The following is a 54,020-nucleotide window of genomic DNA, read 5'->3' on the forward strand; positions in this document are numbered from 1 at the left end:
CCAAAGAAGCAAAATATACATTCTTTTCAAATGCACATGGGACATTTTCAAAGATAGACCACATGAAAAGACACAAAGCAAGCCTCAACAAATTCAAGAAAATTGAAATCATAACAAGCATCTTTTCAGACCACAATGCCTTGAAACTAAAAATCAACCTCAGAGAAAAAAAATCAGACACCCAAACTCATGGAGAATGAATAACACGCTATTAAATAATGAATGGGTTAACAATGACATCAAAGAAGAAATCAAGAAATTTGTAGAAACTAATGACAATGAACACACAACAGCCCAAAACCTATGGGACACGGCAAAAGCAGTCCGAAGAGGGAAGTTCATAGCAATACAGGCATATATGAAAAGATTAGAAGAATCTCAAATAAAAAAATCTAACCCTAAAACTACAAGAACTAGAACAACAACAGTAAACAAAGCCCAGGGCAAGAAGAAGGAAGGAAATCATCAAGATCAGAGCAGAATTAAATGACATAGAGACTAAACAAACAATCCAAAAGATCAATGAAACTAGGAGCTGGTTCTTTGAAAAAATAAACAAAATCGACAAGCCTCTAGCCAGGCTCATCAAGAAAAAAAGAGAGAAGACCCAAATAAATAAAATCAGAAACGAAAGAGGAGAAATCACGACTGATACCACAGAAATACAAACAATTGTAATCGTCAGCAGCTGTCCGTCTCGAGAGACGATGTTGTAGCTTCTTAAGAGTCTATCTGCACCGCCGAGAATGGTTGTGCAGTCCGACTCGGGAGTGACACGGTATCTGTCTCCTCCCGTGTTGAATCGACATCTTGCGATGACGCTGGAGTGTCCTCTCCAGTGAAGCTGAAGCTACAGAGCCTGGGCAGGGTGATATGGAGGGTCTGCTGTTGCCCATGCAGCAGACCCCCCCTCTCTTCGCAGCTGAAGGATCCAAGGGAAAGACGGAGTCAATACAGCTTGGCTTCAGGTGCGCCGCAGGAGTTGCCGGTGTTGACTACAACGTCAAACCGCCTTAGGGACTCCGGCTCCGGATTTTCTGTCAGGGTTTACTCCCTTAGCCTTTCCCCTGAAGAGGTATGCCGCAAGGCAGCGGAGGTTTTTTGGAATCAGAGTTTTCCTTCTCTGAAACAATTGTAATAAATTACTACAAACAACTGTATGCAAGCAATTTGACAACCTAGAAGAAATGGACAAATTTCTAGAAACATATAACCTTCCAAAACTGAATCAAGAAGAAGTAGAAAGTCTCAACAGACCAATAACAAAGAAGGAAATTGAAACAGTAATCCAAAATCTCCCTGCACACAAAAGCCCTGGACCAGATGGCTTCACAGGCAAATTTTACAAAACCTTTAGGGAAGAACTAACTCCTACCCTCCTCAAACTATTACAAAAAACCCAAGAAGAGGAAAAAATTTCAAACTCTTTCTATGTAGCCAGTATTACCCTAATCCCAAAACCAGGTCAAAAAACAACAAAGAAAGAAAACTACAGGCCAATATCACTGATGAACATAGATGCTAAAATCCTCAATAAAATATCGGTAAACAGGATCCAGCAATACATCAAAAAGATCATACACCACGATCAAGTGGGATTCATCCCAGGGATGCAAGGATGGTTTAATATTCGCAGATCAATAAATATAATACATCACTTAAACAAAATGAAAGACAAAAACCACATGATCATATCAATAGATGCAGAAAAAGCATTTGATAAAGTACAACACTCATTTATGATGAAAACACTCAGCAAAATGGGAAAAGAGGGAGCATACCTTAACATAATTAAGGCTATATATGAGAAGCCTGAAGCCAACATCATACTCAGTGGACAAAAACTGAAAGCATTCCCCCTGAAATCAGGAACTAGACAAGGCTGTCCTCTCCCTCCACTCCTATTCAACATAGTGTTGGAAGTCCTAGCCACAGCAATCAGACAAGAAAAAGAAATAAAAAGCATCCAAATTGGGAAGGAAGAAATAAAACTATCATTATATGCAGATGACATGATAGTATACCTAGAAAACTCTATAAACTTCACTAAAAGATTACTCGATATAATAAGTGAATTTGGCAAAATAGCAGGGTAAAAAATAAATATACAGAAATCTAAGGCATTTCTGTACACAAACAATAAAATATCGGAGACAGAGACAAAAAAGAAAATACCATTTACTATAGCACTAGAAAAATAAAGTACCTAGGAATAAACTTAACCAAAGTGATAAAAGACCTGTACAGTGAAAATTACACAACATTGACAAGAAATTAAGGAAGATACAAATAAATGGAAGCAAATACCATGTTCTTGGATGGGAAGAATCAACATCATCAAAATAGCCATACTATCCAAAGCAATTTACAGATTCAATGCAATCCCTATTAAAATACCAATGACATATTTCACTGACCTAGAACAAATCCTCCAAAAATTCATATGAAACCAAAAAAGACCCCGAACAGCAAAAGCAATCTTGAAACAGAAGAACACAGCAGGAGGAATCATGATATCAGACATCAAACAATAATACAAAGCCACTGTGATCAAAACAGCCTGGTACTGGCATAAGAACAGACATATAGACCAGTGGAACAGAATAGAGCCCAGAAATAAACCCAGGTCTCTATGGTCAACTAACCTTTGATAAAGGAGGAAGGAACATAAAATGGAGTGAGAAGAGCCTCTTTAACAAATGGTGTTGGAAGAATGGACAGGGACGTGCAAAAAAATGAAACTAGACCACCAACTTACACCACACACGAAAATAAACTCAAGATGGATAAAAGACTTAAATGTAAGCCTTGACACCATAAAACTCCTGGAGGAAAAGAAAGGCAGGAAAATTCAAATATCCCACGTAAGAATATCTTCACGGATACATCTCCTAAGGCTAGAGTAATAAAGGAAAATATAAACAAATAGGATTACATCAAACTGAAGAGTTTCTGCTCAGCAGAAGAAAACATCAGCAAGATGAAAAGGAAACCAACCATATGGGAAAACATATTTGCCAATGATATCTCAGACAGGGGACTGATCTCCAAAATATATAAAGAGCTTATATGACTCAACATCAAGAAAACAGACAACCCAGTTAAAAAATGGGCAAAGGACCTGAACAAACACTTCTCCGAAGAGGACATACAGAAGGTCCATGGACACATGAAAAAATGCTCAACATCATTGGTCATCAGAGATGCAAATAAAACCACAATGAGATACCACTTTACACCTGTCAGAATGGCCATCATCAACAAATCAACAAACAACAAATGCTGGTGAGGATGTGGAGAAATGGGAACCTTACTGCACTGTTGGTGGGAATGCAGACTGGTGCAGCCACTATGGAAAACAGTATGGAATTACCTCAAAAAACTGAAAATGGAACTGCCTTTTGAACCAGCGATTCCACTGCTAGGATTATCCCCGAAAAATCCTAAAACCCTAATTCAAAAAAACTTATGCACCCCTATGTTCATAGCAGCCCTGTTTACAATAGCCAAGCACTGGAAACAGCCTAAGTGCCCTTCTGTAGATGAGTGGATCAAAAAACTGTGGTACATTTACACAGTCGGATACTATGTAATGGAGAGAAAGAAGGAACTCCTGCCATTTGCGACAACATGGATGGAACTAGAGAGAATTATGCTTAGTGAAATAAGCCAGGCAAAGAAAGCAAAATACCATATGATATCACCTAATACAGAAAGCTAAAGAACAACACAAACAAACGAACTAAATAGGACAAAGAGTAGAATAGCAGACAATAGGGGGGAGGGGGGAGGGGGGAGGGAGAGAAGGGGGATAAGTAAGGGAAGGGTCTAGTCAAGGAACGTGTATAAATGACCGATGAAAATGGACAACGGGGAGGGACATGATTGTGGGAGAAGGGGTTGGCTGGGTGGGGAGGAGCAATGGCGGAAAAGTGGGAGAACTGTAATTGAAAAACCAAAAAATAAAAGAAAAAATATATATATAAATGGTCAATTATCACATGAAAAGATGCTCAACATCACTACCTATTATGGAGATGCAAATCAAAACCGTAATGATAATTATGGTTATATGAGTGTTCTGTTCGAGCAAGCTAGTTTGACAAGAGTGTTGTTTCAGGGAATGATTGTGATTGCTCTTCTGTAATGTTTTAAGGATTTGTTTAAAAATACATATAATGAAGATGGACTTAAGTGCTTAAAAAGCCACAATGAGATACCACTACATACCTGTTAGGTTAGCTATTATTATTTTGTAAATGGAAAATAATAAGTGTTGGTGAAGATGTGGAAAAAGTGAAATCTTGTGCATTATTAGTGGGATGTAAAATGATGCAGCCAGTATCGAAAATGGTTTTTATGTTCTAAATATTATTATTTTTTGTCAGATTTCTGGCTTGCAAATATTTTCTCCCTGTCTGTAGCTGGTCTCTTCTTTTTTTAAGTATATTTTATTTTAATTTTTAATTTTTATTTTTTTATTGATTTTCCATTACAGTTGCCTCACTTTTTCCACCATTGCTCCCCCCACCCCACCCACCTCTTCTCCCACAGTCAATCCCCACCCCGTTGCCCATGTCCATGGATCCTTTATACTAGTTCCTTAACTAGACCCTTCCCCTTCTTTCCCCCTTTTCCCCCTCCCCTGTGCCTTCTAGTCACTGAGTCTGTTCCTTGTTTACATGCCCTGGTTCTATTTTACTCATCCCTTCTTTCTGAAGAAAAGCTGGAAATCTGGCAACAAAGTAAAAATTACGTATGTATGCCTGTATCTTAATTTTTACCTCATTTCATGAAACTCTTACCATAGTTTAAGCGTTTAACAAATAATTCAAATCAAGCCTGGCACATTAGATTCTCAATTAAAATTTGTCAGGTGATTGAATTTGTAAGTGAGCTCACTATGCTCCCCTCCTCCACCCTTAGGGATGCTCCCTGTGACACTTCTGTAAGAACACTTTTTAAATTATCTAATATTTATATCTAATTCTCTTTTTTAAAAGTTTCAAAAATATATAGGGTTTCAAAGCAGCTTTCAGTGTTACTTACCACACAAGATAAAATAATTAGGGAATTAAGAAAGACCAGTTATTTAACATAAAAGAAATATCAACATAAGGTTCACAGTTTTTAGAGGTGTATTGCTAAATGAGTCTGAGCATCCTAGCAGGCATCATAAGGAAAGTTACTCAATTCACATTGTACATATGATTCAAAACACACAATTACTCAACCATCTCATTACCAAAAATATAATTTTTCTTTGAGTTATTATTAAAATTTTATTTTTATGAAATAACTGCCTTCGCCAATATCATATAGTAAATGAAAGCCAAATTTCATTGGTCTATTTTGTATTATAACCCTTGACGTAGTAGCCCCATGATGAAACACCAAAGTGGACGGATTCTAAAAGGGATCAAAACGAATTTATCCAGATCTGAAGCTCTGCTAATTTAGTTTCACTGAATGAAAAAAAGAAATCACTTATCCAGAAAAAACGATTATACAATTATTCGTCTTCCCAAAATATTTATTTGTTGCAATTACGTTTAGATAACTGTTTCACAATAGAAACTTTGTGCCTATAATCTCTAACAGGCACACGTAATGTCTCTAATCTTATCGCTATGTCTTTAAGGAGGATATATTTTCCGCAGTTTTATAACAGTAATGGAATCTTTCAGGTCACATGACTGAACGCGAAGCCATTTTAGTACCTCAGGTAGGTAGGCCATGGAGTACCCTGAGGAACAGCTCTCCCATATATCAGAAAGTGATTCAACATTAACCACTTCAAAATCAGAAATTATGAGTTCCCAAGATCCCCAAATTCTTGTCGACTTTGGAGCTGAAACTTCAGGTGATTTTGGCACACAAACTGTGCGTGACTATGGCATCAAGCTGATGCCAGAACTCCTCTGGTTAACTTAATGGAAGGAATAGGTACGTGGCTTTACAGCATTTTCACCCAAAAGTTAAGGATATTCTTTGGAAGAAGTTTTTTTTTATATAACTGTGTGACCCCCTTTAGCAGAAATAAGTGGTATAACTTGTGTCCCTGTTCAAAAGATATAAAATAACGACTCTGGAAGAGAGGGTGTGGCGAACGTTAGAGTAACTCGGGCGCGGATTCCAATTATTTAATGCGTTTGAGGGGCGGCATATTTGGCAGGAGGTGAGGAGCAACCATCCGTTTTACAAATATCCCTGTGCACTGTTAAAAGTCCTGTGGCCACTCCGGAGGTCGCCCCTGTGACAAGAGAATTTGTTCTGAAACCTTGTTCCTTGAGATCCCCTAGCTGCCGCCTCCCGGCCCTGCTCAGCGCCCTTAGAGTCTATCTCACACCCCACCCCCAACTTTACCCTCCCCCTTCTCCCCGGGTACGCGGCGACCTGGCCGGGCCTCGAGGCCACCGGCCTGTCAGCTTTTCCAGGCGGCCGCGGAGGCGTGGAGAGGCGGGGCGGGGCGGGGTGTTAACTCGGCCGCTACCTGCCTCTGCACAGTCCACCACTAGCCGCCCGCGGTCTGTCTTCATGACGTGCCACCCAGTAGCCCACTCACGCCGCCTTCGGAACCGCGAAGGCAGAGAAGAGGGTCGCTCCCGCGCCGCCTTTCAGGTGCCGGCGAGAGTCAGCGGAGGGACAGGTGAGTCGGCCTGCTGGAGGGTCCCAGGGCGGGTCACCGCACCGTGCTTCCCTCCTTTGGCAGCCTGAACGGCGAGGCCTGAAGGCTAAGGCCCCCCCTTGATTTTTCCAGGAAATCCGTTCAAAGTCTAGGAGCTGGACTCTTCTTCCCTTGGACGTTTAGTGTCCCTGGGATAAGCATGGAGCAGTCATTGCTTCCAAACTGCAGCCAGCGGCTATGAACATGAGAAAATGCCCATTTTGGCTGATGCTGACTTCAACTACCTGGAGTATGCTGTCAGTCGCCTCCCATCTTGCTATAATTGTAATTCCAAATTTAATTCTACTGACGCGAGATGGAGCTGGGAGGTAAATGGTGGAGAGAGGTCCCATTTACTTAATTATGTATCAAAGAGTGTTTGCTAGGAAAAAAGTGGATATCTATTCTTAAACACTATACAACCAGCTCATTGGATAAATGAAGGTAACAAATTTTGAAAAATATTAAAAGCTCATTTCAACCAGGGTTGTCAACCTTCTCTGAAAGTTTCCATTTTCACATTCTTTCTTTCATAAAACAGAAGTTGCCAGAAAGGCATTGAAATGAACAAAATGTCCTAGTCTTAATTCTGCTGAGAAATCTAAAAGTTACTACTGATTTGATATAATCTTGCTTAGCAGCTAGTTCTTCAAATATCTGTATTTCTGCTCCCAATCTTGTGTTTGTGACTTTTTTGTGCTGTTACGCCACAATCTTCCCAGCCCTAAGATTTTTAATTTGCTTTATTTTAATTAACTTTCCCCCTTATATTTACATTGTATGTGTATAACTGCATGAAGCAAGAAGAAAAAAAATAATTATCACAAATAATCAATGCCTCTCTTTCTCTGTCTTTTTCTCTCTCTCTCACCCTGGCTGTCTGTCTTTCCACTGCTGGCCTCTCTTGTGCTTTCTATGCCTTTCTGGTAGTTTACGAAGTCATACTAAAGGACTGTAACTGGTGAGTGATTTCACCATCAATAGGGTCTCAGACTAACTTGTACATGTTTTTAAAGAAAAGTTCCAGTGCTTTTAAGTGATGTTCGAGTTCAAAACTCAGAGCCCAGTTAATGGTTTACAGAATATTAAGAGCTGTACATTACTTTAACTTAAGGTATATGCTTAAGATTTTATAACTTGGTGTATAGAATAAGGTCCTAAGAGCCTAAGAGAACTTTGTCAGGTTTTATATATGTACATTGCTTTCTTTCCACCTTTGAGAAAAATTTCATCAGAAGTGTGAGCCCAAAATCCCAAAATGCAAGCCACTTCAGATATAGCCCAAATAGATGGAAAATAAGATGAAAAATAAAGATTAGCCTGGAGAGGATTATTCACTTTACAGAAGATGTATTTTTTAAATATATAAATAGATCCATTTAAGGATTTCTTTAAGTAGCTTTTAAGGGTATTTCAAATAAGTTGTGGTGAGGCTTTGTATGAAATAATAGACCCAACATGCTCAATGTAGTGCCTACACACAGAATGCACGCAGTACATTTGATCTTAGCTAAAAGGCTGAGAAGCAATAGAATACACACAGTAAATGTTAGCAATGAATAAATCAAATTATTGTTTCCATTCTTTCATATCACCTTGCAGGAATGTGTCTATTCCATGAAGTTAGCTGTACTTATATATATAGCCTAATCATAAGAACTAGACTTTTCCTGAAGTAGCTCTGAACTATATGCTGGCTCTAGTCATAAAAAACTGCCCACTTTCCTATGGTATTATTTAATTCCTGCCAATCCATTAAGGTGAATGAAATATTGAAAATTAAGTTCTTGTTTTTTTTAATCGTCATAGAATATTTCTGCCAGTTGTTTGGGGTTTGATTTTGAACTTTTGTTGGCGTTCTCCATGCAGAAGCATGTAGTTTGTTTCTGTTGCCCCCGCACGGTGTTGGTGAAACTGTAGTACTTTACTTGAGAGTCTAAGACCATCATTAAAAAGACTAAATCATGTTTCATAACAGCTCTGAATTTATTTGTTATCATGCTATTTGAATTAATTTTTTAAAATCTTCACATATTGTAGGAGAGATGAAGTCACTTTTAGAAATAATAAAGTTATTTCGAATAAAGTATTTCAGAACTGCACACACACACACCATTCCAGTGAAGATTGTGGACAAAATCTTGTATAATTTAACCAGTAATACCAGAAGTGGTCAGCAGAGGGAGAAAGAGGAGTTTTTGGTGACTTGGTTCTGTTTTTATTTCCATGAACTCAAAAACAAGAGATGAGTAAAAGCCAGCATGAACCTCCTTACGAAATTGAGAACCAGTTTATATTGCGTCTGCCTCCGGTAAGAAACCTTTACATCTCAAAGCAAATACCTTCAGTGCATAAGTATTAGCTCTGCTTGGATTTTGCAGCATTTCTATTTAAGGTAGGCTATAAAACTGAGAACATATGTTTCCTAGGAATCATGTTCTATTAAGCAGTCCTATCCTAGTGTGTACTCTTTTAGCAGCATTTATTTTGTCCTATACATGCCACCTATCATGTGGGTTGATTTTCTGACAAACAGCTGTAATGATGATAGATTCGGTCACTTATCACAAATACTAATAGATTGCCCATTGGACAGCCAAGATAAGAAAGACTCTTCTAAAATCCTTTCTGCTACCTCAGAAGGGCCAGTGAGAGGGACCAGCACTGTGTCCTACAAATTCAATACCATGCAAGGCTGTTGAAGATCTTCTCAACATTGTTTTAGGTTCTTTTTCCCCCATTGAGACCTGTATTCAAGTATTATTTGGTCTACAAAACCGACTTAAGGATGGGTTTCAGAAAGCTATTTCCCCAGATAGGGTTAATTAATGTACTCAGTAAACTGCAGCTAAGCCTTTCCTTAGTAACTACAACTGAAGGGCAGCGGTGACAGACAGGAATATAGAGCTGGGCGAAGGTATTAAGTGTAGCTATTAAAAGACAACAATGAGATTAGTCAGCCTCATCCTAACTTGACTTGTACAATGCACAGAATCTCATGGTACATGACATTGTTTCTAACGTTTGGGAAGTTTTAGGTTTTATTTAAAGAGGACTATCTGTGACATATCTGTTCTATTATCTGCCAAGTAGTCAATTTATCCTTCTGATTTGTCAATTTACCTCCTTTTTAGGAACATGCTGCTACTGTCAGGGAAATGATACAATCCGGAAATGTAGCCATGAAGGATAAACTAAAAATTGACTTATCCTGTAAGTAGTTCATATTCATTCACCATACACTGAGCAGTAATTTATTAAGGGATTGCTCTGTGCCAGGTGTTCTACTCCATATTAAGGATGTGACAAAGAATAGAATGTGGTCTCCACCCTCATGGACTCCAAGAGAGGCTTAAGTCATTCCCATCTCTTTTTTTAAGAGGAAAGGAAGTAGATATTATGCAAGTTAAGGTAATTATCAGTATGTGTAAGGAACAACTTGGGGGTCAACTGTGGGCTTTGAATATTGCAATTGTCTCCTGCATGCAAAGCTTTGTGATTTCTCACTATGACAAAGTACTGTTCTTTGTTTACAAAGGTGACATACCTTTCTCTCTTTTCCATGACATTTATTAGGTTTTTTAAAGGCAGAGAGGTAGAACCTATGCCAACTGCAAATCTGTGCGTATGTGCATTTAAACTGTGGTTATCACTTTAACTTCAATTCTAGCTGGATCAACTGCAGAAGGTTTCTTGTTATAGAATGTTCTTTTGTTCAGCTAATTTTACATGACAATGCATGTATTTATTCAATAAAACTTTTATGCTAAAAATAAAATAAAATAATATATATAAAGAAAGAAATAAAAAATGATCCATAAGTCCACCACTCTAGAAGCCCTATTGACATTTTTAGAAAGAGCAATAATAGTTTATGGCTAGAAAATTCAGATAAGATAGCAAAGTTCAAAAGAAAGAGTGAAACTCTCCTTCACAGTGCCCCCAAATCAATGCCAAAGATAACTAATATTAACCCTTTCTCCTTGTGTTTCATTACAGACAAAACTTCTATGCATAATACCAACATTTAAGTAATCTATGTTTTTAAAGTTAATTTACACAAAAAGGATTATGTCATACATGGTTCTGCATTTTTCTTTTTATCACTTACTGTTAGAAGATTACACTTGAATCCGAAAAAGATATCCATGTTTGAGACATCTGGGCAGGAATCAGAGGTGTCAGTATATATGGTGTGTGTGTGTGTGTGTGTGTTTGTATTTATTTCTCCCAGTATGTGGCAATTGTGTAGAATTTTATTTTTTTGAAGTTAACTAGAGGTTATAACTTGACACTTAATTAGCACCATTCTGGGATCAACCCTTCCCTCACCTGACCCTTTGAAAACACCCATGCATGACATGATTGAATGCTTCTTATGCTTTCAAAATGAATGGGTTTGAATAAATGGAGTTTGAATTTCAGGATGAAAATGGAACATTTACTACTTTATCTACATTTAATTCACAAGCATTACTAAGGACATTTGCTACTTTTGATCAAGTGACATAAACTGGGAGAATAAAGCGCTCCATATATTTTGCTTTCTTTTCTCTGGAGAGTTAACTAATTGCATGCACAATCCTAGCATTATGAGAAATAGTAGATTTCACTGAAAGACTAGTTTGTTCCACACATGTCTTCATTATTTAAACCCTAGGAGGTTTAAGACTACATTGGGAAGATGTCAACTTTAATCTTTCCTGCTTCTCTTCAACTGATGGACATCACACAACAGTTGAGGTGAAAGATGTCTCACTAACTGCTAAGATGGTTGACTTGCCTTGCGTTATCGGAAGCCTGAAAACTCTGGACAACAAAATCTTTTATAAAATGGCAGATGTTTCCCAGGTATGAATAATCTTTTTAACCTGATAATAGTTTTTATTATTATTATTTTAAATATGTTATTCATTATACTGTTACAATTGTCCCAATTTCCCTTCCCTCTGCTCTCCTCCACCCAGCGGCGCCCCTCCCTCCAGTTGTCCCCCTCTTTTAGTCCATGTCCGTTGGTTGTGCATATAGTTCTTCTCAACCTCTTCCTGTCTGTTCCATTCTTTCCTACTATGCTTCTTTATTCCTGTACTATCTCCCTCCCTCTCCCCCTTCCCCCTCCCTGCTGACCTCCCCCCAGTATGTTCCCCATACGTATAGTTCTTTTTCCACTCTCGTTGCCTATTTAGTTTGCCTTTATTTCGATTCCCTAGCTTCTGTTGTTGGTTCTTGTGATGCAGTTTTCATTTTAATGTTCATAGTTTTGATCCTCCTTTTTCTAAACCAGTCCCTTTAACATCTCATATAACAGTGGTTTGGATCTAATGAACTCTTTCAGTTTTATTTTGTCCTGGAACCACGTTCTCTGCCCTTCTATTCTGAATGACAGTTTCACTGGATAGAGTATTCGTGGCTGTAAGTTTTGGATTTTCATTACTTTGAATATTTCTTACCAGTCCCTTCTTGCCTGCAGGGTCTCCCTTGAGAAGTCAGCTGATAGCCTAATTGGGATGACTTTGTACATGATTCTTTTCTTCTCTCTTGTTACTTTTAAGATTCTCTCTTTATCTTTAATTTTTGACAATTTGATTATAGTGTGTTTTGGAGTGTTTCTCCCTGGGTCCAGTTTTTCTGGAACTCTCTGTGCTTCCTGGACATGTAAGTCTATTTCCTTCCCCAAGTTCAAGAAGTTCTGCTTTATTACTTTTTCACATAATTTTTCAATTTCTAGTTCTTCTTCTTCACCCTCTGGCAATCCTATAATCTGTATGTTCGATCTCTTATAGCTGTCCCAGAGGTTTCTGATCCACTCATCACTTTCCTTGCTTTCTGTTTCTTCTTTCCGCACTCGTTTAGTGTTTGTTCCTTCCCTATGTTCCGGTTTGTTGATTTGATCTCTGGATTTTATTTCCTCACCACTTGTCTCATATGTGTTTTCGTTCTTTTCAGTATGAGTGGCTTTCAATCCTTTCTCATCTTGTTCCAAATCTTTTGTTAATTCTGTAAGCCACCTAATGACTATAGCTCTGAATTGAGCCTCTGAAAGGTTTCTTATTTGTTTGTCTGTCAGATTTTTCATCTGCTGCTTTGTGAGCTGCGTCACCGGGATTTCTATAGTTGTCTGCCTCATTTTGACAGATTTGTGTTTTGCTTTGCTTCTTGGGCAGGTTATAGGGGGCGAAGCCCGTGTACTCATCACAAGGCAGTGACTGGCGGCGATTGGCTATCTTTTCCCCCATGCTGTGGTGCTTTGTCATCACTACCCAGCGACCGGTGGTGATCCGCAACCTATTTCTCGGCGCTGTGGCGCTTTGTGTGGGGGCGGGGGTCCAAATGGATTCCTGCCATTTTTCTCCACTGGGAGACTGGGATCTGTCCTCCCGCCCTCTGGGCCTCACCATCCGAGGCAATGCGGGGGCTGTCTTTCCCAGCGTTGGGGTTGGAAGTTGCTGTGGCTCGACTGTAGCCAGGATTGTTCCCCCTGCCCCTGTCCCTGGTGCTACTGCAAACAGTGCCGCCTGGTTTCTCGCCCCTCCTACCTGTCCGACAAGCACCGCTGGTTTATAACTTTGTACATTGGGCTTCTGTGTAGTTTTATTTTCTGGAATTTCTAGTTATCTTTTGTTTTGAGGTAGTTGTATTCCTTTCTAGTTGTAGAGAGAGACCGAGTGTGTCAGTCTAAGCCTCCATCTTGGCCGGAAGTCTGAATAAGCTTTCTTAATCTCCTACTTCTCACATCCTTCCAGGAATCCCTTTCTCCCTCCTTTTCTCTTTATTTCAGTGCTCCTTTCCACTTGATGAATGGCTGCTTGTCATTTCTAATTTCCAGCTCAGCTGTGCAAGAATACAATGGCATGTTCTGGTTTGGTGTTTGATCCATAACTTTTCACTATTTTATTTTATCCATATAGCTTTTAGAGCCCCCTGTTTGCCACTTATAGTGACTTTCATTATTTGAAAAATATGAGCATCTGAGATTTTCTTCCGACCTTTCTGCTGTATGCTTTTAACTGTGGAGATTTACACTGGTTCTTATCCATCATTTCTACTCTTGATTTTTTGTTTCCTTTCTAAAGCAAAATGCTAGGATATATCTGTTTCCAACATATTTCTCTTGCAATGGTAAACACTCAAGCTAAAAAAAACCCACTCAGAGTCCATATACAGTGCTTCCAAGATACAGAGTGAATAAATATGAATGTATGTAATACTTGGTTTTCTGGAAATGCTAAGTAACATTGTTATTGCTTCTATGCTTCAGGGCATCTGGTGGTAAGAATGATTATGATTCATTACTAACTCAAGATTTGTGGCCATACTCAACTTTTTTGTCTTTGTTAAATGTTAATGCTTGTGTGCCCTGCTGATGGTGATCTCCACTCTTCTCCAGAAGAACCAGTTACCTCTACTGATCTTGAAGGAATCAAGAAAAATGAAAAGGCAAGACAGAAAAAATACGCCTGGAAGCATGGCAGTAAATCACCAGCCCTTTTTCTCATTCTGGCTGACTACATTTATCTGGTGAATCCTAATTACTTATGAATCAGAGACCCATTTACCACAGTTAGGTGTTTGGTTCATTAGGCACCCAGATACTCTTAAAGGAATGAGTCATGTCCTGAGCCAGTAGTTTATAACATGACCTTTCTCTTTATCAAATTCAGATAGATATGTGACTACCATCAGTATTATATATGTTTCACTATGTTGAATTTATTTTAGTTATTCCACCACTTAAGAATTTCAGAAAGAAAAGGTTCTGCGAAACAACAAAAAGATTAGTTGCATGCTATTTATATGTCTACTGGGTGGATTGGAAAAGTATTATGAGTGAAGGGAAAAGAGAAGCAATCCATTGGGGATTAATCTATTCATTCACTTATATGTTCAATAAACATTTGAGTGTGAGCTAAATGGTAGGCACTGTGTGCTAGCAATTGGGATATATAGTAAAGAAAAATCAACCTGATCCTTGAGGTTATAAGCTTGTCCTTTAGGGACCTGTTTATTTCTTGAATCTGAAATTTCTGCTAATGCTTTTAGTTTTCAATTCTAATATTTAGTTTTAAAGTGAACCCATCCAACACTTGAGAACTGGGAATTGTGGTTATATTCCTAACCTTACCTCAGATGTTTAGAACCTTGGGCAAGCTACAGTACTGAGGTTTGGTTTTATGTTTTAATTAAGTGTTTTATCTTGAAATAATTGTAGAGTCACATACAGTTGTAAGAAATAAAAGGGAGATACGATGAACTCTTTACCCAGTTTTCTCCATTGTAACTTTTTGAAGAATTATAGGACAATATCACACAGAGGAAATTGACATTATTAGATTTCACCAATCTTATTCAGATTTCTCAAGTTTTACTTATAGTCCTCTGTGTGTGTGTTTAGTTTTATGCAGTTTTATCGTATGTGTATGTTCAGGTATCTACCTACACAGTCAAGATATTAAATTGTTCTGTCACCACAAGGATCCCTCATCTTGGCCTTTTATATACACACTCACCTCCTACCTACCTATATCTTCAGTCAGTCTCTAACTTCTGATAATTACTAACATGTTCTCCATCTCTATAATTTTCTCATTTTGAGAATGTCATATAAATGGGAACCTGCCCTTAATATCTGTACAAGTTGTTGCATGTATGCATAGTTCATTCCCTTTTATTACTGAGTAATTCCATGATATGAATGTACAACAGCTTGTTTAACTGTTCACCCATTAAAAGACATCTGGGTTGTTTCCAGTTGTTGACTATTATAAATAAAACTGTGAGCAGGTTTTTGTGTGAGCATAAGTATTCATTTCTTTCTTCTTCTTTTTTTTAATTTTTAAGTATATTTTATTAATTATGTTGTTACAGTATCACAGTTTTTCCCCTTTGCTCCCCTCTGCCCAGTACCGACCTTCCCTCCAGCAATCCCCCCCCAACTTAGTTCATGTCCATGGGTTGTGCATATAAGTTCTTTGGTTTCACCCTTTCCTATATTATTCATAACTTCCCTATGTCTATTTTGTACTAGCCTACTATGCTTCTTAGTCTCTGCACCATTTCCCCATTTCTCCCCCTCCCCCCTCACAGCTGATAACCCTCCAAATGATCTTCATACCTATGATTCTGTTCCTCTTCTGGTTTGCTTAGTTGGATTTTTAAAAAAATTTTTAGATTCAGTTGTTAATAGTTGTGAGTTTGTTGTCATTTTAATGTTCATAATTTTGATCTTCTTTTTCTTAAGTAAGTCCCTTTGACATTTCATATAATAATAGTTTGGTGATGATGAGTTCATTAAGCCTTACCTTGTCTGGGAAGCACTTTATCTGCCCTTCCATTCTAAGTGATATATTTGCTGGATAGAGTAATCTTGGTTGTAAATCCTTGCTTTTCATTGCCTTGAATACTTCTTGCCAGTCCCTTCTTGCCTGCAAAGTTTCTTTTGAGAAATCAGCTGAAAGTCTTATAGACACCCCTTTGTAGGTAACTCTGCTTTTCTCTTGTTGCTTTTAAGATTCTCTCTTTGTCTTGAACCTTTGGCATTTTAATTATGATGTGTCTTGGTGTGATCCTTTTTGGGTCTAGCTTGTTCGGGACTCTCTGTGCTTCCTGGACTTGTATGTTTATTTCCTTCACAAATTTTGGGAGTTTTCCTTCATTATTTTCTCACATAAGTTTTCAATTTCTTGCTCTTCCCCTTCTTCTTCGGGCACCCCTATGGTTCAGATGTTTGCACTTTTAGAGTTGTCCCAGAGGTTCCTAGGCCTCTCCTCATTTTTTTCAGTTCTTGTTTCCTCATTCTGTACTGGTTGACTGTTTTTTTCTTCCTTATGTTCCAAATCATTGATTTGAACCTGGGTTTCCTTCCCTTCACCACTGATTTTGTGTGGATTTTCCTTCATTTCATTTAGAGCAGCTTTCACTTCTTCCCTTATGCGTTTGCCATACTTAAGGATATCTGTCAAATTAGGCACATTTTCTATCACTATTTTTTTACATAAGTTTTCAATTTCTTGCTTTTTTTCTTCTCTTTCTGGCATTCCTATGATTCAGATGCCGGAACTTTTGGAGATGTCCCAGAGTCTTCTTATTTTCTCCCTTTCTTCTTTTTTTTAATTTATTTTTTATTTTTTTTTTAATGTGTTTTATTGATTATAATATTACATTTGTGCCAATTTCCCTTCCCTCTGCTCCCCTCCACCCGGTGGCCCCCCTCCCTCCAGTTGTCCCCCCCTTTTAGATCATGTCCATTAGTTGTGCATACAGTTCTTCTCAACCTCTCTCTGTCTATTCCATTCCCTCCTACCATGATCCTTAATTCCTATATCATCTCCCTCCCTCTCCCCATTCCCCCTCCCTGTTGACCTCCCCCCAATATGTTCCCCGTACCTATAGTTCTTTTTCCACTTTCGTTGCCTGTTTAGTTTGCCTTTGTTTCAATTCCCTAGCTTCTGTTGTTTCTTGTGATGCAGTTTTCATTTTAGATTTCATTGTCTTGATCCTCCTTTTTCTAAACCAGTCCCTTTAACATCTCATATAACAGTGGTTTGGATCTAATGAACTCTTTCAGTTTTATTTTGTCCTGGAAACACTTTCTCTGTCCTTCTATTCTGAATGACAATTTCGCTGGATAGAGTATTCGTGGTTGTAGGTTTTGGATTTTCATTACTTTGAATATTTCTTGCCAGTCCCTTCTTGCCTGCAGGGTCTCCCTTGAGAAGTCAGCTGATAGTCTAATTGGGACCCCTTTGTATATAATTCTTTTCTTCTCTCTTGTTACTTTTAAGATTCTCTCTTTATCTTTAATTTTTGACATTTTGATTATAATGTGTCTTGGAGTGGTTCTCCCTGGGTCCAGTTTTTTTGGAACTCTCTGTGCTTCCTGGACCTGTAAGTCTATTTCCTTCCCCAAGTCTGGGAAGTTCTCCTTTATTATATTTTCACTCAATTTTTCAAGTTCTAGTTCATCTTCCTTGCTCTCTGGCAAACCAATGATTCTTACGTTGGGCCTTTTATAGCTGTCCCAGTGGTTTTTGATCCTCTCATCGTTGCTTCCCATTTCCTGTCTCTGCATTGGTTGACTGCTTGTTCCTTCTCCATATTCCAGTTTGTTGAAATGAACTCTGGATTTTTTTTCCTCACCATCTGTCTCGTATGTGGTTTTGTTCCTTTCGTTATGAGTGTTTTTCGCTTCTTTCTCATCTTTTTCCAGATCTTTTGTGAATTCTGTAAGCCACCTGATAACAATGGCCCAGAACTGAGCATCTGACAGGTTTCTTATCTGTTCATCTGTCAGGTTCTTTATCTGTTGCCTGGTGAGCTGTGCCACCGGGATTTCTATAGTTGTCTGCCTCATTTTGACAGATGCGTTTTGTTTTCTTGGGCTGGCTGTAGGGGGCAGTGCCTGTGTACTCGTAAAGACCCAGCGACCGGCGCCGTTCGGCAACCTTTCTTGCTGTGCCGTGGTGCTTTGTCGTCACAATCCAGCGACCGGTGCCTGTCCGCGACCTATTTCGCAGCCCTGTGGCGCTTTCTTTGGGGGCGGGGGTCCAAGATGGATTCACACAGTTATTCCGCTAGGAGACCGGGATCCGTCCTCCCGCCCCCCTGGGCCTCACTGTTCAAGGTGATGTGGTGGCTGCTTTCCCCAGCGTTGGGGTCGCGAGCTGCCGGGGGTTCGACTGCAGCCTGGGTTGTTCTCCCCGCTGCTGTCCCAGGTGCGACCGCAAACAGCGCCGCCCCCTTTCGCTCTTACCTGCCCAGAGGGCGCCGCTGGTTTATAACTTCATATGTTGGGCTTCCGTGTAGTTTTATTTTCTAGAATTTCTAGTTATCCTTTGTTTTGAAGTAGTTGTATTCCTCTCTAGTTGTAGAGGGAGACCTAGCGCGTCCGTCTAAGCCTCCATCTTGGCCGGAAGTCCAATCCCCCTTTCTTCTTTTTTGATCCTTGTTTCTTCATTCTGTTCTGGTTGATTCTTTATCTCTTCTTTATGTTCCAAATTGTTGACTTGAATCCTGTGGGTTTTTCTGTATTTCACTTAGTGTAGTCTTTATTTCTTCCCTTATGCTTTTGTTGTACTTAATGAGTTTTCTGATCACCCTTATCACCAGTGTTTTGAAATGTGCATCTGATAAGTTGGCTATCTCCACTTTGTTTAGTTCTTTTTCTGGGATTTTGTCCTGTTCTTTCATTTGGGCCATATTCCTTTGTCTCCTCAATTTAGCAGCCTCCCTGTGTTTGTTTCTATGTACTTAGTAGAGCTGCTTTGACTCCCTGTCTTAGCTTACATGTTAAGTTGTATGGTGTTGAACGTTAGGTAATCACCAGGGCAAGGCAACTCACTTTTCCACTTTGTGGCTCTGTATGTTGCGGAGGGGTCAGAGAGGGGACAATGCCACTGCCTGGATGCTGAAGGCTTGCTTGGCACTCACCCATTTCCAGTCATTTCAACCCTTTCCCATATGTGACTGGCACCCTTCTAACTGTTACCCTGGTGGTGGTTCCCAAACTGGGTTTGCATATGTTTTGGGACTATGTGGGTTCTTTAAACAGACTCTCTTGAGTGACCGGCAGTTTCTTCTGCTGCCTCAACTCCCACTGGTTTTACAGCCAGAAGTTATGAGGCTTTATTTTCCTGGCACTGAAACCCTGGGCTGCACAGTTTGGCCTGGGGTTAGGATTGCTCATTCCCAAGGTATCCCTCTGAATTTTTATCCACCACACGTGAATGTGGTACCACCCATTCTGCTGGCCACAGACCATTGCCTCACCACCACCACACTGTGTCATCTCTTCCCTGGCTCCTTGCCTCTGCCCCTCCTACCCATCTGGATTAATATGGCTTCTTTAAATCCTTCATTGTCAGCCTTCCATACAGTTTGATTTTCTGTCAGTTTTAGGTGTTTTTTTGTTTGTTTGTTTTGAGGTTAGTTATGATCCTTCTTATGGTTGTGCAAAGAGGTGAGGTATGCCTCCATGTTGACCGTGTAGCTGGTCTTTTCATCTTCCTCACAGGGTCTGTCAAAGAGCAACAGTTTTTTGTTTGATGAGATCTAGTTTATTAATTTTTCTTGTTAAGGATTTTGCTTTCTGTGCCAAGTAAAAGAACTCTCTGCCCAATACAAAGCCTGAAGATTTTATATCTTTTTTCTGAAAGTTGTGCATTTTACATTTGAGTGTGCAATTTGTTTTTTAGTTAATATTTGTAAAATGTGTAAAGTTTAGTTCAAGGTTCTTCTTCTTCTTCTTCTTCTTCTTCTTTTTTTTTTTTTTTTTTTTTTTTGCCTTTACATGTCCAATTGCTCCAGCACCATTTTTTTAAAGGCTGTCCTTCTTCCATTGTATTTCTATATCATTTTAAAAGATTTTATTTTTTTATTTTTAGAGAGAAGGGAAGGGAGGAAGAGAGGGAGAGAAACACCAATGTGTGGTTGCCTCTCATGTGCCTCCAATGAGGGACCTGGCCTGCAACTCAGGCATGTGCTCTGACTGGGAATTGGACTGGCAACCCCTTGGTTCTCAGGCCAGTGCTCAATCCCTGAAGCACACCAGCCAGTGCCCTCCATTGTATTTTTTTGTACCTTTGTCAAAAATTATTTGGACATATTTGTGTGAGTCTCTTTCTGGGTTCCCTGTGTTGTTCCATTAATCTATGTGTTGATCCCTCCTGTACCTATGCAATGTCATGAAATCAAGAAGACTGTTATCACTTTATTTGTCTTTGTCAATATTGCTTTAACCTTACTATAGCCTCTACCTTTCCATATCAATTTGATAATAAGTTTTGTCTATGTTTATAGAAAAGCCTTGCTGGAATTTTGATAACAATTGTATCGAACGTATAGAATAATCTGGGGAGAATTGACATCTTTACTAGTCTTTCAATCTATGAACATAGTTGTCTTGGCTTTTACACTTTCAGACAAAAGCATTCGTTGAGTGCCTACTAAATGTAAACCTAAGTTAAAAATAGTTTTAGAACTCTAAGCTTTAGTGAAGTATGACAGTTGTACTCTAACTTCATTGTTTATTGTGTTTTATTTTATAGCAGGCTGAATTCAAACAAGTTGAAGAAGTCAGCCTTACTGAGGTAGAGCAGTCATAATATATAACTTTATTGTTTTCTCTTATTATGTTGTATTTCATAACTCATTCAATTCAAACAAATCTAAGAAATCATAGAGGTTACTTTCAAGCCTTTCTTCTCAGTTCTGATCCCCACTATCATACACATATACTGAATTTTATTCACTGAAAAATTAATTCATTGTTTAATGTCTGATAACTACTAGAGGAAATGATATAATTTTGCCAGTGATCCTGTGTATTCTATTCTGCTTTTTTCCCTCTGATATTTATTTTAAAAGGCCATTTCTTAGAAGCCAGGATTTACTTTTACCAGCAGTTGTTTGCAATTGCTTATTCTCTCTCAAAGTTTTAATTTCTATTTGTGGCATGATGAATCAGTTGCTATGGAGATAATTGTCTAAAACTGGATATAAGAGAGAACATGTAGCTAGGATCCTTTTTTTAAAACTAGGAAAACCTCTAATAATAAAGATGTGAGGAAGTGGAATCTGGGAGTTCGGATCTTTAAATCAAATTAGTTCTAAATAACACATAAGAAATTATAGTTATTTGCCAATGTGTTTCAGGCCAAATAATTAATAACTGAGACCTAAGGGTTGCACCCCTGAGAGAAGTCTTTTACATAGAGTTGCTGGATGAAAAAATTAGATGTCTCAAGTAATTTTACTGGGAAAAAAATAAACTTAACACACAAAAATCTAGATCCTGGTCAAGATTCCTTCATAAATAGCATTACTTAAAGAACAAATTTTTCTGGGTGCATATCCTAAAGAGGGCTAATTATTTGAATTTATTTGTATGTAGAAAAGGGGCATCTGTGGGAAACACAGAGTGTTAAATGACACTACTGGTATTCCTCCTGCCCCTACTCTGATCCAATACACTGACTCTCCTGATGTGGAAAAGGAAGTGAAAAAACTGCTGTGTTCTGATGCTGAAGCTGACAGTGCCTGTATCCTTTTATACTAAATATGTTTTGTGTGGTCTGTTCCATCCCATATGCATTTGTTGACAGGCCCTCACTTCTGTATTTGTGTGCTGATTTTGATGTATACAACTTAAAGCTTTTAGAAATGTTACTTTCTAGCTAGAAAGAGTGAATTCATGTAATAAAAATGTATTTACTTGTTTAATTCAATATAAGGCACTTCTCCATACTAGGAATATAGATAGATAGGCCTTAAGTTGGGTTAATATAAACAGCACTTTCAGCAGACGTCCTCTTCCCTTTCAATGGTGTCTTCTTTCTTTTTGCCTTTTCCCTTGACTGCCCTTTCTTTCAGGATGGGAAGTCATTGCTGAAGGTGAAACCAAGGAAATAGAAAGTGAAGGCTCCATTTCAAGCTTTGAGATATCCCCAGGAACAATAATAGCTCATCAGATACATTAATAAAGGCAAATAACAGAAGCTTCAAAGGGGGTAGGTGTTGGCCCTCTGTGAGATCACTTTCCATATCCTTACAGGCTAATTATAGAATGTCTTTGCCCTTCTTTCCTCTTATTGGTCCCTCAATACTTTGCAGGTTTTAATTTGGGGTTGTAATCTCCCATCCATCCCTGGTATTCTAAATCCCTATGGGCCCTTAGATTATCTAAATATCTTGATTATTGAATGCATGAATGAATGTTACAGTGTTTTGTAGTTCCTGTCATTTTTTTTGAAGGAATGATCTTCCTACAAGAAAAATTACTTATAAATTTTATTGATTGCCCAGTAAATTTGAGGTTAAGGAGTATGTACCTGGAATGGAAGTCATTTAAAAAGCTTCAGGTGGTTTTACCTTCTTCCTGCTTAAAGTCAATAGAATATAATACATTTTGGGAGATGCTTAGTGATTCTAGCAATAGCAGTGATGATGATAAGGACAAGGATGAGGCTGATGATGATGAGGAGAAGGAACTTTACTATGATGAGAATGAAGAGGATGAACAGTATTATGAAGAGAATCTGCAAAGGGAACTACAGGCCAAGTTAATTGAATTTGGTCAATGTGAGGCAAAGGAAGGACCCAGTTTAGTAGGAAAGTTAGAAGATAAAACAATGGGTGGTAGTGCTACGATTGACTCTAAACACACATCAGATGCAAGGCTAAGTTTGAAAAGTTATTGCTCAGCTGTGCAGTGGATTTTTAGTTGATTTGGATTTCAGTCCACTAATTTAGGTTGTGTTTAGATAATAAAGTTTCTGTCTATCTCTGTTAGTCATGGAAATTCAGAAGCATATTCATTGCATGGAGAAAAAGCTCCAAGTGGTTCAGTGCAGAGCACAAAGACAGAAAGATCTCATCAAGAAAGTGGAAAACCTGACACTCAAGGTAAATTCTTGTAGGTTGGTATAAAGATATCTTGGAATCTTACTTTCAAATTCCAATCTTATGTTTCCACTCATGTTCCCTCTGAGCAGCATACTTGTTTACCCATGAAGTAAACAAACTCTTAGAAAACCCCTAATAATAGAGAGCCCCATTTCCTTTTATCTGAGTGATTTTGATAATCTCATATAAGCATATTTGAAGAAGGGACCAGGAGACTTGAGATAATAACTGCTGATAATGAGCATTTCCTATGTGAAAGGCACATAAAGAACATAGCGTTTTACGTGAATCATCTCATTTAATCCTCACATCCCTGAAATACAGGTACCGTCACTATTCCCATTTTATAGATGGAATTGAAATTCAAAGACATTAAGTAACATGCCAAGGACCACAGAAAGTAATAGGACATAGATTGAACCCTGTTGTTTATACCAAAATGTATTCATTGTACTGAAAGAGAATTAACTAAATGTGTTTTTAAATTTTATGTTGCATCCTTGAACAAGAATAAATAACTTGATTTATTTTTACTAATACACATTTTAACAAACGGAAAATGTGTGTTGACACTCTGTTTGCTTTCCTTTTTATGGTGAGGGGAATTCAGAAACACCTGTAGAATTCCTTGCCAGATTTCATTTTCTGTAGAGCTATAGTCATTGAAAGAGAGCAATATGCATGGAGCTGTACCTATTTAAAGTGTTATCCATTAGAATAATCAAGTAAGACAATAGATGTGGACACACTTTGGAAGATACAGATATTTGGTATATTATGATTTTTGTTGCATGCAATACTAGTTAAAATAGTAACATTCTTCCCTAGTGCAGGAAAAAAGAGGTATAAACATAAAATTTCTGAGCCACCTTTTTAAATCACCAGAGTCAAAGGATTTGTGCTAAACAAGAACAATATAATATAAAGGCATTCTAACCATTTATTTTAAGACAAGATAAAGTGCTGTGTAGGGTATATAAAATTAAATTGATGGTCTTGTACTTAGGAGGGTGCAGTTTTTATACTCTAAATATTTTAACAAGAGTTGCTCTTTTGTTATGAATGACAATTTTCTTACTTAGGAAATTATTTGCTAAACTCTTTGTCTCTCTTGGTTCTTTTTTTTTTTCTTGAGACTCAGTGTGCATCATTTATACAAGTAGTTTTTCAGAATCATTTACACTCTGTGCCAGAGCAGCTTAAGTTAAAAGAAAAACAAAAGAATAAGCAGGTAAGAAATGTGTTTTCAAATCAACCAGAAAACATTTGGTACAAAGAATACCCCACCCTTAACCTCATTTCTGGTTGTTCTTTAAAGAAATAGTAGTAGTCAGATCTTCTAAAAGAGGGTAGCGGCTTATAACAAGGTCTTTGTGAAAATTCCAGAGAAGGAAAGCTCTGATTCCAAAAAACCTCCGCTGCCTTGCGGCATACCTCTTCAGGGGAAAGGCTAAGGGAGTAAACCCTGACAGAAAATCCGGAGCCGGAGTCCCTAAGGCGGTTTGACGTTGTAGTCAACACCGGCAACTCCTGCGGCGCACCTGAAGCCAAGCTGTATTGACTCTGTCTTTCCCTTGGATCCTTCAGCTGCGAAGAGAGGGGGGGGTCTGCTGCATGGGCAACAGCAGACCCTCCATATCACCCTGCCCAGGCTCTGTAGCCTCAGCTTCACTGGAGAGGACACTCCAGCGTCATCGCAAGATGTCGATTCAACACGGGAGGAGACAGATACCGTGTCACTCCCGAGTCGGACTGCACAGCCATTCTCGGCGGTGCAGATAGACTCTTAAGAAGCTACACCATCGTCTCTCGAGACGGACGGCTGCCGACTGTGAAAATTCACTCATTCAACAGATATTGAATGTTTATTAAGTGAAAAGCCCTGGATGTACACAAAAGTTTTTTTTTTAATTTTATTTTTCAATTACAGTTTACATTCAGTATTATTTTGTATTAGTTTCAGGTGTACATCATAGTGGTTAGACAATGATATACTTTACAAAGTGTTCCCCCCAATAAATCTATTATCTATCTGGTACCATACAGAGTTATTAGAATATTTTGACTGTATTCACTATGCTATACTTTACAAGATTATTTTGTAAAAAACAATTTGCACTTCTTAATTCCATCACCTTGAATAAGACAGATACAATACTTTTTCTCATGAAGCTAAGAGTCTAGCAAAGAAGATTGACAGTAAACAAATTATACAAATTTAAAGGTAGAAATGCTGTGAAAGAGAAAAGTCATTGGTGCTATTTGAATAAAGAAAATCCTGAGAGAGGAAGACGGCAGAGGAGTGACGGGAGGCTGTGCTCTCAGGCTCCTGAGACCCGTCTGTAGTTTGGACTAATTGCAGACAGGACATCTCAGTGAGCAGCTGGACATTGACAGGAGTCGAGCCTTGGCACTGCTGGATTAGAGAAAAACGATCTGGGAACAACCTGTTTAGTGAAGACAGCGGAGAGAAAAAGGGATGAAACGGGATTCCTGATTGGGGTGGCTGCCCGAGCTGCAGTTAGAAGGACACAAAGGCTTTTTGGTGACCACAGGCTTTCCCAGAGGAGAGTCAGGAGGAAAGCGGATCTCTGCCCACTGGCAGAGATAGGACTTGACCAGGTGGCATTGGTACTGGAAGACAGGAGACAACGAGCTGCGGAGAGGGGGGGGAAAGTTTGGGGGTGATAGGAAATTCTTGAGGAGCACAGGTGCAGAAGTGCGTTCGCCCACTCCCCAACCCTCCCCTTGGGTCGCACGGGTGCGCATAGGGAAGTGCCCTCATTCACGGGTCCAGGTGCGCAGGGCCGCGCGTCCAGGTGCCCCTCGGACACACCCCAACAAACATAAGATCAGTGCCCCAATGGGCACAGGGAGGGCCCACTGAACACACAGAAGACTGTGCGCAGTCTCCCCTGGCCAGCCCCAGAGGGCACAAGGCCGGAGCGCAGAGCACTTGCTCAGGCTCTACTCATGCCCTCCCAGGGAGGTGCGGGAATGGTGGGCGGCTGCAGCTCAGGAACAGCGGGCAGCAGCGACTCACAGACACTCACTTCTAATGAGCACAAGTGTCCGGGGCCCTGCCCTAAGAGGTGAGAGATCAACTCCCGGAGCGTGGCTTGGCAGGACTGAGGCTAGCTCTCAAGCTGCCTTGTGCGTGCACAGGCACGCGAATGCAAGAGCACCTCAGCCTGGCTTCAATAGGCACCAATCGCTCAATTCCACCATGCACGAATATCGGGACACCAGCACTGGGAGGTGAGAGACCAACTCCCAGAGTGCTGTACGGCAGGCCTGAGGCAAGCTCTCAGTCAGCCTTGTGCACACATGGGCGCGCGAGTGCAAAAGCACCTTGCCGGCTTCAATAGGTGCCAATCACTCACTTCCACTGTGCCCTAGTGTCTGGGGCCCCACCCTATGAGGCAAGAGACCAACTCCTGGAACGGGGAGCAGCAGGCCTAAGGCAAGCTCTCAGGCTGCCTTGCGTGCACACAGGCGCGCGTGCAAGGGCACCTCAGCTACCTTCAACAGGCGCCAAAGGAACGCGCTGTGTGGGTGCATACCACTGATACAAGGAACAGGAACCTCTGACTATCCTCATTAGACCAGCTGGGGACACAGGAAAATAAGACGACACACAAAGGCTGAACTGAGTAAAAAAAGTGTAGGAAGAGGAGAAAGAAGAGACGGGAGGGAAAAAAAAACAACAAAAAACTATATCTCTAATTTGTCTCATACAATATCTCCTTTTCATCCTTCCCCTTTAATTGTTGTTTATTTGTTCATGTGTCTAGTTTAGCCTCCATTTAACTCTAAATAAATAAAATACAACGACTATATAAATCCAATATTATACAATCCCACTTTCCTACTATATTCTGCTTTCTTTCCTCCTTTTCTTTTACACTTATTAACATACAATGTAAATATTACCTACTGTCTTGCATAGTCTCCACTATTATTAATCTATCATTCCCTCTCTCAAAAATCATATTTTTCCTCTCTAAAAACAACTCTTATCTATTCTGCCTATAGTACAAAAGCTCTAATCTCTCTACATTTATATTAATACTGGCTCGTTGGCTGACAATAGCGGGAAGGAGGGCGGGGGATATTTTTAAGGGTGTGGGTATCCTGCCTGGGCTTTGTGTTTATGTTTTTAACAGCATCTCCACAAAAGAACTCAAGACAAAGTGGATAGAGTGACTTTCAATCAACTAGCCAGAAGGAAGATCCTAACAAAGAGCATCTGAAATACAACCAGAAAGCATAAACAAATTACATAAAGGGTAACCCAAGAACATCAGGCTCAGGAGATCAAAGAGAATGCACCACTGAAACCACCAGATCTCCTATAAAGAATCTCATGCCACAAAGGTGGGAAGTCAAAGGAGACAAATGCAAAAAAACAAACATAAACAAGAAGAATCCAACATGGTAAGACGCAGAATCAACCTCTCAATGGAAAGAAAAGAGGAATCCCCAGAGAGAGAGGTAGATGGAATAGACATAGCCGAAATGTCAGACACGGAATTCATTCAAAACAATGGTGGCGAAGAAGCTCAATATACTCGACTACCTTAAAAACAACTATGACAACCCCCAGGGAAGTTACCAACAGCTCAAAGAAAATTACAGGGAACTTGCAGAGAACTACAGCAGCATAAAAAAAGACATAGAGGGGAGATCCAAGATGGTGGAGGAGTAAGTGGAAGCTACACTAACCTCCTACCAGGACCAGTCTGGATTTACAACTTAATTTTGGAGAAATCATCTGGAATAACCAACCGAACACTAGCTGGAAAGAAGTCTTATAACCACGGAGAGACAGAAAAGGCCGCTACATCACAACTTGACTGGTAGGGAGAGCGGAGACGCGGAAGGGCTGGCTGTGCTCACACGGGTGGCTGCTGAAGGGACTGAGAAACAGCTCAGCAGCCGGGGATTCCCCCTGAGAAAGGCAGGGTCCAAACCCACAGCTTGGCTTCCCAGCCTACAGCAACAGAGTGGAAAGTAAAATAGTATCAGCTGTGAAAAGCGAAAAGCCACAGGGTTTCTTCCTAGCCGGAGAGAAACAGCAGGAGAAAAATAACTGTTAAGTAGATCACATACGAAAATATTTTGGCCACCACTTACCCTGGGCCCAAGCAGAGGGAAGGCAGAGAGGACTGGAGACACTTGGGGAGAGTTTAGCACGGTGGCTTTGAGGGGAGAACTGGAGGAGCAGCCGACTGGGTCCCAGTGCTGACTCATCCCCAGTACCGTGGGTAGACCATTCCCCTCCAAGTGGCATCAGCCTGAAGGGAAGCAAAAGCCCTGCCCACAGGAATTAAGCTGCCACACCCACAGCCCTTAAGCCTGACAGCTAATCACAGATTGAATAGATTAACAATTAAGACAGACAACAGCAGTAGATCCCTGGAAGTCTCCAACAGGCTGTCTAGGGCCAGACTGGTACATGATCTGATGCCACCAGAGGCAGATCCAGGAAGTGCAGGTCATTCTAAGAAGCACCAACAAACAATAGGTATCACAAAAATGGGGAGACAGAGAAACAACCTCCCATCAAAAGGAAAGGTAGAATCCCAAGAAAGAGTGCTAAATGAAATAGAGGGTAGCGAACTATCAGATATGGAATTCAAAACATGGATTATGGAGAAGCTGAATGAGCTCAGCGGAAACTACAAAGAACTCCAGGGAAACTACAAGGAACTCCAGAAAAACTACAAGGAACTCACAGAGAATTACACGAGCATGAAAAAGAACATAGAAGCTATCACTAAGAGCCAGGAGGAAATGAAGAATACGATCTCTGAATTGAAGAGCACAGTAGAAGGAATTAAAAGCAGGCTAGAGGAAGCAGAAGATCGGATCAGCGAGCTGGAGGACAACGTACACAAAAACTCCCAGACAATGCAACAAAATGAAAAAAGACTGAACAAGACTGAAGAGGTTCTAAGACAGCTGCAGGACAACATGAAACGTAATAATATCCGTATCATAGGAATTCCAGAAGGAGAAGAAGAAGAGCAAGGGATAGAAAACCTCTTTGAAAAACTAATGACAGAAAACTTCCCTCACATGAGGAGAGAAAGAGTCACGCAAGTCCAGGAAGCACAGAGGGTCCCAATGAAGATGAACCCCAACAGGCCCACCTCAAGACACATCATAATTAAAATGGCAACATTCAAAGACAAAGAGAGGATCCTAAAAGCAGCAAGAGAGAAACAACTAATAACATACAAGGGAGCTCCAATAAGACTATCATCAGATTTCTCAGCAGAAACACTACAAGCCAGAAGGGAATGGCAAAAAATATTCCAAGCAATGAAAAACAAAGGCCTACAACCTAGAACACTATACCCAGCAAAGCTCTCATTCAAAATGGAGGGTGAAATAAGGAGCTTCCAAGACAAAAGAAGGCTAAAAGAATACGTCTACACCAAACCAGCAATGCAAGAGATGCTAAAGGGTCTGCTCTAAGAACATAAAGAAACAGAGAGAGACAGAGAAGAACACGAGTACAAAGGGGAAAAATGACAATGCATAAGTACTCATTGGTAATAACCTAAATGTAAATGGATTAAATGCCCCAATTAAAGGACATGGGGTAGCTGAATGGATTAGAAAGAATGACCCACATATATGCTGTCTACAAGAGACCCAACTTAGAACAAAAGATCTACACAGACTGAAAGTAAAGGGATGGAAAAAAGTATTTCAAACAAATGGACATGAAAAAAAAGCCGGAGTAGCATTACTTATGTCAGAAAAAACAGATTTCACAGCAAAGTCCATGAAAAGAGACAAAGAAGGGCATTTCATAATACTTAAGGGAAAAATCCATCAAGAAGATATAACCCTTATAAATATATATGCACCCAAATTAGGAGCACCCGAATATATAAGGAAAATTTTGAAAGACTCCAAGAAATATATAGACAGCAACACACTCATAGTAGGGGACTTTAACACCCTATTGTCAACAATGCACAGGTCTTCAAAGCAAAGGAACACCAAAGATATTGAGGCACTCAACAACACTCTAGATCAAATGGACTTAGTCAACATATATAGAAGTTTTCATCCCAAAGAAGCAAAATATACATACTTCTCAAGTGCACATGGAACATTTTCAAAGATAGACCACATGGTAGGACACAAAACAAGCCTTAACAAATTCAAGAAAATTGAAATTATATCAAGCATCTTCTCAGATCACAATGACTTAAAATTGGAAATCAACCTCAAGGAAAAACTCAAAAACATTCAAACTCATGGAGAATGAATAACATGCTATTAAATAATGAATGGGTTAACAATGACATCAAGGAAGAAATCAAAAAGTTTCTGGAAACTAATGATAATGAACACACAACAACCCAAAACCTATGGGATACAGCGAAAGCAGTCCTGAGAGGAAAGTTCATAGCAACACAGGCCTACCTAAAAAAGATAGAAGAATATCTAATAAAAAATTTAACCCTACGGCTACAAGAACTAGAGGAAGAACAACAAGCAAAGCCCAGATCAAGTAGAAGAAATGAAATCATCAAGATCAGAGCAGAATTAAATGACATAGAGACTAAACTAACAATTCAAAAGATCAACAAAAGTAGGAGCTGGTTCTTTGAAAAGATAAACAAAATTGACAAGCCTTTAACCAGGATCATCAAGAAAAAAAGAGAGAGGACCCAAATAAATAAAATTAGACATGAAAGGGGAGAAATCACAACTGATACCACAGAAATACAAATGATTATAAGAAATTATTACGAACAACTGTATGGCAAGAAATTTGACAACCTAGAGGAAATGGACAAATTCCTGGAAACCTATAGTCTTCCCAAACTGAATCAAGAAGAAGCAGAAAGTCTGAACAGACCAATAACAGCTAGTGAAATTGAAGCAGTAATCAAAAAACTCCCAGCACACAAAAGCCCTGGACCGGATGGCTTCACAGGTGAATTCTACAAAACATTTAGGAAAGAACTAACTCCTATCCTCCTCAGACTATTCCAAAAGATACAAGAAGAAAGAAGACTCCCAAACTCATTCTATGAAGCCAGTATAACCCTAATTCCAAAACCAGGTCAAGACACAACAAAGAAAGAAAACTACAGGCCAATATCGCTTATGAACTTAGATGCTAAAATCCTCAACAAAATATTGGCAAACCGGATCCAGCCACACATTAGAAAGATCATACACCACGATCAAGTAGGATTCATCCCAGGGATGGTTTAATATTCACAAATCAATAAATGTAATACACCACATAAACAAAATGAAAGACAAAAACCACATAATATCAATAGATGCAGAAAAAGCATTTGATAAAGTACAACACCCATTTATGATGAAAACTCTCAGCAAAATGGCAATAGAGGGAGCATGCCTCAACATAATAAAGGCCATATATGAGAAACCTGAAGGCAACATCATACTCAATGTGCAAAAACTGAGAGCATTCCCCCTGATATCAGGAACAAGACAAGGATGTCCGCTCTCTCCACTCCTATTCAACATAGTCTTGGAAGTTCTAGCCACAGCAATCAGACAAGAAAGAGAAATAAAAGGCATCCAAATTGTAAAAGAGGAAGTAAGACTGTCATTATTTGCAGATGACATGATAGTGTACATAGAAAACCCTGTAGACTCCACAAAAAAACCACTCAACCTAATAAGTGAATTCGGCAAAATAGCAGGATAAAAAGTCAATATTAAGAAATCGAAGGCATTTTTATACACCAACAATAAAATCTCAGAGATAGAAACTGAAAGAAAAATCCCATTTACCATAGCAACAAGGAAAATAAAATACCTAGGAATAAACTTAACCAAGGAGGTAAAAGACCTGTACTCAGAAAACTACATAACACTGAAGAAAGAAATTAAAAAAGATACAAATAAATGGAAGCCTATACCATGCTCATGGATGGGAAGAATCAACATCATTAAAATGTCCATACTACCCAAAGCAATTTATAGATTCAATGCAATCCCTATTAAAATACCAGCAACATATTTCACAGACCTAGAACAAATACTTCAAAAATTTATATGGAACCAAAAAAGAGCCCGAATAGCCACAGCAATTTTGAGGAAGAACACAGTAGGAGGAATCACAATACCTGATATCAAACTATACTACAAGGCCATGGTAATCAAAACAGTCTGGTAATGGCCTAAAAACAGACAATGGAACAGAATTGAGAGCCCAGAAATAAACCCAGGTTCATATGGTCAACTAATATTTGACAAAGGGGGAAAGAACATCAAATGGAGTGAAAAGAGTCTCTTCAACAAATGGTGTTGAGAGAACTGGACAGGGACATGCAAAAAAATGAAACTAGACCACCAACTTACACCATACACCAGAATAAATTCAAAATGGATCAAAGACTTAAATGTAAGCCGTAATACCATAAAAGTCCTAGAGGAAAACATAGGCAGGAAAATTTCAGATATCCCACGTGGCAACTTTTTCACTGATATATCTCCTAAGGCAAGGGAAATAAAGGAAAGAATAAACAAATGGGACTACATCAAACTAAAAAGTTTCTGCTCAGCTAAAGAAAACATCAGCAAGATGAAAAGAAAACCAACCATATGGGAAAATATATTTGCAATGACATCTCAGACAAGGGATTGATCTCCAAAATATATAAAGAACTCATACGACTCAAAACCAAGAAGACAGACAACCCAATTAAAAAATGGGCAAAAGACCTGAACAAACACTTCTCCAAAGAGAACATACAGAGGGCCCATATAGATATGAAAGTATGCTCAAAATCACTAGCCATCAGAGAGGTGCAAATAAAAACCACAATGAGATACCACCTCACACCAGTCAGAATGGCCATAATCAACAAATCAACAAACAACTTGTGCTGGAGAGGATGTGGAGAAACGGGAACCCTGGTGCATTGCTGGTGGGAATGCAGACTGGTGCAGCCACTATGGAAAACATTTTGGAATTTCCTCAAAAAACTGAAAATGGAACTGCCTTTTGAACCAGCAATTCCATTGCTAGGATTATATCGGAAATATCCTGAAACACCAATTCAAAAGAACCTATGCACTCCAATGTTCATAGCAGTACTATTTACAATAGCCAAGTGCTGGAAACAACCTAAATGCCCATCTGTAGATGAGTGGATCAAAAAACTGTGCTACATTTACACAATGGAGTTCTATGTAGCAGAAAGAAAGAAGGAACTTCTACCATTTGCAACAACATGGATTGAACTAGAGAGAATAATGCTTAGTTTAATAAGCCAGGCAATGAAAGAAAAATACCTTTTGCGGTCACCTATTACAGGAAACTAATGAACAACACAAACAAATGAGCAAAATTGAACCAGAGGTATGTAAACAAGAAGTAGACTAACAGTAACAAGGGGGGAGAGGGGAGGGAGAGAAGGGGGTAAGAAGGGGAAGTGTCAAGTCAAAGAACATGTATAAATGACCCACGGAAATGGGCAACTAAGTAGGGACTGAATGTGGGGGAAGGGAGGAGCAAGGTACAGGGAAGCAAGGGGGGAGAAAAGTGAGACAAGTGTAATGGAAAAACAAACAAAAAATTTTTTTTAGTCAGGAAAAATGAAAATATGAAGAATGGAAATGCCAGTTCAGTGAATATTAGATCAAAGATTTTCCTTCACGTTGTATATTTTTCTCCCTATTTGATCTCTCCAGAGTTTGGCATTCTAAACAAGTAAGTAATGACTTAAGTTTCTTTGCATAGACCTAATAAGACCAGTTGTTAATAGAGGTTCCTTTTTTTGACCAAGTCTTTGACTGGAATGTCAAACCTAAAGGAGACATACTTGGGCTCAAGTTGTTACCAAAAAGCCCTGAGGAACTGGGAATGATTTTCAAAGGTAATAAAAGCCCGCGAGATAAAAGGCCTGCTACCATGGTTGGTTGTGCGGCCCACAGCAATCTCTTCAGGGAAGGAATGAAGGTTGTTTTCCTGAAAGATGGCTAGAAGGGACCTTAAGGCACAATGGAAAACCAGAAAGACTTGGAAAGGACAGGTGTGTACAGGCAAGGATGAATGCCAGGTATGTGGCCCAGCTTCTGTGCCCTGAAGAGCAGACTGAGGGTCACCCTAAATGTTCCTTGGGTAAGTTCCTAGCAAAGCAGAACTAAAATTCATAAGTGATCATTTGCTGCTCTTGTTATGTTTATGCAAATGAACAGGATAAATTAAAAATGGACTTAATGTAGTCCCTTTAAAGACAAGGAGGGTAATCTTAGGGAGAAAAATCATTATTCAAGGAAAATCACAATGATCAGTAGTAGACTGTAAAGTAGGTCAGCTAACTGTCTTAAAAGTTTCTTCTCATTTAAAATATGGTTTCACTTGAAAATTAAACCATGTCTGTGATATCACCAAAGAGATTCAAGTTGCAGGCAAGCAGAATGTCAAGTGCCTTGCAACTGGATATCTTCCCAATAAGACAGTCTTACAAATTTAGAGACTTGTTTGTTGGTTATGTTACATAAATTAACATGTGTTTTCTGTTTTCAAGGGGCATAAGCCTATGACTGCATTACCTGAGTGATTGTCTGTACCCATAAGCCTCACTTAATCCTGTCTGCATTGCTGCCTCCTGAGACTCAACGGTTTGGCTGAACTAAATGGCTGGGTTGGTGAAGAATGGGGTGGTCTGTGGGATTCACTTTAAAATTGGTTTCTCTTTTCTATCCTAATGGCTTGGACAGAAAGAACCCAGAGGTCTGAGAGGGGGGAAACATAAACTATTTCCCTCAGCCCAAACTAAATATAATGGGCAAAAGGGTTTTGGACAGGCGAGATGTGCCTAGCACAGCTTCCTCCAAAGAAGCCCTTTTTTTTTTCTTTTTTTTCCCCTAATGTGGAACATTGAAAAATTAATCCCTGCCTTTTGTCATCTAGTAGTTATGGATTGAATGATGTCTTTTAACCCTTTTCGCCAAATCTGTTGCCCCCAGAACACAACAAGGATGCCAGCCTGTTAAACCAAGCACGCCGTTGTCCGGAGACAGTCAACTGACCTGGAGTCTGCACAATCCTTCCCCATGTGGGAAGGCCACCCTCCCCTCCACACCCCCACTCTTATTAGGGATTTCTGGACCCAAGGGTAGGTAGGACGACGACCATGTCCAGCTTGAAGCAGCTAGAGGAGCTTGAGACCTTCACCCATTGTCCTTTACAAGATTACAAAGGATCTTAATATCTGAGAGCAAGGGATAGTTATATTTTACGAAACAGGGGTATGGACTTGGGGGGGATTGCTGGGGGAGGGAGATGATGTGTGGAGGGGAGTAAGGGGAGAAAATTGGAACTATTGTAACAATATAATCAATAAAGAAAAGCTGGGGGAAAAAAAGACATAGAAACTATCAACGAGAACCAGGAAGAAATGAAGAATGCAATCTCTGAACTGAAAAACACAGTAGAATCAGTCAAAAGCAGACTAAATGAAGCAGAGCATCGGATTAGTGAGTTAGAAGATAATATAGAAAAAAACTCTCAGACGATACAGCAAAATGAAAAAAGATTGAAAAAGTATGAAGAAGAAGTAAGGGAATTACAAGATAGCATAAGGAAGAACAATATCACAGCCACTGGAATTAAAAAGGGATCAGAAGAGCAAGGAATAGATAAACTGATAAAAGAAATAGTGACAGAAAATTTCCCAAGCTGATGAGAGAAAAAGTTATGCAAGTCCAGGAAGAACAGAGAGTTCCAATGAAGAGGAACCCAAAAAAACCCACTCCAAGGCACATCATAGTTACAATGGCAACATTCCAAGACAAAGAGAGAATCCTAAAAGCAGCAAGAGAAAACAGCAAATAACATACAAGGGAGCTCCGATAAGGCTACCGACCAATTTCTCAACAGAAACACTACAAGCCCGAAGGGAATGGTCAAAAATATTTCAAGCAATGAAAAACAAAGGCCTACAACCAAGAATACTCGACCCAGCAAGGCTCTCATTCAAATTAGAAGGTGAAATAAGGAGTTTCTCAGACAAAGGAAGACTAAAAGAATACATCTCCACCAAACCAGCACTGCAAGAGATGCTAAAGGGAATGTTCTAAGAAAAAAGAAGAAGAAAAAAAAAGAGCAGAGGAACAGAGGTACAAAGGGAAATGAATAAATACATGTCAGTAATAACCTTAAATGTAAATGGATTAAATGCTCCAATTAAAAGACATAGGGTAACGGAATAGATAAGAAAATAGGACCCACATATTTGCTGTCTAGAGGAAACACACCTCAAAACAAAAGATTTATATAGACTAAAAGTAAAGGGATATAAAAAAAATACTCTAAGCAAATGGACCTGAAATAAAAGGTGGGGTAGCAGTCCTCATTTCAGAGAAAATGAATTTCAAAGCAAGGGCAATAAAAAGAGACAAAGAAGGACTTTTCATAATACTTAAAGGAACAATCCATCAAGAAGATATCACACTGATAAATATATGCACCCAACATAGGAGCACCCAAATACATAAAGAAAATACTACAAGACCAGAAGAAGGATATTAACAACAACACAGACATAGTAGGGAATTTCAACACACCATTATCAACAATAGACAGATCATCAAAGCAAAGAAACACAAAAGATATACAGGCATTGAACAACACACTAAACCACATGGACTTAACTGATATATATAGAACTTTTCACCCCAAAGAAGCAGAATATACATTCTTTTCAGAGACACATGGGAAATTTTCAAAGATAGACCACATGATAGGACACAAAGCAAGCCTCAACAAATTCAAGAAAATTGAAATAATATCAAACATCTTTTCAGACCACAATGCTTTGAAACTAAAAATCAACCTCAGAGAAGAAAATCAGACAGCCAAACTCATGAAGAGTGAATAACACGCTATTAAATAATGAATGGGTTAACAATGACATCAAAGAAGAAATCAAGAAATTTGTAGAAACTAATGACAATGAACACACAACAGCCCAAAACCTATGGGACACAGCAAAAACAGTCCTAAGAGGGAAATTCATAGAAATACAGGCATATCAGAAGGATAGAAGAATCTCAAATAAAAAATCTAACTCTAAAGCTACAAGAACTAGAACAACAACAAACAAAGCCTAGGGCAAGAAGAAGGAAGGAAATCATCAAGATCAGAGCAGAATCAAATGATATAGAGACTAAACAAACAGTCCAAAAGATCAATGAAACTAGGAGCTCGTTCTTCAAAAAAATAAAATTGACAAGCCTGTAGCCAGGCTCATCAAGAAAAAGAGAGAAGTCCCAAATAAACAAAATCAGAAATGAAAGAGGAGAAATCACGACTGATACCACAGAAATACAAACAATTGTAAGAAATTACTACAAACAAGTGTATGGCAAGAAATTTGACAACCAAGAAGAAATGGACAAATTTCTAGAAACATATAACCTTCCAAAACTGCATCAAGAAGAAGTAGGAAGTCTCAAGAGACCAATAACAAAGAAGGAAATTGAAACAGTAATAAAAAATCTCCCTGCACACAAAAGCCCTGGACCGGATGGCTTCACAGGCGAATTTTACAAAACCTTTAGGGAAGAACTAATTCCTACCCTCCTCAAACTATTCCAAAAAACCCAAGAAGAGGGAAAAATCCCAAAATTTCTATGAAGCCAGTATTACCCTAATCCCCAAACCAGGTCAAGACACTACAAAGAAAGAAAACTACAGGCCAATATTACTGATGAACATAGATGCTAAAATCCTCAATAAAATATTGGTTAACAGGATCCAGCAATACATCAAAAAGACCATACACCACGATCAAGTGGGATTCATCCCAGGGATGCAAGAATGGTTTAATATTCGCAAATCAATAAATATAATACATCACCCAAACAAAATGAAAGACAAAAATCACATGATCATATCAATAGATGCAGAAAAAGCATTTGATAAAGTACAACACCCATTTATGATGAAAACACTCAGCAAAATGGGAATAAAGGGAGCATACCTTAATATAATTAAGGCTATATATGAGAAGCCTGAAGCCAACATCATACTCAATGGACAAAAACTGAAAGCATTCCCCCTGAAATCAGGAACTAGACAAGGCTGTCCTCTCCCTCCACTCCTATTCAACATAGTGTTAGAAGTCCTAGCCACAGCTATCAGACAAGAAAAAGAAACAAAAAGCCTCCAAATTGGGAAGGAAGAAATAAATCTATCATTATATGCAGATGACATGATAGTATATCTAGAAAACCCTATAAACTTCACTAATAGATTACTCAATATAATAAGTGAATTTGGCAAAATAGCAGGGTACAAAATAAATATACAGAAATCTAAGGCATTTCTGTACACTAACAATAAAATATCGGAGACAGAGACAAAAAAGAAAGTACCACTTACTATAGCAACAGTAAAAATAAAGTACATAGGAATAAACTTAACCAAAGTGATAAAAGACCTGTACACTGAAAATTACACAACATTGAAGAAAGAAATTAAGGAAGGTACAAATAAATGGAAGCAAATACCATGTTCTTGGATGGGAAGAATCAACATCATCAAAATGGCCATACTACCCAAAGCAATTTACAGATTCAATGCAATTTCTATTAAAATACCAATGACATATTTCACTGACCTAGAACAAATACTTCAAAAATGCATATGAAAGCAAAAAAGATCCTGAATAGCAAAAGCAATCTTGAAACAGAAGAACACAGCAGGAGGAATCATGATATCAGACATCAAACAATAATACAAAGCCACTGTGATCAAAACAGTCCGGTACTGGCATAGGAACAGACATACAGATCAGTGGAACAGAATAGAGTGCCCAGAAATAAACCCAGGCCTCTATGGTCAACTAACCTTTGATAAAGGAGGAAGGAACATAAAATGGAGTGAGAAGAGCCTCTTTAACAAATGGTGCTGGGAGAACTGGACAGGGATGTGCAAAAAAATGAAACTAGACCACCAACTTACACCACACACAAGAATAAACTCAAGATGGATCAAAGACTTAAATGTAAGCCGTGATACCATAAAAGTCCTAGAGGAAAACATAGGCAGGAAAATTTCAGATATCACACGTGACAATATCTTCATGGATACATCTCCTAAGGCAAGAGAAATAAAGGAAAAAATAAACAAATGGGACTACATCAAACTAAAGAGTTTCTGCTCAGCAAAAGAAAACATCAGCAAGATGAAAAGGAAACCAACCATGTGGGAAAACATATTTGTCAATGATATCACAGACAGGGGACTGATCTCCGAAATATATAAAGAGCTTATACGACTCAACATCAAGAAAACAAACAACATAATTAAAAAATGGATGAAGGTCTTGAAAAAACACTTCTCCGAGGAGTACATACAGAAGGTCCATAGACACATAAAAAATGCTAAACAGCATTGGCCATCAGAGAGATGCAAATGAAAACCACAATGAGATACCACTTTACACCTCTCAGAATGGCCATCATCAAGAAATCAACAAACAACAAATGCTGTTGAGGACGTGGAGAAACGGGAATTCTACTGAACTATTGGTGGGAATGCAGACTGGTGCAGCCACTATGGAAAATAGTATGGAATTACCTCAAAAAACTTAAAACAGAACTGCCTTTTGAACCAGCAATTCCACTGGTAGGATTACACCAGAAAAATCCTAAAACCCTAATTCAAAAAAACTTATGCACCCCTATGTTCATAGCAGCCTTGTTTACAATAGCCAAGCACTGGAAACAGCCTAAGTGCCCATCTGTAGATGAGTGGATCAAAAAACTGTGGTACATTTACACAGTTGGATACTATGTAACGGAGAGAAAGAAGGAACTCCTGCCATTTGCAACAACATGGATGGAACTAGAGAGAATTATGCTTAGTGAAATAAGCCAGGCAAAGAAAGCAAAATACCATATGATATCACCTAATACAGAAAGCTAAAGAACAACACAAACAAACAAACTAAATAGGACAAAGAGTAGAATAGCAGTCAATAGGGGGGAGGGGGGAGGGAGAGAAGGGGGATAAGTAAGGGAAGGGTCTAGTCAAGGAATGTGTATAAATGACTCATGAACATCGACAACGGGGAGGGATATGATAGTGGGAGAAGGGGTGGGCTGTGTGGTGGGGAGCAATGGGGGGAAATGGGACAACTGTAATTGAAAAACCAAAAAATAAAAAAGGAAATCCTGATTTAAAATGTGTGTGTGGCAGGTGAGTGTGGCCAAGTGAATTGAGCACCTGCCTGGGATGCATAAAATGTATGTGTGTGGGGGGAGGTTCATGATCAACCTTTCTGAGGAAGTTATACTTAGGCTGAGATTTAATGGATATGTCCAGGCTAAGAAGGGATGGTGAGTTTCTTGGGTGGAGCATATGTTAGATCCCACATTGGGAAAGAAGTTGGCCTCCTTGAACACCTTTGGAGGTTTTAAAGTACGGAAGAGATTGACAACAAAAATTTTGGAGAAGTAGGCAGAGGCCATATTGTATGGTCACTTGCAGGCCATGATAAGGAGGATGGGTTTTAGTCTTAAGTGCAGTTGGAAGCCCTTGAAAAGTTTTAAGCAGGAGATTCACATTTAATTTAAGCTTTTAAAAGATTACACTGATTCTTATATGGAGAATGTATTGTAGGAAGGCAGGACTAGAAGAAGGCCAGTTAGGAGGCTATATGGCAGTCTAATAAGAGACGATGGTAACTTGGACTAAGATGGTGGCAGTGGAGATGGAAAGAATATATATAATTTTAACTGAAATATAAATGTTTCATAACAGCTTTGTTGAGATATAATTTTTATACTATACAATTCACCCGTTTAAATTGTACAATCCAATGGCTTTTAGTACATTCACAGAATTGTGCAACCATCACCACAATGAATTTTAGAACATTTTCATTATCTCCCAAAACCACCTGTATCCATTATCATTCTGTTCCCATTTCTTCTGAATCACTCTTACCTCCCACCCCTCGGCAACCACTAATCTACTTTCTACTAGTCTACTTGGCCTATATTAGCTACTTCATATAAGAAGAAGCATATAGCCTTTTGTGTCTGACTTCTTTCACTTAACGTAATGTTTTCAAGGTTAATTCATGCCGTGGCATGCATCAGTACTTTATTTCATTTTATGACTGAATAATATCCTATTGTATGGATGTACCACATTTTATTTATCCATTTATCCATCCATAGACATTTGGGTTGTTTCCACATTCATTATCATGAATAATGCAGCTACAAACATTTATATATGAGTGAATGCATTTTAAAGGTAGAATTGATGGGACCTGGGTCAATTACTGGGTGTTGAAGGAGAAGGAAGTGTTAAGGATGTGTGCCAGATAGCTAACTCAAATGACTGTATTATTTAATGTCATAAGAGAGTGAGCAGAGTGAAAGAGGAGGGCAGTCAGTGTGTGATAAGTGAGGGTCAAATAGCTGTATAGAAAATGTTTGCTGTCTGCAGCCCTATAATATTGAGGGTAACAATTTAAGAGACTGGAGGTCATATTATAAGGATGGGGTTAGCATGAGGCTCTTAAGGTAGAGGCAGTGGTGTCCCCCCCCCTCCCCATTCAACAAGGCCAGGAGAATTATTACGTTCTGTATCTTCCCCTCCCCTCAGTAAATCACTTATCCAAGTACTGCTTATAAACAACCATATGAATCATTGATGCCATGATTGCTTTAGCACCCACCAGACCCCTTTGTTTTCATTGATCTAAGTAGTTACTATTGGGGAGTGCTATTGATATTTTCAACATAGAAAGATAGCTGTAAACTTTAGTCACTCACAGCCCTTTATGTTAGCTCATTTATTCAATGCAGATTTATTGGTTGTCTGCTTTGAGCTAGGTTCTGCAGGGAGCTACAAAATGCTTACAACACACTCTCTGCCTCTAGTTGGGGAGAAATCCATGAGAGGGATAGGAATTTAAAGGAATGAGAGTTCATTTTTGCCCACGGAACTTAAGGAAGACTTCATGGAGAGATGATGTTTGGCTGGGGCCTTGAAAAGTGGGTAGGGTTTTAATAAGGAAATAAGGAAAAAAGATGTTGATGCAAGGCTAAAGAGTTTAGGTTTTTGATGAAGTTCATAATGAGCCACCATCAGAACATTTTTACCTGAGGAGTAATTCAGGAAGGAAGATTTCTTTGCTAGCAACACATAGGGGAAATTAGAGTGAAGAAGACTAGAGGAAGATGTTAAATGATAGAAAGAATCATAGGTCAACAATTGATTAGACTTATAGAACAAAAAGGGGAACAAAGAAGAGTGCAAATCTGGGTAACTAGAATATGGTGTGCCAGTAGCATAAATGAAGACAATAGGAGGAGAATTATTGGGGGTGGGGGGTGGAGAATATGATTAGTTGAGTTGGAAGCACTCTAAAATGGGAGATTGGAGGCTCTGGCTGCTGTGGCTCAGTGGACTGAGCGTTGGCCTGCGAGCCATGTGTCGCTGGTTTGATTCCCAGTCAGGGCACATGACTAGGTTGCACGTCAGGTCCCTAGTTGGGGGCGCAAGTGAGAGGCAACCACACAGTGATGTTTCTCTACCTCTCTTTCTCCTTTCCCCTCTCTCTAAAAATAAATAAATAAACAAACAAATAAGTATGTTATTTAGAAAATAAAATAAAATGGGAGATTGGAGTGTGTCTCAAGCATTGAAATGACCACTGAAGCTGTGGGGATAGATGAGTTAGCTAGGTTGACTATTCAGCAAGAAGTCTGAACCTAGGGGGAAGGCTCTCTTTAGAAGGTGGTGGGAGGAGAAAGAGCCCACTGCAGAGAAAATTGGAGCAGTCAGTGGTTTTAATCACAGTTAGCATCTGAGTGAAGAGCCTCTTACTGCAGGTGGTAATTATAGCACTTTCAGTAAGTTGTGTGCAGGATAGGATCATTTTTGTAATGCTCTATTCATTTTATTTCACAGAATGAAAATTCTGTATGAAGCAACCTAAATTGAATAATATTTAGAAATCATATTTTTCCTAAAGACAGTATAACTCTGACTGTTACTGGTCACTTTGCCATTTCAAGTAAAAAAAAAAAAATTAAATCCTACACCACAAAACGTTCAGGGCTTCTGACTTAGAATGCATCAGAATAAGTAGAACACCATCAAGCTTCTAATTGGTCAAGGCTCTGAACCAGTTTCCAAGTGTCTCTCAGTGTAACAAGAAGCAGCAGCCAAGAGCCAGTATAAGACTTAGTGTGCTCAGTGAGACAGGAGGCTCTCCCAACTGCCTTATCTTATGACTTTTAGAATAATGGCTACAGTGATTCAAACTCCTTTGCCCCTACACTGAGCTGTGACCTCTGTACACTCTTTCCAGAAGTACAAATTCTTAACAGCAAGCACATTTAATTTTCAGCATATTAAATTTTAAAGCCTCCCTTATATTGTGTGTGTATTTTTTTTAGTCCTCACCCGAGGATATGTTTATTGATTTTAGAGAGAGAGAGGAAGGGAGGGAGAGAGAGAGAGAGAAAGAGAGAGAGAGAGAGAGAGAGAGAGAGAGAGAGAGAGAGAGAGAGAGAGAGAGAGAGAGAGAGAAAGAGAAACATTGATGTGAAAGAGAAACATCGATGAGTTGCCTCCCATGTGCACCCCAACTGGGGATCAAACCCACAACTTAGGTATGTGCCCTGACCGGGGATCAAACCTGCAACTTTTTGGTGTGTAGGACGATGCTCCAACCAACTGAGCAACCTGGCCAGGGCCATGTATGCATTCTTGACTATGGCACTATTTTTTTGAACATCACAAGACTAAGATAACCATACAAATGTCAAATTAAAATTGTTCTTTTTTGGTTTATATACGTAAATTCTAAGTCAAGTAACAGAACTTAAGATTTAAGATTAAGTTCTCATGATTTTCTGCCTCTCCCTACAGATCCTTTCCCTACAGGAAAAATTGAAATTCTTTCTTTCTAAAGAAGTGAGGAGAGCCTTCAGCTTGGCACTCAAACCTTTTATTTCCCAACCAGACTGAAGACTGCATGAAACTGTGTATGTTTCTGCTTGTTTCACTGCCTTATGTTAAATCATTTTCATTTGTTTCTCTGAGCTTTTTTTTTTTTTTTTTTTTTTTTTTTGCTAATAATATTTGAAGTTTGTAGTAGTGTAGAAAGGGACAGAATATTTTAAAAGTAGTAGACCTAATGACCCAACTCAACTGTGGGCCTTTGCTTCTCTTTATGAATTTGAGAATTACTTATACTTCTCTGTTCTAGCTGCATCAATGATTCAGCCATGCTTGCCAAAGTCATAGTATAGCCCGAAGGACATGCAGCTGGTCTGCATATGTTTTAGCTTCTCCTTCTGTTTGCTTTATATATATTTTAAAAATATAGAACAAATAAAGTCATTTCTATCAAGGGCTAGGACTGACCACAGTCAATTTAAGTGCCTACTTTGTGGCAGCTAATAGTAGGTTTTAGGTAATAGGGGCTGCTTTCCTCTGTTCAGGTAATAGAGTCTGCTTTCCTGCTCAGGGATTTCCTTTTACTTTTATTAGCATTTATTTTATGCTGAATTTACTCTCAAGCCATAAGTTTTTGTTTCTTCTGTTTCTTCTGGAATGTCTTTTCCTTTTGTGTAACTTTCTCTTCTGATTTAGGAGTTATCTGCTCTTTATCAGTAAGATCCTCTCAGTATCATCTTTGTGTGGCGGGGAGAGCTCATGTATGGGTTAATTGGCCCATGAGCTTTCTAAGTTCTGCATTGCATCTTGGGATATTTGTTTACCTAGATGTGTTCAATGACCAGAGAGTCTACATCTAAACCCTTAAGTTCAGCATTACTGTATGCATTTTTAAACATGTGCAGCAAAAAAATGAGCACTCTTTTTGGGTCACAAACCCTGTGTCCAGCCCCACTGTTTGGCCTGAGCACACCTACTAACTCCATCGTTATAATGATGCAGTGGCACACATTGCCTCTGTAAAGTGACATCTTTCAGATATTTGTTGGCTTTTCAAATATTCATACACTTGATGGCCTGGGTAGTTTCATGAGTGTTCTTACAGTGAACACAAAGATTTGAACCTCTTGGTTTGCATGATTTTGTGAGATTTTCTGGGTCAAGTAAATAGCAAGCCATTTTCAGAGGTCACCTCAGGCCACTTACAAGAAGAGTCAGGGATGATTTATTGCCACTACTACCTTTGTTCTGCTGTTGTGTTTTTAGGACTGTGTTCTAATGTTATTTGCCAGCTAAGGGAATAGTTAGAACAGAGATGAAATTCTGAGCTGCTCTCCTTATTCTGAGCTTCTTCACCTTAACCCCCATCAGAAAAGGTTAGGAAAAATAATATGTCTGTGAAGATGCTCTTAAAAACCACGGGTGGGCTTGTTTCTTCAGCTGTATTGTTAAGGTTTTCCACTCTATTCTTTAAGCAATAAATGAATTTCTCATTTTAAATGAATTGCTGTCACTTTATTAAACCATTCACATGATGAATACACTCATATCCAAAAGGGAACTGGAGAGACAAGCACTAAACTAGGATTATGAAACATCACAAAATGCTACCTGTACTGGGGCTCCTTCTAAAGAGCAAATAATCTCATAGTAACCCAATAGCATTGGGATTTCAAGAGTGGGTAGAAAGACGTGGTAAAAATGGTAGCTCCAATATTTGCATTGAATTACGTTGTAGTGGAATGAACACAAGGTTGGAAACCCAACTCTGCTACTCACCTTGGGCAAGTTCCTACACTTCTTAGAACCTCTATTTCCTCATCTGGAAATCAAGGGTGATAATTCTTATTACCAAGAAGTATCTGAGGGTTTTCTGTAAGCAGCCCAGCTAAAGACAGGTCTGGTCCCAATTGATGAAGTTGGTGTTGCTCTGGGAAATGAACTTCAAGTTTTCTCTGTCACTTCAGGTACTCCCATTCTAAGTTGAAGTTAATAAGCCAAGGGCAGAGAACGAGAGGTCAGTATGTATGGGCAGGGCCTATGGAGCAGGGATAAGGACAGATGGAATGCTGGAGGCTAATTCATGTAAGAAAGAAATGGGACTAAGGGATATAGGCATGTTAAGGGCAAACAAAATGAATCCAAGATTAGGAAAGAAAAGGACAGCTTGAAAACCAAGATATAAAAACAATTTTCCCCCAGAAACCCAGAATTTAAAAGATGAGAACAAAGAAAATGGGGAAAATTAATTGATGTCAGAGGCAGAATGTGGAGAAGAGGCAGGGTTTGAAAGAAGATGTAGGAAGGCAGGTGACTGAAGCAGAAAGAGATAAAAAAAGTACCATGGGGACATGGCTGTAGACAGGTGAGTGAGGCTGGCACATATGCCACAGGTGGCATTTAGGGGTGGGAAAGGTAGAAGAGCCATATCTAGCCTCTGTCCAATACTGCAGCCCAACAGCAGCCAGAGCTCTAATGAGAGGCAAGAGGGAAGGGAAGACAACAGGCAACAGGAAGGGGCAAGGTCAAATTCATGTGTCTGCAGTGTCCTTCCATTCCCTCTACTACCATATCTCATTGTAACCCTGGGTAACTGCTTCACCACTGCCCTCCAGTTCCCCAAGGTTATTGCCATCCCTGATTTTCCACCCCACCCAACACAAAAACACACACACGCACACACACACCACAATACCTCATAAAGTTCTTTTTATAGTCCGGTGGTTCTGACTTTTGCATGTTACAGACCTGCTCTGTCCAATGTGGTATCCATTAGCCACATATGACTTTTGAACACTTTACATATGGCTAGCCCGAATTGAGATCTGTGGTAAGTGTAAAATATACATGGGCTTTCTGTAGAGGGGCTGCTCTGTGCCAGCACCCTGGTGACCTCACACTACCCACATAGGCCATGTAGGCATGGTCAAGTGCAGGATGCCCTGGGCCTTGGTGGAATGCCCTGTAATTCTACTGAAACACAGGAAGATAGGCAGTGTTACAAAGAGCTGCTGTACAGACCATTCTCACCCACCTCCTTATCTTGAGGGTGGCTGCCATGAGGCAGTTTCTCGTTTGCCTCCTTCATTCTGATAAGACATGAGACATTCTGCCTGCCTCCTAGCCCCAAAGGGAACATCTTCAGGCCATAAAACTGCTTATCTGCAATGTGGAATTGGCTACTCAGCAACAGAGTGCCCACCCATCCATGTTGCATGTCACAAGGTCCCTTTTGTTTTAGTATCATCCTGTGGGACAAGCGACACAGGGATCTAATACCATTGCTGTTCTTGCTTTTGCTGCTTCTATGAGTAATAAATTGTCTGGATATAAGTGGGTTTTCCATTTTTTTAAAATTTTTATTTCATTGACTGTGTGATTACAGTTGTCCCAATTTTCCCCTTTTTCCCCCCTCCACAAAGCACCTCCAAATCCCTCAGCCAATCTCCACACCATTGTTCATGTCCATAGGTCGTGCGCATAAGTTCTTGGCTACTCCATTTTGTATACTGTATTTTACAGCCCCCTGTGTTTTCTGTAACTACCTGTTTGTACTTCTTAATCCCTTCACCTTCTCACTCATTCCCCCACATGTATACTCTCTGTCCATGATTCTGCCTGTTCTTTTTGTTTGCTTAGTTTGTTTTTAGATTCAGTTGTGATAGATATATATTTATTGCTATTTTGTTATTCATAGTTTTGATATTTTTCTTAAATAAGTTCCAACATTTCATATAATAATGGTTTGGTGGTGATGAAATCTTTTAGTTTTTTCTTATCTGGGAAACTCTTTATCTGACTTTCAAATTTAAATGGTAGCTTTGCTGGGTAGAGCAATCTTGGCTATAGGACCCTGCTTTTCATGACTTTGAATATTTCTTGTCAATTCCTTCTAGCTTGCAAAGTTTCTTTTGAGAAATTAGCTGACAGTCTTATTGGAACTCCCCTGCAGGTAACTAATTGCATTTCTCTTGACATTTTTAAGATTACCTCTTTATTTTTAACCTTTGGCATTTTAATTATGATGTGTCTTGGTGTAGGCCTCTTTAATCCATCTTGTTTGGGACTCTCTGTGCTTCCTAGACTTGCATGTATATTTCCTTCACCAAATTAGGGAAGTTTTCTTCATTGTTTTTTCAAATAGAACTTCCTGCTCTTTCTTTTGTCCTTCTGACACCCCTAAGATGTGAATGTTGGAACACTTGAAGTTGTCCAAGAGGTTGCTTACACTATCCTATCTTTTTGGATTCTATTTTCTTCTTGTTGTTCTGATTGGTTGTTTTTCTTCCTTATATTCCAAATCCTTGATTTGACTTTTGGCTTCATCCACTCTATTGTTGCTTGTCTGTAAATTGTTCTTTATTTCAATTAGTGTACCCTTTGTTTCTGACTGGATCTTTTTCATGCTTTGAGGTCCTCAGTAAGTTCCTTGAACATCCTTAGAACCAGTATTTTGAAGTCTGCATCTGATAGATTGCTTATCTCCATTTTGTTTACAGTATTCCCTCACTTATCGTGGGTATTACATTCTAGACACCCCCTGCGATAGGTTAAAATCTGCGAAGTAGGAACCTTACATTTATTTTAGTATTTATATATTTTAAGGTTTCATAAACCCTTCCCACACACTTATGAACCATTCCCAGTCCCTTATTAACCTTTCCCACTCCCTTATTAACCTTTTCCACACTTTTATAAACACTACTTATGTTCTTAAACATATTCTACACTCTTAAACCTATGTAACTTTAACAACATATGTTTACAGTACCGAAAAATCCTGCAATATAGAGAAAAATCTGCGATAAATAATTAAATATAATTTTTTTTTAAATCCCGCGATACAGTGAGGCCATAATAAGTGAACCGCGATATAGAGAGGGACTACTGAAGTTCTTTTTCTGGAGTTTCAATCTGTTCTTTCATTTGGGCCATGTTTTATTCTCTCCTCATTTTGGCAGTCTCCCTGTGTTTGTTTCTATGTATTACATCGAGCTACTATGACTGGTCTTGGTAGCATGGCCTAATGTAGTAGGTGTCTAGTAGGGTCCAGTAGAACAGCCTCCCAGATCACCTAAGCTGGGTACTTGAGGTGTGCCCTCCATGTGGGCTGAGTACACCCTCCTCTTGTAGTTGAGCTTTGGTTGCTGTTGGCAGATCAATGGGAGGGATTTATCCAGGCCAGTCAGCTGCAAGGACTAGCTGTGACCACTGACCACCAACCTCCACCCTCTGTGGAGGATCGGGTGTGCAGGGGTATGGTGGTGGTGCTATGATGTGGTCTGTAGCTGTCCACTGGGTATGCAGGCTCTAGAGTTTCCCTGGTGGTGCAGGCCAATGTCAGGCCCCAGGCCCCACTTGTGTTCTGCCTGGGGCCACCCTGTATGAGCTATAAAGCAATCTGAAATGACTGCTATTTGTGCTGGGCTTGGAGATTACAAGGTGAGGCAAGGCTGTGAACCTAGGCTGGCTGCTGCTAGTGCCAGGCCTGGGGCCACTTAACAAGGGGTACAGGGGTTGGGGTCTTACTGAGGCCAGCTGTTGCTTGTCTGATAGGGTTTAGGAAGTTGTGAAGCATGAGCCAAGACCAGCCATTCTTATGGAAAGTCATGGTTAACAGTTTTGGTGGGCCCATAAGTTGGGTGAGTCAGAGTCTCAGGTGATCTCCCGGGTGGGGCAAACAGTACTAGTGAGATTGATGGAGTCTCAGATATGGCACCCACATACCAGCTCTGTGGCTCTGTAGGGGGAGATCAGAAAAGGGACAATGGCCTTTGACTGCTTTTCTGTCTGGGAGGAGGTTGTCCTCCAGCTACTGCCTTGATGCCAGACACTTCAGGTCCCTTCTGTATGCCACTGGTGCCTTTCAAGCTGCTACCTTGGTGCTGGAGCTCAGAAGGAATGAGTCTGAGTAAGTCTGTGTGTGGATTCTTTAAGAGGAACTTCCTTTAACTTCATAAGTTTCTTCCACTGATTTAGTTTCTGCTGGTATTTGAAACCAGTGATGAGGGACTCAAATGTTGGAAATTTTTAGTTTTAGGTAATAGCTAATGAGATTAGTAATGGGTGCATGTAAAAAGCTATTGTTTCAGGAACTGAAGTTATGACCTACCTTGACTCCAGGAGATGATAAGCAGTTCCACCTTTGTGCCTCAGGAGGACTGCAAGCAATTAAAATGGTATCTGAGCCATTGTACTCCAGTGTGAGACAATCACTGCACTGCCCAGGACACAGATAAAGACCACTGCCCAGGTCACAAAGACCACCACCCAGGACACAGATGAAAGAATGCTGCAGCTTTTATCTGATTAATTTTTCCCTGAATTCCAAACCCCTTACCTACACTTTTCTTCTCTTTATAAAAAGGGTCGATTTGAAATGGAATGTAGGACAGTCTGTTAGGGTACATAACCTGCTGTATTCTCAGATTGCTGGACATCTGAATAAAGCTCCCATAAAGATTCAATCCCTGTCTCTGGTTATTGGTTCTGGTAGTGACAGGCAGCATGAACGCTGGCTTTTCCATTTTCACCAGGAGTTATGGGGAGTTATCTTCCAAACACTGGAACCCTAGGCCTGGTGGCCTGGTGTGGGGCTGTAACTCCTTGCTCCCAATATATTGTAGGGGCTTCAGCCATTCCTTGTAAGGAATTCCAATCATCCCCTAAAGGCCCCATCGCCTAAGACCTGTAAAAATTTGCCAATGTCTGCTGCTAGCATTAAGTAATTGCTTCTTTGAGACTTTTCTCTTGCAGGGCTTCCAGCACCTGCAGCCCAACATCCCGTGAAAGTCATGCTCTGACCAGGTGCAGCCCCAGTTCCTGGAACAGTTAAGCAGTTGCACAACCTGATTACAACAAACCCTGTCCCACCCCGCTTCCCACCTGAAAATCTGCTATATAAACCTTGCTCTAAAACCCATTTGAGGTCGGCGCCATTTTAGAGACATAGTCTCAGCCTGGCCACCAGCAATAAACCCTTTGCTTTCCTTATCCACTGTCTCCAAGTGGTTTATTCTCACTGAATCTGCCATAACAATATCCCTCCCGATTTTTTATCCACCACAAGTGGGTGTGGGACCAGCCTGTTCTGTGTCTCCACCACTCCTGTCAGTCTGGATGGATGTGGTTTCTTTAATTCAACTGCCATCAGACTTCCATTCAACTCGATTTCTGAAGATTATGGGTGATGGTTGTTTTATATTTTAGTTGTAATTTTCATGTGGTTGTGTAAAGAGATAATCTATGTTTAACTATGCTGCCACCTTGACTAGAAGTCAGTTTTTTATTTCTTTATCAGCAGAATCTTTAAGCTTGTTTGAGAATTTCTAAGATATATTATTTTTTAAAAGGAATATAAAATATCTTATTAAGAATTGTTTTATACTGATTAAATGTTGAAATGATAATATTTAGGATATACTATTAAAATTAGTTTCACCTGTTTGTTTTTACTTTTTAATAAGGCTGCTAGAAAAAATTTAAATTGCATATGTGGCTCACATTATATTTCTATTGGACAGAGCTGTTATAGATTGGTGAAAAAAGAAAAACTGGTGGTAGTTAAGATGGAATGACATGACAGACTTTTACTTTGCCAGAAAATGGCATTTGTAAAAACTATCACTATCAATTTACAGGGATATATGAGATCAGTCTGGAAAAGGTCTAGCCATTTTTAATATAATGAGAATGGTTTGTGCAACATTGATGTAACCTGGCAGCTAACAAGAATGAACTGGAGTGCACATGCATGAACAATGATGACATCACTGTACTAGTTAGTGGAGGTGGTAGACATCATTAAGTGAGCATATGTACTGTGTGGCCATCGCATTCAAAATGGCTGAGCATGTAGAGCAATGAATCTGCGTCAAATTTTGCATTAAGCTTGAACATTCCTCTGTGGAAACTGGATGATTCAGAAGGACACAGCTATGGGCAACTGGTGATTGGCAGCTTCATCATGACAACACATCCACTCATGCATCCCTTCTCGTACAGAATTTTTTGGTGAAACATCAAATCACCCAGGTGATTCAGGTCTCCTATAGCGCATATTTGGTGCCTTGCAACTTCTAGCTTTCCCCAAAACTAAAATCACATTTGAAAGGGAAGATTTCAGGCCATCAGTGAGATTCAGGAAAATACGATGAGGCAGCTGATAGCAATTGTGAGGTCCCACAGTGCCTTCTTTGAAGAGGACTGAGGCATCATTGTCCTATGTACAATGTTTCTCTTATCTTTTATCTTATTCAATAAATATATATTTTTTAATATTACATGAATGGATGCTTTCTGGACAGCATACATATATTCTAAGGGCTAGATCTTTGACCTTTAAATTGAATTAAGGTAACTTTATGTAAACTTACTGCATTGTCCTTTTTTGCATATTGTTTCAAGCTGGTAAAAAAAAAAAAATTCCTTAGATTGACGAGGATGGTATTGAGGAACCATTGCCATAAGAGCTCATTCTGTGAGGGGACAACTTGTAGGTCATTGAGAAGCAACCATTACAGGTAACTGTGGTGGATGCAGCTAGCGGGGATGTGTTTTTGTCCAATAAGTGTTGGACTCATCTGGTAGCCTATGTTTTGCAGTGTTTCTGTGGCTTCTTGGCCCACCCACTCTTTGCACACAAATAAGGAAAGGATGTGGACTAAAAGAGTCAAATAATGTATATAGCCAGAAGAAACAAAGTAAACAAATACAAATTTACTCTTTTCAAAGCAGAAATTGAGGGAAAGGGGAAAAGCACCCAGTGAGTGGCAAAGTTAATCAGTTTGTTCCCAGTCCTGCCCCTTCATTCCAAACTTCTCTAGACTTATGTGCCACTCTTGCCACCTCCGTCAAATCCCTTCTCCAACTCTCATCCTCATGACCAGTTCTTTCTTTTTGTTTTTTGTTTTTTAATTTTTATTATATTTTTCCATTACCATTTAGTCCTCTTTTATCCACCTCCCTCATGACCAGTTCTTGCAGCCAGTGAGCAGCATAGCAGGCTTTGGTCTGGCCTCAACACTTCCCTGGGGACAGCAGGGAAATTCAGCAGGTCCCCCGCTTTCCCCAAATGCAGCAGCTGTAGGAGGAGATGGAGGCTGGGAGCTGAGACCTGACCTTGAGCCTTTCCCTCTCCCACAGCTGTGGGTGCTAAAAAAGTAAGAAGGAACTGAAGTACCTCTTTGTTCCCAGGGTCAGATATTGGCAGGGAGGCCCAGAAATAGAGGTGCCCTGCTGAGCAGCTAAGTCCTCACAGCCCTAGGGCAAGGGCCTGTTTCTCTCCCGGAACTCTCTGTCCTTTAAGGCAGTTACTCTCTTGGTTATCTGTCATTTGTGTCAAAGAAACTTTGTTGAGATTCTTGGCCTAAAATGGTCTCAGAGGCCATAAGTCTACCATTGAGAATGTGTGTTGAAGGAACACTCTAGCCTCAAGCTGGATATGGAGCTCAGGTCCCAAACATGCACCTTAGGCAGTACGACTATTCTTTAAAATGAATCTGGAGGCAAACCATCTCCCAGAATTGGCCTCTGTCTGCCCTCAGGGTTTCTCATTACTGTGATCTACCAGCCAATTTCCTGGAGCAGAGAAACTCAAACAGGTTTTTCTGCAAAAAAATATTTCCAAATTTTGGGCCTTGAAGGAAATAGGTGCTCATGAGCCTTGAATTCAGCATTTCCATTCTGGAGGGAAGGGCACATGTCCTTTTGGGTAGGGCCCTTTCAAGGGAACCAAACAACAAACAGCCCATGTCCTCCAGCCAGTCAGCCTTCCTTAACAATTTCCTAGTCAACATGACTCCACTCTACTCTCACTACAAGCAGAGGTACCCTCAAAATTGCTTCTTGGCCTCTATCAGATTCTGTCAAGAATAAATTGCCTGTCAATACTAACTGTTCATTGATACTATTTGACAACAACCCCAGCAAACAATCACATTCCTTATCACAGGTGCTAACCTTGCAAATCAGAGATTTTCCTCTGGCTGTCTACCACCCAGTAAC

General features: G+C 39.5%; 1 protein-coding gene across 1 annotated transcript; it reads left to right on the forward strand.

The window, feature by feature from the left end:
• Positions 1-8,912: 8,912 nt before the first annotated feature.
• On the forward strand, positions 8,913-50,804 carry TAF7L (TATA-box binding protein associated factor 7 like). Its single transcript, XM_090264074.1, is given in 12 exon segments — positions 8,913-8,978; positions 9,802-9,880; positions 11,385-11,517; positions 14,011-14,138; positions 14,387-14,445; positions 20,713-20,751; positions 21,555-21,702; positions 22,034-22,176; positions 22,549-22,795; positions 22,953-23,065; positions 24,237-24,296; positions 50,772-50,804. Coding segments are annotated over 12 exon segments (1,248 nt in total).
• The last annotated feature ends 3,216 nt before the right edge of the window (positions 50,805-54,020 follow it).

Source organism: Furipterus horrens, unplaced genomic scaffold (assembly GCF_987537825.1).
Source record: "Furipterus horrens unplaced genomic scaffold, mFurHor1.1.pri manual_scaffold_17, whole genome shotgun sequence".
NCBI lineage: Eukaryota > Metazoa > Chordata > Mammalia > Chiroptera > Furipteridae > Furipterus > Furipterus horrens.